Raw genomic sequence first — 72,089 nt, 5'->3', positions numbered from 1 at the left:
AGTTATAGATGCCTGCATCAGCCTTGTCAGCAGTAGACCCTATAGCTTCCTCAGTTCAGCTCAGTAGCAAGCTTTGAGCTGTGCACACCATTTCTTTCTGAAATTGTGGAAAGGTGTCCTGAATTGCTCCTTTTAGCTAGGAATAGTTAGGGGTATAATTGCAAGCAAATTCAATGAGGTGAACTCTGTGTTCCCTTCAAGCTAAAATATTCTAATCGTCCACTCTTCATAAAACCCACATGTGTGAAAGAATCCAAAAATATGGGAAGCAATGCATGCCACCTTCATTTTCCAGTGTGTTTCAGCCCAATCAAATAAGAATTCCTTAAATGGAACCTTACTGAAGTCCTTACACATTTGCTGCTGACTGTTCTGGAATATTAAACAAGCAGGACCAATGACCATCAGCTGCTCATTCATATGCCATTACTACATGAATCTCCTTCAATGGTCTATGTTGCTGGCTTAGAAGGAAAACATATCAGTGATTGCTCTTTCTGTGTTCCCAACAAATTGTATGCTATTGGGGTCAGGTGTAATTAAAGCTATGCTTTAAAAGTTCTTTCTTTTACAAACTCCTAAAAATAATCAATAATATTTGTTGGTGGGACTGATGAGACTACTTTAGCTCATTTCTGTAAAACTCTCCAAACTTCCCCCGTCCTATCACCCTCAATGCTTCTCCCACAGAGTAAGCATCAACTATTTCAAATTGTCTTCCTTGTGCTCAATCACTGAGCATTGCGTTGGTGCTAAAATGCAGATCTGCTGCCCCTCTAATAATTGTAGAATGAGATCCCAGAATGTCATTTCATGAACTGGCTCATATATTTCCTGTGGGTTATTGCTTTTTAACCAAGATCATCTTGGGAGAGAAACAGGTTTCATTTATATTCTATACTCATGCAAAGGGCCACAAAGCTTGCTAATATAGAAGCTTGATTTAGTTCACAAAAATTAACGTAACTACTAAAATCAAACCCAATTTTCCCCAATGTGACTACTAAAATGGACCAATTATGATGGGGAGAGTATGGGAGAATATCTCATTTTCCAGTTGCAGATCTTGTTTTGACACCTTTTATTATATTTATTAAGTAAAATTGCTTGTCAGTCCATCTTTTCATTCTTCATTGACTGTTTCTAGTTTACCATCAGCATCCAACTTTTATTTTATAAGATATCTCTCTCTGATTTTGATAGTGTTGTTCTTCCCCACCTCCCCGCCACTACTTCTTTCCGGGAACACCTTCCCAATTAGGTACCTGCACCCGAGTCCTTAGTTTGGGGTCTGCTTTTGGGAGAACTCAAGTCAAGGCAGTTTTATATTTTTTCTCTTTGAGGTGTTTAGACCATGCTTTATGCAGAAAATAATTTAAATACCTGCTGAAGCTGAAGACATTCTGCAGAAAGAGTAGAAACATGTACCAGTGATGTTTAGAGAAAACTCAGGGTAACAGAATTAATATAAAATTGTGCACTCTCAAGGTAAGTGCAAAGGTGTGGGGTAGACCTAGAAGCAAGACTCAGCCACAGGAAGCAGGTCTGGTGAAAGCCAGGCAAATGAGCCAGGCTGCCCAGCTGATGATTTCTTAGTGAGGGGACACAGGTCTAGGGCCCAAGGAACTGGACAATAACTTAGTACTTTAACCCAGACTGAGATCTGGGGCAAAGATAAAAATTTCCAATGCCTCAGACAGATGGGATAGGTGAGCTGCCTGACCAAATGAAGGGTGTGAGAAGAGAATTTCTGTCATTTGTGGCTGATTCTTTGGTGGATAATATCTTGGTTTTTGCTGGTGATTGCTGTGATTAGTTGAGGTAGGGCTAAGGAGGAAGATTTAGTCCAAATCTTCCTAAGTTTCCCCCCAATTTTATATTGTGTCAATGGATTCCATGTAAATTATAAAAACCAGCATCTTGGATGTGTGATATTGACTTGCTGGTCTGGGTTTCCTTTCTCTTCTCTGAAGCTCTCTGTGCAGTTGACCATCCTGCTTGATCTTTGAAAGAACAGCAGAGTTACATTCAGGGAGGAAGATCTTGTCTGGTAGTGCCACAATTCATCTTGACTTTGGCCTAAAATTCTTGAGGGTTTCCTTGGAGCACAGCTTATTCATTCTGGTTGGTCCCGTAATCAGGATATGGATCACCATATTTTCATGGGTCCTTCTAATAAGCCTGTTCTTTCCAAGATGGGAGGTTGGAAATGAAAGGATGAAGGGATCAGAAGACCCAGAGCCTCTCCCTGATGCCCTTTACAAGCTGAAAACAAGCATTTTCAATCAAGGTGAGGCCAACTGAAGCAGGGTGGGCCTTAATCTTATTACTGGAGGCTGTATAGAAAGAAAGCCATGGGGAAAACTGAAGCAGAAAGTCAACAGAACCTGGAAATAAAAGGAGAGGACACTGTCATAGGACAGGAAAGCCAAAGACTGCCAAAGATTGCCAGCCAGCCAGGAGATACTGACTCCAAGAGGAAGCAAGCCTTCTAGCCTCTGAAGCTATGAACCAAAAAATCCCTGTGGTTTAAGCTAACACATTGTGTGGTGTTTCTCATAGCAGCCTGGCAGACTAAGACATATGATAACACTGGAACCATCCCTCAGGAGTGCTTATTTGATATCTACTCCATATTCTGCTTCTTGCTGCTCCTCTACTTTGACACCAAATGGGAAATGATTAGTCAAAGAATAAATCTTGGTGGAAAATGCTCTCAAAGCCCTCACTGTTTCCTGAGGTTGCTCCTGAAGTCCTTCTGGTTATATCTGTGTCTTTCCACTAAGAACTTTCTCTCTCCACTCCCATGAACAGTCAGGAAGCACCAGGACTTGATGCACAAGGATGAGCCTTCAGCCAAGTTTCATGGTAGGCAGAGGATAAAACATGTCCTGCACTATCTCCCCAGATCCCTGCACTGACTGGACATAAACTATCCACAGCAGTTTCTGCTCATGTATCAGCTCCCTTCTTTACCTTTGCATATTCCCATTATGTCATTTGGGTCCCACAAATCAGATACTAAGAGGGAGTTAGGAGTTTGAGCAGTTTACTGGGGGTAATGTCTATGAAAGAAAAAAGAGGAAGAAGTGGAATTGGGCAGGAAAAGGGTTCAGGCCCCAGTGAAGACCTGGTACTATGAAAGAAAAGGAGGGGTTATATCAGGATTGGGCAATGAGAGCCTTGAACTGTGGGGTAAGTCTAGGAAAATCTTGGCCAGCCCAGTGAGGGATTCTGGAGCACAGGTTGCACATTAAAAATTCCTCTCTACCAGGCAGGTGTAGTTGGGTCCTAGCATGCAAGCTGTGCTGTCATTGGCTGATGACTGCCTGGGAGGAGTGAGACTGAGTTCAAAAGCAGAGGCAGGTCTTGCAGTGTTGCAACAGCAGGTGTCAGGAAACTTCCCTCTTTGCAGTTGAATGGCTTGAAGCATGAGCTCAGTGGACACACCCATGGCTGCCCACCAAGCCCTGAATCTGCTCCCTCTCCATCAATTTCTTGCTCTCAGATTCTTTCCTCAAGTTCTGCTTCTGAGGTATGAAACTCAGCAAAATCTATACTCAAGCTAATATTTATTTTGTTTTATGTGTCCTACTGTGCATACTGCGTGTCCCTAAAAGGCAGATACAGTAATATGCCCGTGTTATAGATTAGGAAATGAGTCTCATAGAGACTAAGCAACTTGCCCAAAGTTATGCATCTCCTAACTGATGTTCTGAGATTTCTATCCTGCTCTGTTGGGCTAGTTTTTTTTTCCTTCCTTTCTCCCTTTCTTTGTCTGAGCATCTCCAATGTATTTTTTTTCTTAATAAACACATTCTTATTTATTCCTATCTTCCAGGCCCAAACTATAAACATTCACCCTTTCTTTATCGTTTTTAAAAAAGTCTATTTTATTTCAATTTTTATTGGAATAGTTGTAGGCTTATAGAAAAATTATGCAGAGAGTACAGAGTTCACCCTCACACACAGTTTTCTGTACTGTTAATATGTTACATCAGTGTGGTACCTTTGTTACAATTAATGAGTCAATATTATTATAATTATATTATTAACTATCGCTCATAATACATTCAGATTCACACTTTGTGTTATACAGTTCTATAAATTGGCTTTTGAGATTTTTTATTCTGGTAACATGGTAACATGCAACATAAAATTTCCCCTTTTAACCACTTTCAGTGGTCAATTACATTCAGTATTTTGTACCCTCACCACTGTCTATCACCAAAACTTTTCCATTGCCCCAAAACAGAAACTCTGCACCCATTAAGCATCAACCGCTGCCCACTGGTCTCTTAAGGACAGTGTTCTTGCTGCCATTAATCGTTCTTTTTTCTAGCCCAGGTGAGATTCTTGGTAGATCTCTCCTGGCCTGAGTACTGGTCAAACAGCAAAGGAAACTTCACCAGAACCATTGCTCAATTATATTGTCAGGCCAGGGTGGCTCTCACATGGAACCCCAGAGCTTGTAGCTGAGGTTAGCAGCTGCCAGGTCAATTAGGAGCACATGGCATTTCAGGAAGCCTGTGGTTTCCAGGCCCTCTTATTAATATGCTACATGCCTGTAAAGAGAGCTTGTAGGATGCCCAAAAAGGAGCAGAGCCATTTGCACATTGCAAGACTATGATTAGCATGACAGGAACAACATCTTCCACCTGCCACCTGCACCAATATACAAGGTGCAAGGGAAAGCCCAAGAAACAGAGCATAGGGAACCAGTCTACTGAGACCAGGGTCAGTACATCCACAGTGCTAGGCAAGCTCTCTGCTTCCCTGTTATAGGGCTGTACTACGAACAGCCTATTTCTATTTTATCGTCTACCCCCCCTAATAAATGCCACAGTCAGATTCAGAGCAAACAAAAGGCATTTGAACATTTACTGGATTACAGAGAGACTTCCTCCCATCAGGAAGCAATTGTTTGGGAAGAAAACATCAGATGAGAATGAGGTTTCCAATTTATATGAACATTCATATTTGTCCCACAGGTTATTAAAGCTTAACAACAAGCCTCTGGTTCTGTTTGGAGCCCAAGCACCATGGAGCTATTAACTTGCATATATCTTGTGTGCTTCAAAATTGAAATTAGCTTCTTTAATTGCATCTGCATAAAGCAGATATCTGTTTCTCAGAGGACTTCATTTTAAAGGTAGCTTGAAATTCAATGACTCTGAGACACACACAGATGTCAGAGCAGCAGCTAGGAAATGGGGTGACACACTGTGCAATTGGGAGCAGTGCAGGTAAAATTGGAATAATGAGGAAAGTGCTTTTCCTTTTTCTTTCTTCCTTATTCTTTGGAGTTCACCACTAGCAATTAAACAGTGGTTAGTTCCCCTGCTACCGGCTGCTTGGAGACATGCATAGCACATGGCAACCCTGCAAATTGAGGAGAAACCTCTAATCACTCAGGTAATGGTCCCAACAGCAGTTTCCTCAGGAGAAGAGCCCATTCATGGTACAGGGATTCATGAGTGGGAGCTTGGGCAGTTTTTGGTCTTCAGCTGTCTCAGAAAAGGTGCCGAGCTCACTTCCTGCATCCTCTGGAAAAATACAGGGGCTGGGGGAAAGATAGTCATGAGAACTGATTCTTCAAGGAAAAAGAGTCCAAGACCAAGAGACAGAGAACCAAGAGATACAGGGATGGGAAGAGAAAGAAGGGAGGATGAAGGCTGAATGAGAAAACCCCTTATTCTTTGTCCACAGTGCCAATTCTAGGTATACTTTTTTCTCTTCCACCAGGCTTCTGGTGGAAAAATAGGCTTTTTTTTCCACTTGGGAATTGAACCCAGGTCTCCAGCATGGCAGGCAAGAAATCTGTCACTGAGTCACGGTCGCACAGCCCTAAATAGTCTTTGTTTTGACTTGCTAAAAGTGCCATAATGTAATATACCAGAAATGGGTTGGCTTTTACAATGCAGATTTATTTAATTGCAAGCTTAGTGTTCTGAAGCCTTGAAAATGTCCAAATCAAGGCATCAAAATATAATCCTTTCTCCCTAAAAACTAGCTAAAGGTGATCCTCAGTGCCTCTGCCACATGACTTCTGCTGGTCCTTCTCTCCTGAGTTTCAGTGCCTTCAGCTTCTGGCTTTTCTTCCTTAGCTTGTCTGGAGTTTTTATCTGTCTTCTCTCTGTCTTTTATTCTCTTCCAAAGGACTCCAGTAAAAGGATTAAGACCCACTGTTTTTAGCTTGTAAAAGCTGCTGGAATGCAATACACAAGAAATGAAATGGCTTTTAAAACAGAGAACGTATTAAGTTGCAAGTTTCCAATTCTAAGGCTGTGGAAATGTCCAAATTAAGGCAAGACTATAAAAATGTCCAAACTAAGGCATCCAGGGAAAGATACCTGGGTTCAAGAAGGCTGATGATGTTCCGAATTTCTCTCTCAGCTGGAAAGACATGACAACATCTACTAGTTTTTTCTCCAGACTTCTTCATTGGCTTTCCTGGGGGTGTTTTCCTTACCCATCTCCAAAGGTCTGTATGGGCTTTGCTGGTTCTGAAATTTTCAGAATGGTTCCTCTTAAAGAGCTCCAGTAAACAATCCCACCTTGAACGAGTGGAGACACATCTCCATGGAAACCATCCAATGAAAATTTACTACCCACAATTGCGTGGGTCACATCTCGATGGAAACAAACAAAAAAAGAGATCCTACCCAGCAATCCTGAATGAGGATTAAAGAACTTGGCTTTCCTTGGGTATACAACAGATTCAAACAAGCACACCCACCTTGAGTGAGGTGGGTCACATCTCAATTTAACATCCTACTCACCAAAATATCCTACCCACAAGGGGTTCATGCCCATAGTAGGGCTACAACCACAGGAATGGATTAGCTTTAAGAACATGATCTTTTCTTGGGTACATAATAGCTTCAAATCTTCACAGGTATGAAACCAAGAGTATTCTTAAGTTTTGCTGTTTGAAAAACTCAATAATTATGATAAAGATGATAGCCTGCATATTTGTAGTGTTCATTTTATCTGACATTATAATTGTGTCATGACATCTTGCAATGTTAATGTCCAAAGTTCTTTCATATAGGTACCCTCTTTGAGCCACACCATATATCCTTGAGGAAGTTAGGGCTGCTGTGAGAAATGAGGGATATAACCTTCCTAACACAAATGAGATCAGACCTGGTAAAACATTCGGGGTCCATGGGGTGTTCTGGTTACTTTTGCTGCATAATAAATTGCTCCCAAATAGTGTCTTTAACCACCATTAATTTTGCCCGTGATTTTGTAGGCCAGGTATTTGGAAAGGGCTAAGCCAAGCAATTCTAAGTTTGGTTTTTCATGAAACTGCAATCACCCCTCCACTGGAGCTGCCATCCTCTGAAGGTTCAAGTGGCTGGACACCTAAAGCAGCTCAATCAATGGCTGACACTGGCATGTGTGACTTTTTCAGCATGGTGGTCTCAGGATAGTTGGACTTCTTATGGGGCATCCGATTTCCCCCAGTGTGAACCTCCAAAGATTACCAGATGGAAGTTGCTTTCCTTTTTCCCACTTACTGCTGCAAGTCACATCATGCCCTTCCAGTGAATTTTGTTTATTCCTGGTGAGTTACTGTGGACAGCCCAGATTCAAGGAGAAGGTTCATAGACTCCACTTTTCCACAGGAAGAGCTATATTTCACAATTACCACAAGAGATTTTCCCAATGAAGTGATTGAAGAAGACCTAAGAGGATGGCCCTCAGGTGACCCCTGTAGCAGGGTCTAGATTCTTAATTGTCCAAACACTGGCCCAGAATCTCACTGCATTTCTGGCCTGCAAAAACTTCTGGACTGTCCAGGCATACAGCACAAAGAACTCCCCGACCTTGGACCTTAGTGCACTGATTGGTAATTAATGTATCTTTTGTTAAGTGGCAGGAAGAGGGACCCAGGAGTGGTGAGCAAGGAAGGTCAAAGGGTCTGTTCTAGTTTGTAAGCTGTCAGAATGTGGTATTACAGAAATGGAAGAGTTTTTCAAAAGGGGAATTTATTGAGTTGCAAATTTACAGTTCTAAGGCCAGGAAAATGTCCAAATTAAGACAAGCATATACAAATATCCAAATTAAGGCATCCACGGAAAAATACATTGGCTCAAGAAGGCCAATGATGTTCAGGGTTTCTCTCTCAAATGGAAAGGCACATGGCAATGCCTGCTAGCTTTCTCTCCAGGCTTCAACAGCTTCCTCAGTGGCATTTTCTTTCTTCATCTCCAATGGTCTCTGGCTGTGTGGGCTCTGTTGGCTCTGTAACTCTAAAGTTTTTTCCAAAATGGTTCCCTTTTAAAGGACTCCAGTAAGCAACCCTACCTTGAATGAATGGGTGGAGACACATCTCCATGGAGACCATCTAATCCAAAGTTACCATCCACAATTGAGTGGGTCATATTTCCATGGAAACAATCAGAAAGCTCCCACCAAGAAATATCAAATGAAAATTAAAGGACATGAATTTTCTAGAGTACTTAATGGCTTCAACCGGGCACAGTCTCCATCACACTCTTGAGGGTGCACAGAAATGAGCATTGAACACCAGGCAAGTCAATTTGGCCTCTTTCTTTGTTTTGTAATGAAACCTAGGAAGTAGACACTTGTCTCCAAACAAAAGTTTTGTAGCTGGTATCTGGTCCAAATACCAGCTGAGAACTTGCCACATACAGAGCAGATATAGATGCTATCATGGACAGTCTGCCTTAAGCCCATTTGATGAGTGTCAAGGATCCCCATATGACATGTGAATCTTCTGTAAAACAAGCTGAGTCTCCAGTGAAACTAACAATCCCTGTACACTCTGAGCTCCTCTTCCCAAGTCCTTTCAGATCTTTGTTAGGAGCGCTCATGGCCACCAAAACACTAATAAGCTTATTCTGCTGTTTATTCCATTTTAAAATGAAATCTTTGATTTGAAAATTTAAGATTCAGTTCAATTAAGTGATATCCTCCTTTCTCTTCTCCTTCCTACCAATTTTCAGTTGTTATATTAGGATTTTTAGTAATTCTTTTAGCATGTACATACAAATAATACAATTAAATATATATAATTTTTTTCTATCAAATTTACATAATATCTCCTGATTCATCTCTCTTTCTAACCTGCTTCCCAACAATGGTTAACTAGACCTTTTTAAGGAGAGATAACATTTATTTTATATTCTCTACCATAATTAAGTTTTGTGTGCTTTGACTGTAGGTTTATTTAAAAGTTCAAAACCAATAGATATCCTCAAGATTATGGCAAAGCAAGTATTTTTTTTTACCCAGAGCCAGTAATATGGTTGAGTTATATATTCTTTCTCCAAACCTACTATTATGACCTTAATGCACAGAGAGCAGACTATTTCCAAGGTAGAAGGCAACTTATATTCCTCTACTTTTCACCAGACCATTTTTTTTAACATGGGCAGACACAAGGAATCTAACCCAGGTCTCTGGCAGGGTAGGTGAGAACTCTGCCAATGAGCCATCATTGCCTGCCCCATACTTTAGTTTGATTCACACTTGGGCCCTGACTTTCTTGAAAGTCTGTTTGCTTTCCCTGGAGTTTCTAATTGCCTTTTGTTTCTTGAATTGTGAATATGTATTTTTCCAAATGTTTGAGTTCTTTTCCTAAGATAAGCCCAAAGTTTCTTTAATTACAAGGACATGATTTAGCGGTGTAGAAGGACATGGAGATGGCAGAGAATAAATTTGAAATACTCAGTTTTACACAGAAGAAAACACCTGAAATTGAATATATGCTGTATTGTGTCTTCCACATTACTTCCCACCTCCAGGGTATATTTGAGGGGAAAGAGGGCACTAATACTAAAGGGCCATATTGAAAACCAGGAAACTTGGGGCCTTACAAATATTTCTAATGGAAAGCTGAGGGGAGAAGAAAAGAGAAGATTTGAGTAAATTGTTGGAAATAAGGCTACTAAATCGCAAGGAGACATATTTGTATGTTTTTTGATACATGTCAAAAGACTGAGTAGAAGTGAATTCCCTGGCCCATTCCTTTCATCCTTTCCCCACAAACACCATGCTTTGTCTGTCCCTGTTCAATGGTGAAAATTAAGCAGAAATGATGTGTGCATAAATTTTGCAAAAAAAATAGCAAAAACAGTATAAATTAAAAAGCATATATCAAAAGAAAAATTAACCAAATTAGAATAAGCCTGAGCATATAGTCCTCCAGAGACTCAAATAAATTACAAACGGCATCATCATTCCACAAAATGATTTAAAAGAGAAACAAGAATTTAAGGTAGACTTTATAAGTTCCCCAAATCCCAAACTGAGTTACCTGAAGAAGAGAACAAAAAAATTGATCATAAATGAATTTTAAAATGTAATAAAACAAAAGTTTCCTGAAATAAAGAACTGGATTTGCAACTTAAAAACATACAACATGTTCTGAGATTATAAATGTTCTCTTCCAGGAGATAGATATGGTTGGGGATTGAATCATATTCCCCACAAAGGCTTGTTCCCAAACCCCTGGCCTGCGGACGCAAACCCATTTGTAAATAGGACCTTTGATGATGCTGTTAGTTAAGATGAGACCCACCTGAAAGAGGATGGAATTTAAGCAGTATGGCTGATATCCTCACAAGAAGAGGAGATTGAACATGGAAGCAGGACCCATAAGAGGAGACCGAAAGACAGAAAGAGAGAGCTTGCCATGTGAGGATTGTCAGAAACCTATCCTCAGAACTCTGTGGAAAGCTGACATTGCCGACACCTTGATTTTGAATTTCTAACCTTCAAAACCATGAAGTAATAAATTCCTGTTGTTTAAGCCAACCAGTGTGTGGTATTTGTTGTATCAGCCTTGGAAAAATATGTATATATATTATATATATGTGTGTGTGTGTGTGTGTGTGTGTGTGTGTGTGTGTATATCTTTATCTATCTATTGGTCAATTGATCTATCTCCTGAAAAATAGGATGAATGCTAATTTTTAACCCTAGGAAAATTTCTCTATTCTGTGCATCTGTACTTTGTTTTATATGTTTTTGAGCATTTTGAATTGCATTTCCCATTGGTCTTAATATTTATCATTTACATCACATATTTCATTGTCTTAACTTTCTGCTTTATGGTTCTGAAGCTTTTTCTTTTTCAGTCTTACTAATAATTTTATTTTAAATTCATATGTCATAATTTTAACTACCAAGAATATTTTCTTGTTCTTTACTCCTTTTCCAACAGAATTACTTGTTTTATGGATTCAGTAGTTTCCCAAACATACCTGAAGAAATTCTGAATTTGAATCTTCTGAATCATCTCAATCTCCTGTCGAATGAGTTGTTCTTGGTGACTTTGGTTGTTCTCTTTGGAATTGTCAATCTTCCTCTAAGCCCTGGTGATTGGTGGGCCAAGGCTTAGGAACAGAAACTGCTCCAATAGCTCATGCCAACATCTCTGCAGCATCCATTTCCTACTCCCATGCTCCATCCACAGATAGCTATTACTGTGAGGTTCGGGTCCACCCTTTTGTTTTTGTAGTATATAGTTTTACCCTTTATGAATGTGCTTAAAATTATTTATTTATCAATTATTTTTTAATTTTACAAAAATGCCATAAAAATGTATGTTCATTCAGGGACTTTTTTTTCTCTGTTACTAATATTTTGTTTCTATGTTTCTATGTTTAGTTCTTGTTGTATAAGCAGTAGCTTGTTTTCAGAGAGACAGAGCCTTGTAACTCACTCTGGAGAATGAAAAATGATGGAAGGAGACAGGTGCCTGTTCCAAGCAGAAGTATTTATGGTCAGTAAGTAACAACTTATGCTCACATCAGTTGCTGCTATAAATGGGAAAGCACAAAACAATGTGGAACTGTCACATATCAAAGCATGTCAGGGACAGACAGTGACCCAAGAAAGTTCTGGGAGCTACTGCAAACCTTACATGACCAAGAAATTAATGTTGCATTAAGTCGATGATATTTTGTACTTATTTCTTATCATAGCATAATCTACCCACTTTTTCCTTCCTTTTATAATTAGAACTTTTATCCTGTTTAAAAAATACCATGTCTGCTTCCATTTATTTGTGTTTTTATACATCTATAAATTATTATAATCTTTTTGAGCAGGAGGGGGGTTGTGTTACTTGACTGTAGGCCACCATCTTGAATTGGGAGCTTTTTACAGAGTTAGACTCAACACTCAGTCCCATAAAAACAAAGCCTAGTGGAGAAACTTGGACACTTATGCACTGTTGGTGGGAATGTATAATGGTGCAGCCACTATGGAAGACTGTTTGGCCATTCCTTAGGAAACTAGATATCGAGTTGCCCTATGACCCAGCAATAGCACTATTTGGTATATACCCAGAAGAGCTGAAAAGCAATGACACAAACAGACATTTGCACATTGATGTTCATAGCAGCATTATTCATAATTACCAAAAGATGGAAACAAACCAAATGCCCATCAACAGATGAGTGGATCAACAAAATGTGGCATATACATGTGATGGAATATTATACAGCAGTAAGACAAAATGACATCCTGAAGCTCATGATAGGATGGATGAGCCTTGAGGACATAATGCTAAGTGAAATTAGTAAGACACAAAAGGACAAATACTGTATGATTCCACTTTTATGACCAGCATAAAGGCATAATTAGAGGCTTATTATGCAGAATATTGGGAACTTAGAGATACATAGAAACTAGAGATGGGTGAACTGTTAGCTAATGAGATTGAACTCCAATGTAAGGGAATAGATAGGGCCAAAGGTGATTCTCTGGTAGGTCTAGAAGTAATATTACCATATTGAAGATGAACAACATTGAAAGGGGTTGTATAGACCTATGTGTCCCACTGACACCAGAAATATGAATGAGTTCTTGTAAGAATTACTTCAAAGATATGATTCTTGTACAAAGAGTGTTTAAGTCCAGGGTGTAGGGCAAAAACTACTATTGCATGCTATGAGCTATGGTTAAAAGGAAACCATAAGCACTACCACAGCAACAGAAGAGGTAAATAATGAGGTGAGGGACAAGATCTAAGAAGAGTCTTAGATTTTGTATTTGGTGAGGGTGTGTTTATTGGTTTTCTGTGTCTTGGGAACAATAAAATTATCTAAAATTGAGAATGTTGATGGAGTGTGGACTTGGACCTCTCTACATGATGCCTGATGAATGCAGGTGGCTGAAGGATGCACTGATGGAAAAGCATATTGGCAAGCAGTGGTGTATACTTATGAACAAAGGTTGTGCTGCTACAAAAGGAAGAATGGTGTGAGGCATGCAACAGTGTGGATGAACATGTGGGACATTTGGTGAGACAAAATAAACCAGAAACAAGAAAACAACAATGGTATGGTCAACTTTAGAAAATGCTTATAAGAAAACAGAGGCCTAGATTGTAAGCTTTTAGAGCAGACACATTAATCCAGAGTGGTGATTAATATTTCTGGATTTTGAGCGGCTGTTTTATACATATAACCTGATATTTAGAGACAAGAACAAAATCAAACAGGTTGGGGTTAAAGTAATTCAGAACATAGGGGCAAGGAAGACAGTATTTGTAGTTTAGAACCACACATACCCTTTGAGGCCAATGGAAGAAATGTTTACTTGATCTGGAACTGAAATTTTCTGTAGTGCATAATCTAATTCAACCTCTCTATATAGCTCATTTGGACAACTGAAACACAGGGAGTACAGAATAAGAAAGAGGTCATTTAATCCTGTGTAGATTATTGTAATGCCTAGAAACATCCTAGAATATATTAAGAAGATAATCAAAAAATATTGGCAAAGTCCCCTTAGGGAGAGGAGAAAGACAATGGAACTATTAAACATTACCATCAGGGAATCCCCTGATACTGTGTCCAACTTTAGGGACACCCAAATCAATAGGCCATGCCCTCGATCTTGAAGCTTACTCTTGTGTAGCTTATGTAGGTAGTGGAGAAGCTTAACCTACCTATAGGCATGCCTAAGAGTTATTTCTGGAGGACCTCTGTTGTTGCTCAGATGTGGCTGCAGTTTCTCTAAGCCCAACTCTGCAAGTGAAATCATTGCCTTTCCCCCATGACATCCAGGAGTGGAAGTCTCCCTGGTGACATGGGAGATAATTCACAGAGATGAATCCAGACTTGGCACTGTGGAATCAACAATTCCAACCTGACCAAATGGGAGAAAGGAAGTGTAATCAATAAAGTATCAGTGGCAGAGAGAGTTCAAATAGAGTTGAGAGGCTACTCTGGAGGTTGCTCTTACCAGACCTTGCTACCTATCATAACCTGCCAACCTCCAATTGGGACCATCCCAGCCAATCCTAAAGAATACCTAGGCAATTCATAAGATTCCACAAGGGTTCCAGGCACTGGACTAACTTGTCAAAATCCTACAACATCCAGATGGGTCCCTGGTCCAGATAAGTCCTGAAACCTATCCTAGCCTCTCCAGAACATCAGATAGTTCCATCTCCCTACCCCATATTAGTGACAGACCCTTCCAATATCAAAAATTTAGATTTGCCATAGCCCAAACAACCCTAATGAGAGGTATGGAAATATCAAAGGTAATGGTGGAATTATACATAGAAGATAGGACTTAACAAATGAATATGAATGCTGAATCATTAAATTGATATCTCTTTCAGACTCCAGTGTTTTAGAGCAGCTAGAAATAAAAACCTATTAGTTTTTATTAGTGTGAAATTATAACCCGTGTCAAAGTCTGAAATGTGTTCTACAACTAATTATGTTGCCGTGCTTTGAAATTTACAGCTTTTTTGTATATTGTTATTTTTCACAAAAAAAGAAGGAAAAAAAAAGTTGATTGTGATGATAAAAAGTATTTAAGCCCTCTAGCCTCCTATATTCTGGAGCAGCCAGAAGGAAAATATGAGCGGAGCATATGGTAGCCCATGACAAACTCTGGGATCTGTCCTGTAACCACTTGTTGAAGAGTGCTTCGAAAACTATTGTTTTTTTATATCTTGGCTTTGTATACATGTTATACTATACAATAATAATTTTAAAAGCCCAGGAAGTGAGTGTGTGGGGATGAGAACCATGCATCTGGTGCTTGCTTTGTGTCTGATGCTCACTGTGTGTTTGGTATGCAGTATCTCGATTTAATCATGCAAATTTCCTGTGAAGTATATACTAATTTCCTCATGAAATCATGGTGTTGGTATGTAAGGTAAATTCTTGAGTTCATACCAGTTAGACAGAGTTAAAACGGGCCACTTGAATTCAAGCTAGAACTTTCCCAATGTTGCCATAATGAGCATATTAAATACATTCAAAAGCTTTACTCTGACTTTCTTTAGGTTTTTTAACGCATTTATTGTTTCAGCCAATCTTTTTTTGTCAACTTTATGATTGTTAAAAACAAAATTTAATACTTCATGGGTACAAAGTTTCTATGTGGGATAATGAAAACATTTTGGTAATGGATGATAGTGATGGTATCTCAATACTGTAAATGCAATTAAACACCATTGAATTGCACACTTAAAGATAATGGTTAAAATGGTAAATTTCTCTTATATGTATAAGCACAATGAAATGTTTAAAAATAAGAGTAATCATAATTACAATAAGCATGTCATTTCTATAAAAACTTAGAATAAGATACTTCTTATGCTTATAAATCACAATATTTAATATATATATATATATATTTATTGACAGATTTTCACAAACATAAAGTCCAAACATGGTGTACAACCGATGGCTCACAATATCATCACATAGTTCTCAGCACTATCATTTTTAGGACATTTGCATCATTCCAGAAAAAGAAATGAAAAGAAAAACTCATATATCCCATACCACTTATCATCCCTCTCCTTGATCACTACTATTTCAATCTACCAAATTTATTTTACCCTTTATCTCCTTGTTACTTATTTTTTTATCCATGTTTTTTACTCATCTATTCATACCCTGGATAAAAGGAGCATCAGACAAAGATTTTCACAATCACACAGAAACATTGTAAAAGTTATATTGTTATACAATCATCTTTAAGAATCAAAGTTACTGGAACAAAGCTCAACATGTACAGCTGCCACCCTAATATACCATAAACTAAAAAGGGTTATCTATATAATGAACTCTCAACTCTGTTTTAAATCTCTCAGCCAGTGAAACTTTATTTTATCTCATTTCTCTCTTTCCCCTTTTGGTTAAGAAGGCTTTCTCAATCCCATGATACCAGGTCCCATTTCATCCCTGGGGAGTTCCGTCCCACATTGTCAGGGAGATTTACACTCCTGAGAATTACATCCCATGTAGGGTGGAGGGCAGTGAATTCACCTGCCCATTTGTCTTAGAGAGAGAGGCCACATCTGAACAACAAAAGAGGTTCTCTGGGAATAAGTCTTAGACATAATTTTAAATAAGCTTACCCTATCCTTTGCAGGAATAAGTTTCATAGGGGCAAACCCCAAGATTGAGGGCTCGGCCTACTTAGTTGGTTGTTCCCACTGTTTGTGAGAATATCAGAAATTCTCCAAACGGGAAAGGCAAGTATTTCCTCCTTTGTCCCCAGTCCTCCAAGGGGACTTTGCAAATGCTTCTTTATTCACTGCCCACATTATCCTGGAATATATTGGAGTATCATACTACCCTGAACAAACCAACAAGATTTCACACACTATTCAAGATTGCACATACTTAAGATGTTCAACTAAACTGCCCATACAATTTAAATTAGGTAATGCACTACCCAAAATACAAATTTTGCACCAACTAAATGTCTCTACCTTTGGTCTCACACAGAAGTTGAAATATGGACGATATGATCCTTTACCTGTATTTTGACCTACCCCAGTCCTATCCAGATCAGCTTCATTCACATCCCTAGTTGAAATCTGACCCCTTTTTCAACTTTTAAAACAGTTCCTGTAAGGGATACTGCTGACTTTCACAGCTTCAGAGCTCAAAGTCTGAGTCTCAGGTGTCACATAAATTCCCAAAGTTTCTGGGAATGACCAGGTTATATGCAAACAGCTTAGTATCTCAGAAATAACAGTTACAACTCCTGAATATATGCGACTGCTGTAAGAGTCTAGGACCCTTTACCACAGGCTACATCCTGATAATCCAAGTGCTTGACGGCAGTTCACTGAGTTTGTATATTATAGTTAGTCCATGTGCCGATTTGAATCTATTGTATATCCCAGAAAAGTCATATCCTTTAATCCTCATTCAATACTGCTGAGCGGTATCTTTTTTATTGTTTCCATGGAGATGTGACCCACCCAGTTGCTTGTGGTCACTTTTGATTAGATGGTTTCCCATGGAGATATGTCTCCACCCATTCAAGGTGAGGTTGCTAGTGGAGTCCTTTAAGAGAGAACCATTTTGGAAAAAGCTGAGAGCCATGAGAGCCACCAGAATCAACAGAGCCAACAGATGGATAGAGCCCTGGAGAAGCTGTTGAAGAGAAAGATGGGTGATCTTCCCTTATGCCTTTCCAGCTAAGACAAAAACCGTGAATGTTATCTGCCTTTTTGAACCAATGTTTAACCTGGTTGCCTTTGATTAGACATTTTTATAGCCTTGTTTAATTTGGGCTTTTTCATGGCCTTAAAATTGTAAACTAGCAACTTAATAAATTCCCCCTTTTAAAAGCTGTTTCATTTCTGATATATCACATTCTGGCTGCTTGCAAACAAAAACAGTCCATATGAGTGCAATATGGTAATATTTGTCTTTGTGTTTCTGAAATTTCATTCAACATACAGTTCTTCAGGTTCATTCACATAGTTGCATGTCGCACAACTTCATTCCTTCTTGTGGCTACTCAGTAGTCCATTGTACGTATACACAACAGTGCACCCTTCCATTCCAAAGTCATTGCACTCTTAAGCTACCTCCACCCATTGTGAATCATGAAGACTACCATCATAAACACCAGTGTGCAAATGTCTATTCCTGTCCCCATAGTTAGTTCCTCCAGGTATATATACTGAACACTGGGGTTCCAGGATCCTTGGGCAAACCCACCCCTAGCCTCCTGTAGAACCATCACACTGTCCGCCAAGGACCTGTACCTCTCAGTTTCCCTACCAACACTGAATAGGTACATCTTTTTCTCTGCATTTTCTCTAGCACTTATTACTCTCTGTTTATTTTTAAACAGTTTTATTCACACATCATACAATCCAATCTAAGTAAAGAGATATATCTGCCATAATCTATATTAAAGACATTTCTTTTTCTTCCACAAAGAATCCATACCCCTCCCACATGGTCCCCACATTGACCTTTAGTTTTGGCATAATTCCTTTTTTTACATTCAGGGGAAGCATATTACAATGTTACTGTTGACTATGGACCTTAGCTTACATTGATCATACTTTTCCCTGTGTACCAGCTATATTAGCTACTGTTGTCTAGAGAAACTGAATCAACAGGAGATATCTGTAAATATAAAATTTATAAAAGTGTCTCACATAACCATGGGGATGTAAAGTCCAAGGTCTGTAGGGCAGACCATGAGCTGGCAGCTCCAATGAAGGTTCTCAATGAACTCTCAGGAGTCTGGCTGACTGAAGCAGGAAGAGTGATTGTCTCTTCTGAGCTCTCCTTAAAAGCCTTCCAGTGAATAGATTAAGTAACACTCATTGCAGAAGATCCTCCCTTTAGCTGATTGCAAATGTAATCAGCTGTGGATGCCACCAACATGGTCATGATTTAAGTCCATGAAGTGTTCTCATGGCAACAGACAGGCCAGTGCTTGCCTGATCAGACATCTGGGCACCACCACCTGGCCAAGTTGACACATGAACCTGACCATGACATCATTCATTTTCAACACCTTGCAATGTTGAAATTCATTTGTTCTCCCTCACACAAAAAAAACTTTTTTATTTATACATTTAATCACCATCATTGTCCACTTTAGGCATTCCTAAATTTTACCATCTCAGTCTCTGTCCTCTATCTTTCCTTCTGGTTTTATAAGTACCACATCCCTTCTCTCTAGTCTCACATTCATCTTCATTCAGTGTATTTATATTATTGTGCTGCCATCAGGTAGTATTGCTCTATACATTTCTGAGTTTTTACAATCAGCCCTGTGGGACAATCTGTACTTCTTCAATACCAAATGCCCAATCTCTGCCTTATTTCTATCCCCTGCTAACTTGTGTTCCTAACTCAACTCTCAAATCTCACTGATTAATATTAGCTCATATTAGTGATACCATACAGTATTTGTCCTTTTGTTTCTGGCTGGTTTTACTTAGCATGGTGTCCTAAAGTTTAAACCACATTGTTACATGCTTCATGACTTTATTCTGTCCTACAGCTATGTAATATTCCACCATATGTATATACCACAACTTGTTTAGCTACTCATCTGTTGATGGACATTTGGGCTGTTACCATCTCTTGGTAGTCATAAATAATGCTGCTATAAACATCAGTGCACATGTCTGTGCCCTTGCCTTCTATTCCTCTGAATATACACCTAGTAATGGGATTGCTGGATCATATGGCAATTCCATACTTAGCTTCCAAAGGACCTGCCAAACTGTCTTCCAGAGCGGTTTACCATTTGACCTTTCCACCAACAGTGGATAAGTGTACCTCTTTCTCCACATCCTCTCCAACACTTGTTGCTTTCTTTTTTTTTTCTTTTTTGATAATTGCCATTCTAGTGGGTATGAGATGATATCTTATTGCGGTTTTGAGTTGCATTTCCTTAATGTCCAGTGAAGTTGAGCATCTTTTTATTTGCTTTTAGCCATTTGTGTTTCCTCTTCAGAGAAGTGTCTGTTCATGTCTTTTTCCCATTTTCGAATTGGGTTGTTTGCCTTTTTGTGGTTGAGTTGAAGAATCTATCTATCTGGATACTAAACCCTTATCTGATACATGGTTTCCAAATATTGTCATTAGGTAAGCTGGCTTTTCACATTCCTGACAAAGTTCTTTGATGCACAAAAGTGTTTAATTTTGAGGAGTTCCAATTTATCTATTTCTTTCTCAGGGCTGGTGCTTTGGGTGTAAGGTCTAGAAATCCGCTTCCTATTACAAGATTTATAAGATATTTCCCTACATTTTCTTATAAAATATTTATGGTCTTAAACCTAACATCTAGGTCTTTGGTGTGTTTTGAGTTAATTTTTGTATAGGGTGTGAGCTATGGATCCTCTTTCATTCTTTTGCATGTGGATATCCAGTTCTCCAACCACGATTTTTGAAGAGGCTGCTCTTTCTCAGGTGGGCTGACGTACTGCTTTATCAAAGATAAATTGTCCATAGATGAGAGAGTCTATTTCTGAATACTCAATTTGATTCCATTGGTCACTATATCTATCTTTATGCCTGTGCCATGCTGTTTTGACCACTGTAACTTAGTAATATGCTTTAAAGTCAGGTAGTGTGAGACTCCCACTTCATTTTTCTTTCTCATTATACTCTTAGCTATTCAGGGCACCCTGCACTTCTGAATAGATTTGGTTATTGGTTTTTTTTTATTTCTTCAAAGTTAGGTGTTAGGATTTTAATTGGTATTGTGTTGAATTTATAAATCAATTTGAGTAGAACTGACACCTTAACTATATTTAGTTTTTCAATCAATGAACACAGTATGCTTTTCCATTTGTTTAGATCATCCATAATTTATTTTAGCAATATCTTGCAGCTGTCTGTGTAGAGGTCTCTTTTATCCTTAGTTAAATTTATTCCTAAATATTTTATTCTTTTGGTTGCTATTATAAGTGAAATTTTTTTCTTGATCTCCTCCTCAGATTGCGCATCATTAGTGTGTAGAAAACTACTTATTTTGGAATGTTGATTTTGTACCCTGCCAGTTTGCTGTGCTCATTTATTAGCTCTAGTATCTTTGCTGTAGATTTTTCAGGATTTTTGACATGGTATCATGTCACCTGCAAACAGTGAGATTTTTACTTCCTTCTTTCCAATTTGGATGCCTTTTATTTCTTTTTCTTGTCTAATTGCTCTGGCTACAACTTCCAGCCCAATGTTGAATAACAATGGTGATAGTAGGCATCCTTATCTTTTTTCTTGATTTACAATGAAAGCTTTCAGTCTCTTCCCATTGAGGATGATGTTAACTGTGGCTTTTAAAAATATATTTCCTTTATCATGTTGAGGAAATTTCCTTCTATTCCTATCCTTTGAAGTGTTTTCATTAAGAAAGGATATTTAATGTTGTTAAATACCTTTTCTGTGTCAATCAAGGTGATCATGTGGTTTTTCCACTTTAATTAGTTGACATGGTGTATTATATTAATTGATTTTCTTATGTTGAATCAGGCTTGCATACCTGGAATAAATTCCATTTGGTTGTGGTGTATAATTCTATTAATGTGCTGTTAGGCTTGATCTGAAAGTATTTTGTTGAGGATTTTTACATCTATATTCATTAGATTGGTCTGTAATTTTCTTTTCTTGTAATATCTTTGTCTGGCTTTGCTTTAAGGTGATGTTGGCTTCATAGAATGATTAGGCAGCCTTCTCTCCTCTTCAATTATTTTTGAAGAGTTTGAACAGGATTGGTACTAATTCCTTCTTGAATGCTTGGTAGAATCCACATGTGAAGCCATCTGTTCCTGGACTTTTCTTTTTTGGAAAGATGGTGGAGTCAGTCTCTTTACTTGTGATTGGTTTGTTGAGGTTGCCTATTTCTTTTCAAGTCAATGGTGGTTGTTGATGACTTTCTAGTAAGTTGTCTATTTCATCTGTGTTGTCTAGTTTATTAGCATATAGTTGCTCATAGTATCATCTTATTAACTCTTTTATTTTGCAAAGTCATTGATATGTCTCCTTTTCAATATTTTTTTTATTTATTTACATCCTCTGTCTTTTGTGTGTATGTGTTAACCTAGCTAAGTGTCCACTGATTTTATTGATTTTCTCAAACCAACTTCTGGTTTTGTTGATTTTCTCAGTTGTTTTCATATCCTCAATTCCATTTATTCCTGCTCTAATCTTCATTATTTCTTTCCTTTTGTTTGCTTTGTGGTTAGTTTGCTATTCTTTTTCTAGCTCTTCCAAGTGAACAGCTAATTCTTCAATTTTGCTCTTTTTTCTTCTTTAAAATAGGCTATTAAGCTAATATAACTTTTGCTGAATCCCATAAATTTTGATATGCTGTGTTTTCATTTGCATTTCCCTCAAGATGCTTACTGATTTCTCTTGTAATTCCTTCCTTGACCCACTGGTTGTTCAAGAGTGTGTTGTTTAGCCTCCGTATATTCGTGGATTTTCTGGCCCTCTACCTGTTATTGATTTCCAAGTTCATTCCACTATGATCTGAGAAAGTGTTTTGTATGATTTCAACCTTTTTAAATTTTTGAGACTTGCTTTGTGTCCCAGCATATGGTCTGTCCTTGAGAATAATCCATGAACACATGAGAAAAATATGTATCATGCTATTGTGAGGTGTAATGTTATGTAAATGTCTATTAAGTCTAGCTTATTTATTGTATTACTCAAAATGTCTGTTTCCTATTGATCCTCTCTCTATATGTTCCGTCCATTGATGAGAGCAGGGAATTGAATTGTTGTCAGTGTTTGCCTCATGTATCTTGGGGTGCTCTGGCTTGGTGCATAAATATTTATGATTGTTATGTCTTCTGGTTGAATTGTTCCTTTTCTTAATACATAGTGTCCTTCTTTGTCTCTTTTAATTGTTTTACATTTGAAGTTGGATATTGGTATAACTACTCCTTTTCATTTCTGATGATTGTTTGCATGAAATGTCTTTTCCCAACCTTTCAATCTATTTTCGTCCTTGGGTCTAAAGTGAGTCTCCTGTAGATAGCATACGGATTGGTCTTGTTTTTAAATCCATTCTTCCAGTCAGTGTCTTTTGTTTGTGTAGTTTAATCCATTAGCATTTAATATTATTACTGTAAAGACAACACTTTCTTCTACCATTTTTCTCTTTTGGATTTTATATGTCATGTCTAATTTTTTCCTTCTTTTTACCTTTACTGATAGTCTTCATTTCTACACTCTTCTCCAGACTTCTCTCTCCTACCTTTTCCTATCTGCCTATAGTGCTCCCTTTAGTATTTCTTGCAGAGCTTGTCTTTTAGTCACAAATTCTCTCAGTGATTGTCTGAAAATACTTTAATCTCCCTTTCATTGAAGGGCAATTTTGCTGGGTATAGAATTCTTGGTTATCAGTTTTTCTCTTTTAGAATCTTAAATATATCATACTCCCTTCTCATTTTCATGGCTTCTGATAAGAAATCCACACATATTCTTATTGAACTTCCCTTGTATGTGATGGATTGCTTTCCTCTTGCTGCTTTCAAAATTTTATCCTTGTCTTTGACATCTGACAATCTGATTACTAAGTTTCTTGGGGTATGGCTACTTGGATCTATTCTGTTTGGGGTATCCTACACTTCTTGGATCTTTTATGTCTTTCATAAGAGATGGGGAATTTTCAGTGATTATTTCCTTCATTAGTTTTTCTCCTTCTTTTACTTTCTCTTCTTCTTCTGGGACACCCACAACACATATATTCATGTGCTTCATTTTGTCATTCAATTCCCTGAGACCCTGCTCCTATTTTTTTCATTCTTTTCCTTATATTCTCTTTTGTGTGTCAGATTTCAGATGTCCAGTCCTCTAGTTCACTAATCCTTTCTTCTGCTTCTTCACATCTATTGATGTAGGTTCCATTGTTTTTCCCATCTCTTCTATTGTGCCTTTATTTCCCATAAGTTCTGTGATTTGTTTTTATGAATTTATGGGTTCTTCTTTTTGTTCACTCAATGTCTTCTCTATATCCACCCTCAATTCACTGATTTGACTTTTGTGTCATATTTTTTATTTTCCTAATTTGACTTGTTACTTTTGCTGGTATCTACACCTTTGATTTCCTTAATTAGTTTATTCTAGAAGTTGTTTTCACTCTTTTACCTAAGATTTTCTTGCTGGATGGCTTTGTTCTCTATCTGTTCTTTGACATTCAGTTCAACTTATCCTAGACTACTAGAGCAGATTCTGTTTAACTAATTATAATTTTTCAGTTTTTGGTTTTCCTGCAACATGGAGTCTTCTTTTTTATTTTTTATTTTTTGAGGAGGGTCTCCTCAGATATTATAGACCCCATTCAGATTTTTCCAGACCAGTCAGGCCCATGTCTCAGGAGGAAAGGGTAGCCAGCATCAGTTTTCCCTGAGGGTGAGACTCAGCAGGTTGTCAAACTTTCCTATGAAACCTCTAGACTCTTTGCTTTTCCTATCCTGCCCAGCATGTGGCACTTGTCTGCCCATGGCTTCCCCCCAGCTTCACTGATGTAGTGTCTTTAATTTCAACAGACTTCCTGCCAGGGACATGGTTGATACAGAGGTGAGGTAGTAGGATGGCTTTAATTGCTTCACTTTTTCAGTCCTTGGGGCCTGAATTCCTTGAAGAAGGGATTCCACTTGAGCTGGGCCGCACCCTTATTTTCTTGGGGGTAGATATATCCTTTAGGGAATTAACTTCTTTCACCTAACTGGTTTGTCTCTCAGAAAAGTTTAATTCCATCCTTGCCTGGGGCAGTGCTGGAGCCTGAGAGAGCTTCCATTTTTATCTAATGTGCCATTTAAGAAATAAAAATAAAAACAAAAAATCCTTTTCAGAACTGAACTTGGCTCCTTGGGTTTGTCAATCAAGACCTTGAGTTGGTATGTGGCTTTATGTATCCCTAGGTGGTATGTGTCCCCTTTTCTTGGGGTCCAGCACTTTTTCAGTTTTTTGTGCTGTTCATTCACATCAGCCCCACCCCCTCTCTGCCAGGGCAAAATCTCCTAGTTCCTTCAGTGCTTATTCTGGGTTTTTCTGTGGTGGGGGCCTGTTTTCAGCAGTCAGAAATTTGTTAATTAATTCCACAGTTGGAGTTTTGTTGAGCTAAGCCCTTGTTGCCAGTAAAGTCTGTTTCCTTTACCTTCAGAGAGCCAGCCTGCTGTGCCCATGGGGAAGGGGTGCCAGACTCCCTGGCTTGAGGGACTTACAGTTCTGTGAGGGATCTCAGCCATTCCACCTGGTCCAGACTCGTGTATACTGTGTGACTGGTCACTATGTTTCCCCTGCAGTTGTTCTGTACCATTCCTAGGTATTCACTAAGTGCTCCAAATAACAATGTTTTAAAAGCATATTTCCATTGGCTGTTTGGCCAAAGGGTTTTGAGACTGACCGTCTCTCATCTTATGTCAGAAGAGGTTAGCGAATGTACACAGCAACTCTATTATCTTAATTTATTCCTAAAGAAATCCACAAGGATGGTAGAGCAGTTGTAATGTTTTGAGAAAGGACATTATTTCCCCTCAGCCTCTATAATAATATCTTTCTTCCATAACCTAGGGGACAATTTATTACTGGTAGAAATAAATTGCATTATATACCAGCTCTGTCCTTGCAGTTTTGTATTTTCTGTCTGTGTAAAAATATGTTATGATTATGCATGAACTTCTAAGTGGGAACAGAGGAGATTTAATTCCATTAAATTTCCCTGGAGGAGAGCAGCCTGATTCATTTCAAACACAAGTGTTCTTCTTGTTATACACTTTAGTGTTTGGAGCATTATTTTGTAGAGTTTGTGACTGTGCCTTGATGAGGTTTTTTATTTTATGCATCTGATCTAGGCTATCCATACTTGAATAACTTGAGAGGCAATAATACAAAGGAATTTATCGCTTTTGAACTTGAAAAAAAAACCCTTATTTTCCTGCCTTCAACTAGGGGAACATAATCTTAAACCTGATAAAATTTAACTTCTAACTTAATTTTGTTCCTGCCTTTCCACAGACCAGTTTTTTCTACTCAAGCAAAACATCCCCCAACCATACCCAGAGACTGCTTTCAGAAGGTCTTCAGTCACCTCATTTTATAAAGGATATAAAAACAGACAGATAATCATGCAGGAACTGATGGGGTAGGGCTGGAGTGAAAAGACAAGTGTTTAGTTTTAATAATCTAAACTCCTGGTGTTTTAGCTGGCATTAACTGCATAACTTGGGTGTGTAACAGAAACCCAAATAACATGCAGACTAGTTATATTAATATGGGATGCCATTGCAGAACTCAGCAGGGGAGAGGAATAGCTGGGCTTCTAGAAACAGGAAAAGTTGTAGTCATCTCTGCCCAATTCTATTTGGGCGACATCCTCTCATCTCTGTACTTCTGCTGCACGTGGTCTTCTCTGCCATGTCATCTCCTTTCCTCTGGCCCCAAGGTCCACATTCCTGATTGGTAGCCTCAATATCTGAGTCCCCCTGAGTATTCCACCCAGGTCCCCAAGATCAAATAACAGAATCTTGATCCCAATTCCATAACCTCAGAGAGGTTGTTGGACTGCCTGACATTGAACCACAGGCCACCTGTGATCTTGTCAACAGCAACTGAGGAAGGGTGTCACAGAAAGTCCCTTCCTAGATGCAGGCTTCAAAGGGAAAATAAGGGGGGTTGTGGATGGGTCTGAAGTTGGATGAGCCCCCCAAAAATCCATGTCTTATTTTCCACAATATGAGACTATATTTCCTTCCTTTGCACGTGTGATGAATTTAAGGTACCTGAGAAGGACAGACTGTCCTGAATTAACTATGGCTTAATAGAATCACAATTCTTGTAAAAGAAGACAGGAGGGCCAGAGTCAGAGAGAAAGATTGATGACAGAAACAGAAGTTGAAGTGATGGTTAGTACAAGCTGAGGAATACAGGTGCCTCTAGAAACTGGACAGGGCAAGCAAACAGGCTCTTTCTGGAGTGTCCAGAAGGAATGGAGCCCTGCCAACACCTTGATTTTAGTTTATTAAGAACTGTTTCCAACTTCCAGTCTCCAGAGCTATAAGATAATGAGTTTTGTTGCTTTAAACCACTAAGTTTGTGGTCATTTCTCATAGCAGCAATAAGGAACTTAGAATCTCTACTAGTTTACTAGTTGGGATAAATGACTTGTGTTCACTGATTTTTATGCTTCATTAAGATTTTTCTAGCCATTTATACAAAGTGTGTGTGTGTGTGTGTGTGTGTGTGTGTGTGTGTGTGTGTGTGTGTGGTGGGGGGGAGAAAGAGAGTGACAAAGGGAGAGAGAGAGAGAGAGAAGAGAATGAAACAGAGAGAAGATAAAGACACAAAGGTTCAAATAAGCTATATCAGAGTTCTTCTCACTTGGAAATAACTCTTGAGTGCGTGAGATCAGGTTTGTAACCTGATTTAAACAGTGTGTGAAAGAAATTCTATAGAAACTTAAACATCAATTGACCAGTAATATCCAGTTTGCACGATGCCATTGTTTGTATCATTCCTTTTGGGTCAGATGTGAGAGTTTGAGCATCCCAAATGGCTTAAAGATGAAAACTTTCTTTCCAGTTCATGTTTTCCTTTGTGAAGAAATTGGGCTCTCTTCTACTTAAAATCACATCTCTGGTACCATTTCCATCCCTGTCCTTCCAAAGTTTCCCAGGAAGTGCTCAGGGAGCATATATCCGAAACAGCAGAAAGAGGACGCTTGCTGTGTGGCTGAGTTGTACTTCAACAGCTGGAAAGGCATCTGATGCCTCAGTTATTTGAAGGAGAGATTACTCATCCCTGGAGAAGGCCAATCATGTTCAACTTGGGAACATGCTGCAGCCAACTGAACTGGTGTTTGAATGCTGTTTCTCAAAGTCACAGGATTCTGGGAGTGACACCTGTCGAGGAAGACCTGGCTCCTTCTAAACTGTGAACTCCTCTGCACCTGCAGGAACTGAGCAGTAACAAGATGAGATGGGCCTGGAGATAGTTCAGCTTTCAATGTCTATCTCTTAAGAACCAACAGGCTCATAAGGTAGATAGATTCAAGTTTAGGTAAGATTGTACCCAATCTTAGAGTAGAGAAATCTGACTAATTTGTGTAACTATTTAGGTTCAGGAAAAATCTAATGAAATTTTATATTGACCATGTATACTTGCTCTTCACTTTTATCTTAGAAAAGGTCAAATTTTAACAGGAAAGAAAAGTTAAAGTTTTTGTGATGTTTTCAGGCCTAGATGCCCTCTATTCAGGAAGGGGAGATGTGGATTCCAGGTGTTATTAGATATCTGATGACAGAAGTCCCTAAGAACAATATACTGACAAGCCCTTGGTGGTGTATGCCAGTTTCTAGCATGCGCTTGGTGATTTTGACTTCCTAAAAAACAAATGGTTTTTTTGGGTCCAGCTGCTGAGACACAGTGGTCTAATCTTTAAGTGGTGTCTGATCACTCTTGCCAAATGTGACCAAATGATGTGGGAGGTTCCATGGTGTCATGGTCAAGTTTATGTGTCAACTTGGCCAAGTGGTGGTACCTGTTTGTCTGGTTGGGCAAGTACTGGCCTGTCTGTTGCTATGAGGACATTTCATAGAATTAAATCACGATCACATTGGCTACATCCACAGCTGATTCCATTTCTAATCAGCCAAGGGGAGTGTCTTTTTTAATGAGTGATGCTTAATCTAATCACTGGAAGCTTTTGAAGGAGGATTCAGAAGAGACAGGCTCTCTACCTGCTTCGAACAGCGAGCTTCTCCTGTGGAGTTCGTCCAGACCCTCCATCAGAATCGTCAGTTTCACAGCCTGCCCTACGGATTTTGGACTCTTCATTCCCACTGTTATGTGAGACACTTTTATAAATTTTATATTCACGAATACTTCCTGTTGATTCTGTTTCTCTAGAGAATCCTAACTAATACACACAGTGTCCTAGTTTGCTAGCTGCCAGAATGCAATATACGAGAAACAGAATGGATCTTAAAGAGGGGGAATTTAATAAGTTACTAGTTTACAGTTCTAAGGCTGAGAAAATGTCCCAATCAAAGCAAATCTATGGAAATGTCTAATCAAAGGCATCCATCCAGGGAAAAGTACCTTGGTTCAAGAAGGCTGATGAAGTTCAAGGTTTCTCTCTCTAGTGAGAAGGCACATGGCAAATGCAGTCACAGTTTCTCTCTTGGCTGGAAGAGCACATGGTGAGCAAAGCGTCATCTGCTACCTTTCTCTCCTGGCTTTCTGTTTCATGAAGCTCCCTGGGAGGTGCTTTCCTTCTTCATCTCCAAATGTCGCTAGCTAGTGGGCTCTCTGCTTCTCGTGGCTACGTCATTCTTCTCTGGCTCTCTCTGAATATCTTTCATTCTCCAAAATGTTTCCTCTTTTATAGGACTCCAGAAACTTATCAAGACCCACCCAAATGGGTGGAGACATGTCATCACCTAATCTAGCTTAACAACCACTTTTGATTAAATCACATCTCCAGGGAGATGATCTGATTACAGTTTCAAACATACAGTATTGAATAGGGATTATTCTGCCTTTACAAAATGGGATTTTGATTAAAACACGGCTTTTCTAGGGTCCATACATACTTTCAATCTAGCACACATGGTTAGTGGAAGAGTAAGAACATACAACATGTACCATTTTTGGTGAAGCTGTTGTTCATGGAGGATTAGGCTCAAAATGGTAGATGAACTTTGTTTTGACAGGGATTGGAACATACTTAGGTTTAAAAGGGGTTTAGATGACTGTGGTAGTTAGAGTCAGTTGTCAACTTGGCCAGGTGAAGGCACCTAGTTCTGTTGCTGTGGACATGAACCAATGGTACGTGAGCCTCATCTGTTGCTGATTACATCTGCAGTCCGCTAGGTGGCGTGCCTGCTGCAATGAATGACATTTGACTTAATTGGCTGGTGCTTAAATGAGAGAGTGCAACGTAGCACAGCCCTAGCAGCTCAGCATACTTCATCTCAGCACTCGCTGCTCAGCCCAGGCCTTTGGAGATGCAGAAAGGAATCACCCCGGGGAAAGTTGTTGGAACCCAGAGGCCTGGAGAGAAGGCCAGCAGAGATTATCCTGAGCCTTCCCACATAAGAAAGAACCTCGGTGGAAAGTTAGCTGCCTTTCCTCTGAAGAACTAACAAAATAAAACCCTTTTATTAAAAGCCAATCCATCTCTGGTGTGTTGCATTCCAGAAGCTAGCAAACGAGAACCATTAGTGCCATTTACATTTACATTGCCATGTCAATGATTGCTTAATAATCATAACTGAATCTTCACTGTTCAGTTAAACATGCAGGTCTAAAATTCATACATTTCTATGAATTCAAATATTTGCTGCATTAATTTGAATGCTTGTTTCACCTCTCCATTTTTATAGTATTCTGCATGTGTAGATTTGGTCAGAGTACGTGTGGGATCTGGACACAGCTTATAATGGGCAAATGTCAGGTATGTGTCAGGCACTCCACCAGGCGCCTTTTACACTTTACCCTTAGTATTTACAGTAACCACATTGGGAGGCTATGATGTTTCTCTTACTATCCACGAAGAAACTATCTCAGTAGACTTGGGGTACACTTGCAGGGATAAACCACTGGCAAGTGGATATGGCAGGCTCCCCATGCCCAAGCTCACCCACTTGCTAGGGAGTGTCAGGGATATGATGGAAATGTTCTCTGTGTGAGATGATTGTGGGTTACAGAAATATAACCAGTTGTCAAAAAGTGCTTCTTTGGTTTGTGCATTTCTATCATGGGATGTGGTGGTAACCAATGTTGATTTTATCCTCACATGAAGACAGATTATTTATATTCAGCTTTATTCCAATGAACTGAAGCAGAGTTCTAAAACCCACTAAAATAAAATATTTTTAATTCATAGGTGATGGCATGAGATGAGGTGAGGTTACTTCACAGAGGACTTGAGGTACTGTTTATTTAACTAGAAATGGGCTAAATGTGATTTTAAGTTTTCCAGTAAGTAAGGCAATGGAAACACGGCATCATATTCATGAGTCTCAATGTCTATGAGAAACAAACCAAACAGTTTAGGGAAAGCCCAGTTATTTCTATAACTGAAAGCTTTCCTTTGAACCCTCATAAAGACGACACTCTGTAATGTAGAGAGCAGCATAAACTGTATTCTTATGCCAGTTTTATAAGGTCAAATATCATAAAATCCTTTAATATAGTCTCATGGCACGAAACCACAAAAATAGGAAATTGGGGTAAGGTGTGTATGTGTGTGTGTGTGTGTGTGTGTGTGTTCATGTATGTGTGTGTTCGTTTGCTGTGTTTGCAAAGTCATGTGACCACTGGCTTTCAGTTTTCTGACAGTCCAAGGTTTTAAGGAATCTGGAGGAATGTCAGAATTGATGTTTTCATCAGTTCCTTTTCTTACAAAGGAATCTTTTCAGTGCTTCAGGCATTACGGAGCATGGGGCTGTCCTCGGCTTGTGATGGCTGTGACTGTGGAGCATGTTTTATAGCTGGACTCCGGATCAGAGCACACAGCTAGGAAGAACCTTGGATGGTTGTGGAGGCAGGGACGCTTCTCATGACTGTTTTGTTTCATTCAAGACGTACAATCAGCACTTTCATATAACTTGAGGTAGTTGACCTCAAATAGATGTGAAGTGAAACTCTAGGGCATTAGCTGGGAGTGAAGCCTCTATGTCTCCATGTCTCCATTGACCAGATTTTACTGTCATTTAGCCAAACTTATGTCTCCCATCATGCACACATTTGCATGATTTTGTTAGGCAACAAGATGATAATAAGCATCTCAAATTTCCTCAAATTTGAGGATGACTCTTTCAATATTTTTCTTTCTTTTCATCTTTCCAGCCTGGTTAGAGCCGGTCTGATTTCCATCCCTTTGTCCTTTCTTCCTTGTTTACTTCCTAGTTATATATATTTTTCATTGTTGGGTAATTTAAATGAAATACAGTAGTTTTAATTGCACTTGATACTAGAAAATTAATCCCAGGATTTCTGGGTTATGAGTCATCTAATGATTGGAAGCAAGAGGAAAAACATCTCTTAATGGGACTTCCTAAAACACATTGTAAAGGGAATAACATGTCACCAATGGAAACAAAGTACTTCAGTTGACTTTATTCTTCTTAGATGAGGTAGATTGCCAAAACAGTCACAGGTCCATGGATCATCATTTAATAAAATGTGGAGTCTATTTCTCCATCCAGGAAAACCTGTGCTGACCTTGTGACCTGTGTAGTCCAAGAGAAGGGGCAGAAGTGATGAGGTGCCAATTAGATGACTGATTTCCAAGAGGCTTCACATGTTTCCATATTTCCTGTTGGAAACCTCCTGAGTTGTCTTGTGTACAACTAGCTTGATGGAGGAGACCAGTTGTCCCCATTGCCAGGCTGAGAATCATCCAATGAGCAGACATGTGACAGAGTCATCCTAAGTCAGCCAAGCTCCAGCCAACCTGTCAGTAGACCTCAACTGTGTGACTGAGCCTAGCAAAGATTGCCCAAGCCTGGACAAGACAGCAGAGTTGCCCAGGGACATGCAGACTCATGAGCAATGACACATTCTTATTGTCTTAAGTCAATACATTGAGGGGTGATTTGTTGTGCAGCAAAAGCTAATTTAAGTATCAACTCTAAAACCTCAGTGTAATCAGGGTGTGGGCAGTTCTGGGTAATTTTGCCCAGGGTGCAGGTGACAGAAATCTAAAAATCCTGGCTTACTCCCAAAGGGGATTTATTGGTTCACAGATCTAAACTGCAGCAAGTTCAAGGATGCAAGTGAAGTCAGGCATATGAGCTCCATCTGGATGTGCTCTTTCAGATTGAAAGGAAAGAAAGAAAGAAGAAACATCAGTTCATGCTAATTTTACTACATATTTTTGGGCAAAGGGAGTGGAGCTGATAATAAGATTTATTTTGTATTTTCCTGGCTCCCTGGTCTCTGTTCAGGTAATGCAGCTGCTCCTGGCCCTCCCCTTCCCTCATGATCTTTAGGGCCATGTTCTAGAGCAGAAATGGGCAGACTTCACTTGTTGGAGCTCATAGTGGTACTTGTCATTTCTGACTGGCCCTGAACGACTGTTCTATATTGCGAGAATCCCATGGTGTTAAGTGTACAGCATATGACCGGGCTCAGCTGGCAGCATTTCTCCTTGCCAAGTCTGACCTATATTCAATCCTGAAATTCCATTTTTCCAGCCAAGTCAAGCATGCCTGTCATTCTATGTGCCTTTCCCTGGAATCCCTCATCATTCACAGGACACCCTAGCAGCCTTGCTGGTGCAGTGTGACCCTTGTCCCTGTGATCATAGGCTGATTGTACGACCCAGGATTAGCCTATCATATCCTCTCTACAGAAATTTTCACAAGGAAAACTGAGATGCTGAAAAGGAGTGGTGGAGCTGAACTAAGCAAATGGGAACATTTCAGAGGGAAGGTATTTCTTTTCTCTCTGAGAGTTGCTTTCCGGCTCATTACTTGGGTGATCAATCCTTCCTCAGACTCCATGGAGTGCCCCAGCCACCTTCTGATAAATTCTGTTTTTTTATTAGGTTTTGCTTAAGTTGAGCAGTTGGTTTCTATTAGTTGCAGACAAAAGAACTTTAGTGATTACATTTACTCACATTTTACCCAGAACTCTGATGGCGTTTTCAGCCATGTACCTTAACCGCAAGAGGATGGGAATGGGGAGAGAGTGTTGGGTGAAGACATTTGAGGGCATATGAATCCTTGATTCAAATATCCAGAAGATTCCCAGTTTGCAGCAGCAAAACCCAACCCAACCTCTGTGAGCACTAAACAACTCTGAAAGATAAACTTTTGTTTCTAGTCCTGAAAAGCTTGTGGTTAGTAAAAGCTCAGTAGGATTTAAGGGTTTTAGCTGAACTAGGGTATCTCTAAGATTTTGAAATTTGGAAATCCCACTCACTTCTGACCTTCTGAAATAATATTAACAGGGACCATTTCATAAAGAAAATGAAATTCCAGGCTACAAATATTTCTTCTCTACGAGAAGCATTTCTCCTAACCCTTTAATACTCTCTGAATTGCTTCAGTCCCCCATGTTCCAGGACTGCATAACAAGACAGCAAATGAACCTGACTGGATACCCCTTACTCCACATGGGTCTTGGAGGTATGCTGCAGCACGAAGCTCATGAGGCTCCCACACAACATTCCGATGCTATGCTTGTCTTTATATCTCATCTGATCATCATATCCAGTGACACGGAGTCCCTGCTTTTCACTGGGACTAGGAGAAGCAGACACAAGGAACCTGTTTAACCAAAGCTTCTGTAGCTGCTTAACCTTTTTCTGCCAGGGAGCAGGCTGACTTCTAGTTCAAGATGACCATCATCATTAGAATCACCCAGATTGCCAAATTGAGATGAGGCTTCAGAGATTGTCTAGTGCCACCCCCTCATTCCGTACTAGTTAGAACAAGTGGTGTGAACTGCCTGGAGCTGCAGCTCTTCAGAGTACTTTGAGCCTGGAGTTGGGGTGTCCTTGTGGTGATCCCCTCTTCCTGTGTGTTGCCTTCTGCAGCACTTCTTGCAATATGGCCACTGAGCATGTGCTTTTGGCTGGGGGGGGGGGAGCAGGTAGGAGTTTCTTATTTCTTTCTACTCTCTGTGAATTCACTTCCAACCAAACTCCACATTTGAATTACTTGGTGGGTTGATGGAGACACTGGCCATTTTAAGCCATAATCTTCATTTATGTAACATTTGACTTTTTTGAATGGACTTTTCCATGTAATGTTTGGACTCAGGCAGCCTTTGCTCAGCTAGCAGGACCTGGTAACAGCCTCCTCCTCTTCCATGCCCACACTGTCAGCCATGAGATAAGCACCCCATACCCATTTGAGAGGTGAGGAAATGAATTCAGAGAGTTTAAGAGTTGCATGTGAGTTTAAGAGCTGCCTTCCATATGTATCCACCAGCATCCACTCAGGTGAAGTCAGATTTTGAAGCACAGACTCGGGTATGATGACTTCTGAGAGGATCCATGAGACAAGGGGGATTAATTGTCATAATCCATAGAAAAAACCCTGTAGAGGGAGCAGCATGCATTTGGCCTATGATGAAAAGGGGGTGCTTATCCCAGGCACTCAGGCAAAGCCTGTGATCTGAGCTCCATGGATCTGGAGTATGGGGTGGCTAAGTCTGCAGAAGTCACAAGAGTATAATCCAAGAAGAATCTGCAGATTAAGACTTTGCCTCTGGTGGTGAAACTACCCACCATCCCTGAGACTACTGCATACCTGCAGCTCACTGCCCTCCTACCACAAGACCTGAAAGTGGGTGTCAGGTGGTCCTTCTTGCTCAAAGTCTTATAAGGAGACATTTTTCCAGTTAATCTGGGGAGGCTTTTCAGAGAACCAGAGCAATCTAATAATGAGATGGGCTGCTCTGTGAGGCTGCAAGCCCCCCTTCTCAGGGTATGTGTCTGGCGTGGTAGGATCTCTACTCTAGGTGAGATAAGGATCATAGAATTTTCTACCATTGGGTCCCAGGCTCACTGACTAGGATTCTCAGCCTGGCAGGACAGTATCTAAGCAGCCTCCTGACCCAGCATGACAGCAGCAGCTCACTGCCCTTGGTTGAGTGTAGAGAAAACTGGGTTCTAACTACAGGGGTTGACCAGCATTTGAAATTGTTGCCTCTAAAGCAAAAGCCTTAATTAGATCAAGGCAATCATACATTAGTCCAATATACTACTAAATTTACCAGCCAGAGTGTGAATGAAATTCCCCTTTATTGAACCAGGTTTGTGGAAATCAGAAGCTGTGAGCCAACAACAGGAAATGGATTTTTTGTATTTAGTTTTTTAGGACTGATGACATTGACCCAAGGCAGAGAAACAATATAGGGTGAATCTTTAGGTGCAAGACAGCAGGAAAATCATCCCTGCTGTCTATTTCTTATGGGCTACTTTGGAGAAAAGTGTTTTGTTTGTCACATTAATTTTTTAGTGAACACAATTTTTGCCTTTGTTGATCTACTGTAATTAAATTTTCCATTCTATTTGTGGAATTCTACTTTTACCTTTATTGTTTCCTTTTTTATAATTTCATTGAGCTTAATCAATTACCCTCTCCCTAATGTAAGCTGGCCTCCTTCCACACCACGCACAAGCATCAATACCTACACATTTTCATTCCTTCTGTTACTGTAATGACTGCTCGTGACCCTCCCTAAAGCCAAATACTTCACATATGCATTAGATTCCTGTTCCTGACATCAGTTCTAAGAAATCATACCAACAATTCTTCTTTCTCTCTTTTGCATCAACTGCTCTTTCTCTGCTACCTTGCCCCATCAGCATACAATCATGCTATTATCCTCCTGTGTCAGAAATACTCTCTCTTAATTTCAACATCCAGTTCTGTGCCCCTTACTGCAAATGTTTTTTAGACATATCACCTCCAACTACCTTGTGCTGGTTTGAAATGATGTATGAACCCTAGAAAAGCCATGTTTTGATCCTAATCCCATTTTGTAAAGGCAGCCATTTCTTCTAATCCCTATTCAATACTGTATGTTTGAAACTGTAATCAGATCATCTACCTGGAGATGCGATTTAATCAAGAGTGGTTGTTAAACTGGATTAAGTGATGACATGTCTCCATCCATTTGGGTAGGTCTTGATTAGTTTCTGAAGTCCTGTAAAAGAGGAAACATGTTGAAGAATCAGAGAGATTCAGAGAGAGCAGAAAAGAACAACATAGCCACGAGAAGCAGAGAGTCCATCAGCCAGCACTTTAGAAATGAAGAAGGAAAATGCCTCCCAGGGAGCTTTGTGAAAGGAAGCCAGGAGAGAAAGTTAGCAGATGACACTATGTTCACCACATGCCTTTCCAGATGAGAGAGAAAAACTCTGACCCTGTTCACCATGTGCCTTCTCACTTGAGAGAGAGACCCCGAACTTCATTGACCTTCTTGAACAAAGTATCTTTTCATGGATACCTTAGATTGGACATTTCTACAGATTGCTTTAATTGGGATATTTTCCTGGCCTTAGGACTGTAAACTAGCAATGTATTAAATTTCCCTTTTTAAAAGCCATTCTGTTTCTGGTATATTGCATTCCAGCAGCTAACAATCTAGAACATACCCTCCTCTCATTTTCTCTTAAATCTTCTCAGTTTAGGTATTCATACTTTACCTTCACCTTCTCTCTTCAAGGTTACCAGTAACAGCTACGTAACAAAAAACCACATTGCCAAAAGTGGCAGTCTCATCTTCCCTTATTTGAATAGCATGCAATGTTTTTGTTGTATTTAAGCCAATTGCCAAGTATTATATCTCAAAAAGATGCCTGTTTGAACGGACAATGAAGAAAACTGTAAATCACTTATAGATTACTAAACATGCATTAGTTCCCATTTGACAAGTTAATTAAGCAATTAATTGATTAAGCAATTAGATTAATTAAGCAGCCAAGCAGCTATATGTGCTAACTAAGCAGGGAGAACAATAACCTCACCCCAGGGATTTGGTTGGTTGGGTTAAACCCTTGTCTGCCCCTATGTCTTTAAGGTGCTGGAGTCACCTCTCAGGGAGCATTGAGTGGTCTGACTCTAGGTATTCCAGAGGGATACAAGGAGATTAGTGCTTTCCTTAAATTTTTGGTGACGAGCTGTTATTTTTATTTATGCCAACTAAAGATCTGGATATGTTTGGCAAACCTGCCATTCTGTTGACTCAAAATTACAACATTCTAATCAGGTTCTTCACACTCTTAGTAAGCAAGGGTTGTTTAGCAGATGTTGCTCATTTACAAATAATATTTTCTAATAATACAATCATGCCTCCAGGTTGTTGACAACTTAAGCACATGGCAGGTGTTTATCCTTTATGGTGGGGGCGGTCCTAAGCTCATTAGTGCCAAGGCAAGTTAGATGAACATCATGTGCTTATCAGGGACTGGGTGGCATAAGCAACACATACTCATCAGCCATAAGGTTTGCAAACATGCTCATGAACGTAAAGACGTGCCACATGTGATTGGGATATGTGCACACTAAATAGGGAACAGTGTAGGAGACTCTGCAGCCCAGAAGACTCCGATAACCCATTAAGAGAACATGGCTAGAACTTATGGCAAGGGAGACACATGGTACTTGGTGATAGCTGCCTCACCTGATGGCTCACAAACGGGGTTATTCCACATCCCACACACATCAGTTGTACTGCTGGAGACCTTTGTGAGTGAAAAACCTTACAACTATCTGTAGGCTGAAACTTCATGACACGTTATATGTAAACACAAATTAATCTGTGCCCGGTTTTAGTACATGCTCAAACTGTCTCATTTCAAATATTCATTTCCCCAATGTTTTCTCCATTCTTTGAGCTTTTTCAAACCCAGGTTCTTCCTCACTTATCATCAAAACACTACGTTTGCCTTGAAGGGAAAGATTAAGCAGTTAAATCTCCCAAGAAGCAGAGAGCCTCTTGTCGGGCTAACTTGGAACTCTCATTTTTTTTTTTTAAGAAAAGGTATTTATTATTTACATAATAAGAACAATATATACTATAAGAACAATATACATCATGTTTATTTGAAAGGCTCAGCTTCCTTTCAAATACAAGAACTGTATAAAGCAATACTGTAAGTACAAACAGTGGTCACACACATATCTACAGTGCAGGCCTAAGAACTGCAAATATATTCTTTTAATCGTATGGCTAGATATTTCACTGAAACACAGTGTTTGCATGCAGACAAGGTGTAGCTGAAGCAGAAGAACTTTTGCTCAAGCTTTTTAGGAATGAAACAGTGATATGTTCCATTGAAATATTTAGTGCCTTTATTTGCTTTTATGACAATGGTTTTAAGTGGAAGTGCTTCTAAATAACCACCAAAAAGAGAAATACTCTTGTACCTTAGTTTTATTCTTCAGTCCTACGATTTCTATTTCCCGTACTATATCTGTATCACATTTTCCAGTTTTACTCGAAGAACTCTGACACACATACAGACCAACTTGGACAGCTCAGAATTCAGAGATCTAAATAGTTGAGTACAAAAGAGAAATTTTGAGTATGACAAAGGGATAAAAATTGGTAATTTTAAGCATACCAATCTAGTTTCCTCTCAAAAATTTACTTTTTTTTTCTTTTAAAGGGAAAAACACATTTCAAGATGGGTTTGGTCTTAGACTTAGCAAAACAAAAACACAATGAGGCAAAATACAAGCTAAAACTTGTTTCCAAAGTCACAAAATGCAGTAAGTATGCATTTTTTCCATTTTTTTTTCATGGAAAAAACTCAGTGATCAATACTGGAGAAAATATTTTTCAAGAGTAACTGTATATATGCAGAGGGAAAAATGGATTTTTTGGCATATTGCTATGATCTTCAAAAAATATAAAATTAAATTTTCAAAAAACTGGAAGACCAAGTATAAGCAGTGTGGCATTTTCTTTAGTGTCCAGCACTACCATAATGATTTCTAGCATAAAAGCAAGAAATTCCTGTATCTCAAGCATCTTCAATAACTAACAGTACAATTTACAACTACAGAAAGAACATTTTTTAAAAATATTCTTTCCCAATATTTGTGCTTTAGTTCCAAGAAATCATCTAATTTTGCTATCTCCTTTAGGTATTAAGTTTTTTTTGGGGGGGGCTGCATGGTCTGGGAATCAAACCTGGGTCTCTGGCATGGAAGGTGTATTGAGTTAATTTTTAAAGGTTTTTTGTCTTTATCTCATTTTGGGTGAGCTTTCATAGAAGGTTTTATCTTTAGTCCATTCTGTGGGTTCATTAGAACATTTCTTCATATGTAATCATGAATTTTATTTTATTTTGCTATAAAACTCCAAAAACTTTCCTCATAAACATCAAGAGGTTTTACATCTGTTAATCCTCTCTTTAGTGTGTGCTCTGTTACCATAGCAACACTGTCCAATATGAAGGTAATTTTATAGCTTGCATTTGTGCTCCCTTCCAGTTCTTTCGTTTAACCTCAGTTCACTTCATATGTGTTGCAGACCAAATAACAATGTCATAATCCTCATGTGCAGATCTTAGGAATTCATGAAAATATGGCTGCATTAATTTTACCCCAGTCTCTGCATAAGAAGTATGGTCAAATAATGTATAATCGACATCTAATACCAAAAGCTTTTCCCCTTCCCTGCGAGGAATCAAAATTTCCATTTTGTATTCTTTAACTCTGCAAGAAACTTTCAGGAGGTTTTCTTCCTTATTTCCTAGTTCAACTACTTCAGCTTCAGGATCAAAGTTGTCGACGATATCATCGTCAGGTTGTGGATCTAAGATATCTTCCAAATTCTGCCCACGAGTTTCCATTGTCGTGATTTTAGTATCTGGTTTCAGTTTGAGAGCTCCAAACTTCACATCATTTTCAGTAGGTTTGCCTTTAACTTTGAGACCAAGTAACCTTTGGGGTTCTCAAAGCACCCTATAAGGGTCTTAAGAAACTGTTTAAGACCTAGCACGGTTTAGTCTTCTGAAAGCCTAGTCACTGAATATTCCTGTCCATCACATTTTGTTGGATGATGTCTGGCGGGGTCACATTTCATTCTTGTTCTATGTGAGTATCCCATTATTGCGGCACCATTTGTTGAATTTTTGTTTGGTTGGTTATTTTGTTTCTTTGTTTGTTATGGGGGGAAATGCATGGGCTGGGAATCAAACCTCGGTCTCCTGCATGGCAGATGAGAATTCTACCACTGAACTACCCTCGTACCCACCTGTCCACCGCCTTTTATGATGAGAGGAAGAGCCACTCTTTAACATCTGATGAGAAAGCTTTCAATCAGAAAATGCTAGGGCATGGCAGATCAGGCCACAGGGGATGCAGGAATAGGGGATCTCTTATTTTTTATAATAAAAGCCCATCACTGCCTGAGTGCCTGCAAGAAGGGCAGGCCTCCACTTTCCTATTGGGTGTTTACTGAGTTGCAGAAACTTGTATTCCCATCCCCAGGTTCTGTGCAAGTGGACTCTTGAGTTCTCACTGGGTGTGATGTACACCACACCTCCCTGCTGCTGGCTGCTCCACTCTCTACCAGTCTCACACTGGGGAGAGGACAGCTTTGAATGGCATGAGAAAAGGCTGCTTTCAGTTAGATTGACTGGGTTTTTTTCCGTACCAATGCAATAGCTGAACGAACTAGGAAAATTATTGGACCTTCTCGTGTTTTTAGATAAGGAGTAGGAAAGGGGATCTGACAAAACATGTTTAAAGGCAGAAATTAGAGAAAACTGAAGCAATTCCCTATTGATGTCCCATGGTTTCCACCCTGTTAAATGTACCACTTATAACAATATGCTTTATTGTGTATATTTTTTAAATGAAGAGATTCAGTGTTTTATCTTCTCCCCAATTTTCCTTTATAAGACACCCTAGGTATTTAGACCCATATGATCTGATATTAAGCTCCAAGAAATGGAATCTTAGAAGTTCAGGACACCGAAAAGATCTCTGGAAGATTCCATCTGGGCCTCAGTAGAAGGTTGGTGTGCTGTAATTAACCCTTCATCCCTGGCCTCACTGAGATATGGCAAAATCACACTCTGCAGGTGCAGCATAGATTGTTTGAAGGTCTATAAATATTGAGGGGCCTTCTTTTCCATGACTTCATACTATACCCCAAATCCAGGCTCCAATATGCTCTTCCTTACCAGGAAAGATGATAGGGACAGGAGTGAAATGAGCATATGTCCAAGCACATGTCCATAGGCACCTAGAAGATAACCGGATAGCACCCTCAGACTGGCCCAGGGCCCACCTTTGCTCTTATACATGTGTGACACAGCACAACAGCACAACCATGGAATAAGATTTGCTCACAGTGCTATTACCAGTACTTGGTTTACCACTGAACTGGGCTTTTGACTGTTTAGTTGCCTTCTATTTCTAATATAGCCTAAGGATTCTAGATTTCGTTTTGAAACATATTCCAAAGTAGTTAAAATACTTACACATTGGGACCTCTCTCCTTGAAGCACTACAAATGCTGAGCATATTGAGAAATAAAATGACGCAATACCTCATGGGAGTGATTCCAATAAGGTGGAAAGAGCCATATGTGCACGTTATAGAGAGCCAGTTCTAGCCCAGCTTGGACAAGGGACTTGCCAGTGTTGTGCAGCACCCAAGACTCATTTTTCTAGGCCAGGGCTGCCTTCACTAATGTGCCTGATACCCTCATCTCAGGAGCCACTGGAGATGATTAATTTGTACATCACCACCAGGTCCTTCAATTTTCTTGCCTCCTCCTCTCAGCTCCCACATCTGACCACCTCCTTCTTTTACTGGTAAAGGCGATTTTAGAGTCACAGTTTGGAAAGGGAGAAGAATCTCCTCCCACCCCTAACCAGGTAGTAACTACATCATACATCTTCTCCAGGATCATTTATGTACATGCCTTCAATTGCACTCTTGTTTCCTGAGCTGTCATGGATGGGCACAAGTACAGCCATGCACACGCATTTTTATTTAGTCTAAGGTTTTGAGGTGAAAAGAGTAGTTAGCAAGGGACATTCCATTATCTTAATTCAAATTCCTCACTGCTTCTGTAAATCTTATTTGCAAAACCATGCTTGAATCCTATCCTCTCTACCTAGCATGGCTCTCAATGATGGCGTTCAATGTATCACTCTCCAAGTCTTGTTCAATACCAGGCAATAAAGTGGCTTCATTGGGATGGTTATCTTCCTACCTGTGCAACCCATCTCATCAGTTACACTGTAAGCTTCTTGAGGACGGAATCAGCATTTCTTGCCCTTTTACTCCTCTCTCTATCTGGGTTCTTTAGGTATTGAGTTTAACGATGTTTGCCAAGGAGTTATTTGGCTCTCCTTCTGAGAATGGGTTGATCATCACTTGTTGGTTATCATTTTTTCACACATTCAGGCCTCAGGCATCTTCTGCTTTGCTGTTTTCGTTGTTCCTGGAAGGAGCAGATGCCTGCATGAGGGAAGGCCCAGACCACCAACAAGACTTCACCTGCGCAAGGTCCTGTGCTGAGCAGTTACAGCTTGAACTTCCTTAATCTTCCCAAAACCCTCTGGTGTGCACTATTTTCAGTTGAGAATATGAAAGCTTAGACTTAGCCATGCAGCTAATAAGAAACAGTCTGGTCCCCAATCCAGAGCTGCTTGACTCCAATACAGAGCCACCACCCTGTGTTGGGAGAATTAAACTTTTCTGATGTCTTTTCTTTGTGTTTCCTTACCCTATACCTACTGAGTGGGAGGGTGGAGTTCTATTATGCAATCAATATGAACTGAATGAGAAAATGTATCCAACACAAAATCATTTTCATGAAGTCTTTTAATGCCAGGCTAATAGACGTCTTGAGGAATCAAGTTAGTTTCTTGATTACCCTGTGCATTAGGAACAATATTTATTGTAGCAATTAGTGGATGCTATTTGTCATTGCAAACACTCTTGTGTCCCAACCACAAGCCACAAGGCACTTGTTATTGTCACCCACACAGACCAGGTGGTTTTCAGCTGTCCTCACCGGTCTGCTTGGGCCTCGTTGGGGTGGGCCAAAGTGCCAAGGAACCCATGCCTCTGGGAACATCCTTTAGCCAGGGCCTGGGTCCCTCATCTTCTCTCATCTATGTCAGCAAGGTTTATACATTGCACAAGCAAGTGCTTTGGTGCTCCTTGTAAAACCCAGGGAATATAATCCCTAATTTGTTAAACACGATGCATCAATAATCATCATTTTAGTATAATTTGGAATTTGACAGGGTGAATTCATCTCCTCTGAACTGATTGTACTGTGAATTACGGTGCGATCATTCTTGCCTGAAGAGGATTTGTGCAGATACATGCAACCTGATCTTCCTGTGGATTCGTAGTGATTTTGCTTCACTGTTCATAAGTATTAGATTTGGATCAAATTCATTTTAAAGTTGAGATTTTTTTAATTTTTTAGAAAGTCAGTGTAATTCATGAGTTATCTAAGCAGTCCTTACTGGTGCATTTTACTCAAATAAGAACCCTTAAAGCCAGTTCTTCAAATGCTTTCAGTAAGGGGAGAAATTAACACCAGAGAAGACATCTAATAATAAAGCAGAACTGCTTGGTACAATGTCAAGAATTTGGAGACTGAATTGTCACCTCATCTCTTACAAAGTTATATGACCCTAAGCAAATCATACCATGTTTCCAGGTCTTGTTCTTTAATCTGTGGAAGAGGAGATTGGTTCCTCTTTAAGGCCTATAAATCTCTATAAATTCATGTTCCTCAAGTTCACACGCCTCTTTTTTTTTTGCATTTCTTTTATTTGTATACATATTATATTTCACATTTAAAAACATCAAAAAAAGAAATGAAATATTGATACATGTTAAACATTGATGAACCATGAAAACATAATGCTAAATGTAATAAGCAAGGCACAGGTCACATATTGTATGACTCCATTTATATGAAATATCTAGAATAAGCAAGTTTATAGAGACACAAAGTAGACTACAGATTGCCATGGCCTGGTGGTGGGAAATGGGGAGTAACTGCTTAAAAGAGATGGGGTTTCATTTTGGGGAAAGCAATGAAACTGTTGAGGAACTACATAGAGTTGGTGGCTGTACAACATTGTGAATATACTAAATGCCACTGAATTGTTCACTTTAAAATGATTAATTTTATATTATGTAAATTTCACCTCAATAAGAAAATTTATAATTTAAACAAAAAAAAATTAGTTTCTGCACATACACACAAATTGGTAGAATCTCAAGATCTTGTGGTACCTAGCTGGCCTCTCTCTCACCCCTTACTGGCTTGGAGCAAAGCTGACCTATGATCACAGTGTGGTCCCTGGTTCCAGCTCTGGAGGGAGCAGAGTTTCCCCTCATATGCATATAGAGAGCATGTATATCTGGTGCAGTATGTCTGGTGGTGGCGTGAGGGATGCATGATCCCAGTATGTGCCCTACATGTAGAAATCAGCTAATAAAACTCCTACAAAAAGCTGTGGCAGAGCAGTATGATGGTGCTGCCTGTGGTGAAGGATTGCTAGCTGTCGGACATATAGTGCAGTGCCTGAATCATAAGGAAAAGTTTGTAGGGAAGAGGGGGCATTTGGAACCATGTAAACAGGGAAATTGCTAGAATATGCCTAAAACAGGGCATATGCCCAGGAAGACCCATGGAAGTTCCTACGGTTTGGCCTGGCGCTCTTCTCCAAACTCATATTACAGATAAGTCCTGAAGGAGAGCACTCACATAGGTCAGTCTGCAAGGGCTGGGAAAGGTGTTTCCTTTTTTCCCTTCTTCAACCATGTCTCTTTTTGAAAAATGAAAAAAAATTTCCTTCCTTCTTAAATGGATTTAAAATTCTGGAATAAATAAAGCAATGCTCAGTATCAACACAGCTTCTCATAAAATACAGGTTTTGTGTATGTTCTTTGAAATGCCAGATTGGTTAATCCACCTCTCCCCTTATGCTCTCCCATGCAGTATGCTGAGGGATAGAACTCAGGGAGGGTGCTGCTCCCTCTCATTTTACACAATGTGGGGTGAGTGGTGGGACAAAATCAAGGCAACATGGCTGTTCAGTGACCCACTCTTATTTCTGCACACCTAGGGTCTCGTTGCTATGCCAACTCACGGGAGGTGTTTCGTGGATGTGGCTGAATCCCACCAAAGGCCATAGGGCAGGGCAAGTGGTGGGAGTATGGGAAGGGGGGGTTGGATCAAACATGTTTCTGCATCACTTTATCTTTTAATCTAGAGCCTCTTTAGGTGCGGTGGTTTGAAAGAGAATTAATGTTTTAGAATCTTTGCTTCTAACAAATGCCAAGAGTGGTAATTTCCACTCAGAACATATTTAGAGACTGGGGCACTGGAAACAAGTATATACTCCCAATGCCCCTGGAGGCCCATTGGTTCAGCCTGAGTCGCTGGAACCTCCATCGTTGCATGAATAAGTGTCTTTAGTTCAAGTAACTCCTGTGTCCTCCCTCCTTTGACAGAAGAGAGAAGGGTTCTCTGGGTACATTTGTCCTGGGACATGCAGATTATGAACCACTCAAAACAGGGAAACTAGGAATCAGGTGTGAAAATGACAACTGCTGCATACAGTAAGGAAAGGAGTTGAGTACACTTTGGGTTTCTTACTTCTCCCCAGCATATCCTAAGCATTTATAATAGGACTCAGTGTCTCTTTAACTTACAAAATACATAATTCTTTGATGAACATGGGGTCGAACCTAAGCAATAACCTAGAAACTTAGATGGTCTATATTATGATTCTAGATCTGTCATGGAATATGTATTTCAAAATAAAATGAATCAAAGCCAATTATCATTAGGACAACAAAATCTGAAGAAAGATTTCTCTCATGTTCAGAATGAGCCATTTATTAATCTTTGCACTTTAATGTTAGCATAAATAAGTTTGGAATCATGTCTCCCTCACCCTGCTTGTACATATGGGTATTGATGATTTATCCCCAAATTGTGGGAAAGACATAGACAGGTGAGAGCTAGTGAATGCACACCCATCAGCCAGCATGCTCTCCTCTGGCCAGCTGCATCACCAACATCCGACCTGCAGGCCACTCCTCAATGTTTTCTTAGAACGCTGTTGGCTGGAGCCACCCAGGTAACCAGAGGTTTTTGGATGCATATGGACAACTTTCTTAATGTCAGGTCAGTTAGATCTTTCCTCCAGAGATCTTCATCTCCATTCCATCTCATCAACATACTCTCACTTGCCATCAACACCTGCCTGGTTCTGACTTTTCAACTGACCAGGACAGAAAGAGCCTGCACTCTGTGCTGCAGTCAAATCAGCACAATTTTTAAGATAAACAAGTCACTGTTCAATCTGTCCTCATTTGGGGGAAAGTGGAGATTATGACTAAAACTCTGCTCAACAGATGGTCCCTCATCCCTACACAGAAGCAGACTCAGAGAGCATCTTTAACCAAGGTGAATTTCCTTTTTAAATCCTGCATCTTCTTCATCATATAAACAAATGAGCATTTAACTCATAGACACAATATGCAATGATTATGTGGACACAGACTGAAATGGTTATGATCTGGGAATATTTGGATGCTGGTAATTCCAGCCCCCTATAACATCCAACAAAAATTCCCAATATTTCAAAATACCCCAGGAGGTCTTAGTTTAAACAATATAGCTCTCTGGTGAAATGCTAGGATGAGTTACTTGTAAAATGTATTCAAAAATAACTAAATAAATTGCTTTTCTGTGGTATTACTGGATATAAAGTAAATTTTGAAGGTCATATTTCAAAAACTATCAATTTTAGTTTTAGTACAATTAATCTGATGTCATTCTCTCTGAGAACGTTACATAGAAGAATGAAGGCTGCTTCACAGCACTATATAATAATAATACAACTTTATACTTATTTATTTTACACAGAAGGAAAAATGCAGCCACATTTATTTAGTACAAGCATTAAATATTTAAGCTTCTTATATGTAAACATAGGAAGAGACAAAAAACCTGTTTTACATCACTTTAATTTTTTTTCTGATCATTTTGAAGACAATTTCCATTAAGAATATCTATAAAGACTGTGTTTAAACCATTTTCTAGAAGCATCATACCTGGGCATTTATACTAAGCAATTATAGCTTCATCTACACCTGGTAATTCTTCCATAATGGCCCAGGAAGGGGTAAAAATCTTTCATAATCATATATTATTCTTGGTAATTTTAACCATGAAATGAATAAAAGATGCAACAGTAGTCAATAGTTGGATTAAGTGTCTGAAAACACTTCTCCCTTGTGTAAAATATCTGCTTTAGAAACCCAGACCCTCATAATAAAGGGGAATTGGTGGAAGGCTTGAAAAGCATATCATAGGAAGTAATTGTGGGTATGTGTAATTGCAAACTGAGATCATCTAAGTAAAAGCATCCATGTGAAGTTAGTAAACGTAGACAGGATATTAAATATTAGAGCCACCAATCAGAGAATATTTAAAACTATTATGGAGCAGTAACACATGGTTGGCCGGTAATTTGTATAATTTAGTCTTCTCTTTTTAATAAACTGCAGTATAAGAGATGTGTTTGGATCTCAGTGAGTGGGTAGGGCGGACTCCATAAAGTCTTAGCCCGTCTTTCCAAGGATGGTAGAAATATGTAAAGGAAGCCTGTGGCTAGCAACTTGAATATGAACTTAGTCTTTCCTGGCCTTTCTCAGTAGAACCACACACAGCAAACAATGTCTCCAAATATACCCAAATTATGGTCTGGATTATAATGCTTTTCCCAACACCTAATTATAGTCCTTCACCCTCACCTGACAACATGCAGAATAAATCCCTGCTCCCTTGACCCTTCCTTAGAATCACCTAAAACAGTCCACATCCATAACAAACCCCTCCCCGCACATGCCAAGGTGCTCCATGGCGTGTGGTCTCCTGGGCTGCAGTTGGTACTAAGCCCAGGTACACCATTTGCCTCCAGGTGTGGTGACTCCAGGTGGTGGTTGACCGGTGGACATCAACAGCAGCAAGCCTGTGCTGACGGCTTCACCTGTTCTGCGGCAGAGAGATTGGCAACCTTGGGAGAGAGGGCCTAGGGGGTCGTGACGGGACCCAGTGGGAGTGGGCTTGGAAGACCGGGCAGAAGGATACTCAGGCTACCTAAGTTTTGTTTGGAGGTGTGCCATGTTTGATTGACAATATCTTCCATGAGGTATGACAGGGGCACTACCAGAATCCCTGCATCAGCCTAACCCTCAAGTTCACAGCTCCCACTGCACAAGCATCCAAAAATTATTTATGAATGAATAAGCCATTGCATTAATGAATCAGATGCTTAGAGATGATATTTGCTGAGGATAACAGGAGCTTTTAATTTTTACTGAGTGTTCTTAATGTTCTCTAATATCTTTCTCAGTGAGAGGTTTGAGTAATTCACCATTATCATCTGAGAGGACATGGATCAAATTTTTTATAATAAACACCCCAAAAACATCCAGTTAGAAGAAAAACCAAAAAACTGCCTTGTGTCCTCTTGTCAACCCTTCTGCCTCCAAGAAGGCTCCTTTGACTGGACTGCATTTGGGACCTTCCTGATATTTTTAAAATGTCCCATGACCTCTGTTTGGGGCCATCACTGTACCATGATAAGAAATTTCCCCCTGTATCTTACTGGACAATAAAACCAAGTCACGCATCTATGAAGCTTGTCCATTCTGTCCTGGCGATTACAGAGAAATATGTCATCTTCTGTAGGGCCTTATGAGCAAACCCAAGAACTTTTAAACTGTCACCCATGTCTGTTAGAACGGGGAAATCAAGATGGCACAAACATTCCAGGTCAGGATTTCTCATTACTTTTCAAGAATTTTATAACAAAATTTCTATTAATTTATTTACTCTTAAAGTTACTGATAAAGCCTACTGGTAGGAGGATTTTAGGGGAAGTTTACTCTCATCTGCTACTGGGGAGAAATATGATTGTCAAAGAATTTGGGGAGCTATTTTAACTTATTCCATGGCCCAGAAATCTCACTCCCGGAAATCTATACATAGAAATGGCCAAACCAGATGTGAGATATCTTAAATTTAATGATGAGTTATTGCTATAAGTTGCAAGTTTACAGCTTTAAGGTCAAGAAAATGTCCCTGTTAAAACAAGTCTATAGAAATGTCCAATCTAAGGCATCCAGGGAAAGATACAGTGGTTCAAGAAAGCCAATGAAGTTCAGGGTTTCTCTCTCAGGTTGAAAGGCACTCAGCGAACATGGTCAAGGTTTCTCTCTTGGCTAGAAGGGCACATGGCGAACATGACATCATCTGCTAGCTTCCTCTTCAGCTCCCTAGGAGGCATTTTCTTTCTTCATCTCCAAAAGTCATTGGCCAGTGGACTCTCTACTTCATGGTTCTGTAGCATTTTCTGTTGTCCTCTGTTGTCTCTGAATCTCCTTCCTTCTCCAAACTGTTGCCTCTTCTTTATAGGATTCTAGGAAAGTAATCAAGACCCACCTAGAATGGGTGGAGACACATCTCCACCTAATCCAGTTTAACAGCCACTTTTGATTGAGTCACATCTCCAGGGAGATGATCTAATTAAAGTTTCAAACATATAGTACTGAAAAGGGATTAGAGGAAATGGCTGCCTTTACAAATGGGATTAGGATTAAAACATAGCTTTTGTAGGGTGCATACATCCTTTCAAATAAGTGCAATATGTATATTTAAAAACCTAGCATCGGGAACAATATCAGGAAGATGATTGAGTAATAAGTCCCAAACTCATACCCCTCTACTGAAATATATGTATTTTATATACCTATACCTATACATATACTTATATCTATACCTACATATATACATAGAATACTATATACATATAGTGCCTGTATTAGTCAAGATTCTGTAGGGAAACAGAACTAACAAAAGATAGCTGTAAATAAAAGTATCTCAAGCAACTGTGGGGATGCATGACCCAGGAGAGGCTGACTGGCTGAAGTAGAGATGAAAGTTCTCTCTTCCGACTGCTGAAATTTTCATCTTTCCATTAAAGTCTTCAGGTGATTGGATTACACCCAACTGAGTGGATCAGAGCTGATTGATTGTATTAAATCCAACTGAATTGTATTAAATCAAACTGATTGGATTCCCTCATTGCAGAAGGCACTCCCATCAGTTAATCATAGATGTAGTCAGCCATAGATGCAATCAACTGACTGATGGTTTAAGTCCATGAAATTGTCCTCACAGTAATAGTTAGGCCAGTGTCTACCTGACCAGACAACTGGGCACCATCAACTGGCTAAGTTGACACCCAAACCTAACTACTGCACAGCTCTATCTAGCAAAGACTCATCAGAATACAGGGTTTCCACGTCCCCACTGCCATCGTTATCAACCCATATGTCCCCTTTATTCTGTAAAGGCGAGAATTTAGTATAAATTGTAACTCTGCTACTCACACAATGAGACTCTGGGTCTGGTTTTCAGAGATCTGAAGTCTATGACTACAGGAAATATGATTTTCCTTCAGGGCACACATGGAAACTTTTGCATCTTTCTTACCACATTTAAGTTACAAATCTGAAGTCTTCAGCTCATCCCTTTCCCTTATAATTGTATCTAGCATATATAAGAACAAAGAGCCAACATTGTAATACCTCATAATTCCATAAAATTCTCAATTCAACCAGAGCCTTAACTTGTACCAGACTATGATTAAGAGAATCAAATGCTGATATTTGGCATAACTGTATTGCCAACTTGCACCATAAACTGTTACAGCCAACTTGATCATTGGAAATAGTCATTAATGCCTTTGAATCTAATCAAGGAAGAAGACTAATTGTAAAAACCCATCTTTTGAGATTCTTTTTCTTAAGAATCACTCCAGATACCAAGCTGTATTAGGATTCTGTAGAGAAAGAGAACTAACAAGAGACATCTATAAATAAGAGATTTTATAAAAGTGTCTCATGCAACTGAGGATGCATGAATGCAAATTCCATCAGGCAGGTCACGAGTTGGCAATAATGATGAAGGTTTTTGATAAATTGCCCAGGAGAAGATGGCTGGCTAAAGTAGAGATGAACATTGTTTCTCATTGAAGTAGAGGTAAAAGTTTTCTTCTCTGAATGCTGAAATAATCACCTCTCCCTTAAAAGTCTTCAACTGTCTTACCTCCAACTGATTGGATTAAAGTTAACTGATTGTATTAGATCAAACTGATTGGATTCTCTCATTGCTGAAGACGCTTTGATCAGTTGATCATAGATGCAATCAGCCATATATGCAATCAACTGACTAATGGTTTAAGTCCACAGAATGCCCTTGCAGTAGCAATCAGGGTCATATTTGCTTGACCAAACAACTGGGCACCATCACTTGGCCTAGTTGACCCGTGAACCCAACCATCACAGTTTCAGAACAAACTTTCCAAGAATTCTCTACAACAATCAGGGGTAAACAGCCAAGAGAACAATGAATCAAGAAAAATACAACCTAAAAATGTAAGGAAATATGTTGAAGTTTTTTCTTGTCCTGGACCCAAAGCCACCTCTGGCTCAGATGTGTCTGTGGCCTAGAAAGACAATCTAAAAATGTAAAGAAAGGAGAGTTCTGGGAAGATGAAGTTTTCTAGTTTGCTAGCTGCTGGAATGCAATATACCAGAAACAGAATAGCTTTTGTATAAAAGGGGGATTTAATAAGTTGCTAGTTTACAGTTCTAAGGCTAGGAAAATGTCCCAATTAAAACAAGTCTATAGTAATGTCCAATCTAAGGCATCCAGGGAAAGATACCTTGGTTCAAGAAGGCCGATGAAGATCAGGGTTTCTCTCTCAAGTGAGAAGGCACATGGTGAACACAGTTCATGTGCACTGTTCCCACTCCCTATGAGCCACGACTTCCCCCAAACTCCATGCACCTGAACTCTGTTATCCCCTCATTGTGTTCCAAGTTGCCTCCATGCTGACCACCACAACTAACTCCCCTCATCCCCAATCTGTGCGTCTTGCCCCACACCCCCACCTCCCGCAGCTTGTACAGCTGCCCTAGCATGCTTCAGCCTGAACCACCTCTCCTGTGCAAACACACAGTCTCGCCCCACCCCTCCCAAGACCCACACACCCGCACCCAGCCCCTTGACCTCCACCTCCCCATCCCTGCTCCCTGCAGGCAGTCACCTGTGCATCAGGCTGTGGACACTCACCTTCCACCCTCATGCCTACAACCCACACAGTCACGCAACCCCGTTCCACTCCCACCCCTCACAACCTTGCACCCCATGCAAGCTCTGTGCATGCATACATCAGCCTCTGGCCCCCAAGATCCATACATGGGCATGTGCATGGATCTTGCCACGTCCTCCCCCAACCCCAGCTCTGGGCAAACGCTGGCCTGCACATCCTGGCCACATCCACTCCCAGCCCATGGAGGCACAACCTCAGCCCACTACTCCTGTGCTCTGCACACATGTACATCAGGACCCTGCTCCTCAGACCAGCTCAGACCAGGGCCCCACCTCCCAGACCCACACATGCACACAGCCAAATCCTCCATGTGGGGCACCCATGTATCCATGCATTGACCACTTGACCTTTGCACCCCACAACCCCTGCCCTGCACACATTCACATCTTTGTCCCACAGCCCCACACAAGTGCCCTGCTCCCACACCTGCCAGGTGCTCATGTGTGCATTTGTGCTACATAGCCCCTGCCTTGCACATAGCTGCCTCCCTACCCCACCTCACCCCGCACCTGCACACCCATGCCAGGGCTCTTTCCACCCAACATCACCTACCCTTGACCCACATCCTTCAACCCATGAGACCTCTGCCCCATTCCTACAAACTTGCACATCTACATCCTGGACCCCCTGGACCACTCCCCTCCTGTGCAAGGACACACCTGCTCTCTGCCCTCTGTGCCCCAACCTCTGTGCCCCATACTCCACACCCTCAAAGCCATGACCCCCATGTTCCATGAGTACACCCACATCCTGCCTGTGCACCAGACCTCCTGCATCCATACAGCCTCCCCCATCTGCCTCCCATTGCTCCCTACCTCTGTGTCCCCCATGCCACACTCTGCACCTGTGCTTCAAGGTCTGCCTGAGCTGCACCCCATCCCCATGGCCCCTTCACTGCACCTTCACAACCCCACAATCCGCACCCCATGCTCAAGGCACCAGCATAGCATCCCTGTCCTGTGCTTATACCTACGCCACAACCCCTCACCATACCCTTGTGCCTTATACTATGCTCTACATCCTGCTCCACATTCATCCCCAAAACACAAAGATTTAGATACTGAAAGGAATCCACTTCCAAAGTAACCCTATCAAGACACTCATGTGCTGTGAACACCACAGAAGATCACTGAGCATATGAAGATGTGCACAGATATAGATCAACCTAATGAACAAATTAAATGGATGGAAGGGACACAGACTTTGGAACAACTAACCAAAGATGTTCATATAACTCTACTAAATAAAATCAGTGGAATGGCTAATGACATAAAGCAGATCAAGAAGACAGTAGTAGAGCAGAAAGAGGAATTTGAAAGAACAAATAGAAAAATAGCAGATATTACAGAGATTAAAGATGCTTTAGATCAAATAAAAATGCTAGAGACAAAACAGCAGAAGAAAGAATAAGTGAACTAGAGGACAGGACAATTGATTTTGAACACACAAAGAGCAAATGACAAAAAAGATGGAAAATTTTGAATTGGATGTCACGGAAATGATGGACAAAACAAAGAGCAGAAAATATAAAGAACCATTGGTGTCTCAGAAGGAGAAAAGGAGAGGAAAGTGCTAAGAAGATTAGTTGAGGATATAATGGGGAAAAACTTACTGATCCTTATAAAAGACATAATATGCATCAAAGAAGCCCAATAAATCTCTAACAGAATAAATCCAAATAGGCCTAAGACACATGCTAATCAGTCTGACAAATGTTGAAGAGAAGAAAATTTTGAAAGTGGCAAGAGAAAATAATCTACTACATACAAGGGAAACCAAATATGGCTGAGTTGGGACTACTAGCAACTGTAGTAGCTAGTAGCATTGGTATGATATGGAGGCGAGAAAGCAGTGGTATGATATATTTAAGATCCTGAAAGAGGAAGTCTTCCAGCCAAGAATTCTATATCCAGATAAACTGTCCTTCAAAACTGAAGGAGAGATTAAATTTTCACAAACAAAAACTGAGAAACTTTGTCAACAAGAGACCAGTCCTACACAAAATAGTAAAGGGAGTTCTGCTGGTTGAAAAAAAAAAAACAGGAAAGAGAGGTGTGGAGGAGGGCACAGAATTGAAGAGTACCACTAAGGGGTAACTTAGAGGATAAAAAGAGAAAGAAGGAAAAGAATATAGAACTGACAAAATGCAAAGAATAAGATGGTAGGTTCAAGAAATCCCTTTACAGTAATAACTTTGAATGTTAACAGACTAAACATACTAATTAAAATGTACAAATTGGCAGAATGGATTAATAAATACAATCCAGCTATATGCTACTTACAAGAGATTCACTTTAGACACAAGGACACAAATAGATTGAAAGTGAAAGAATGGAAAAAGTTGTTCTACCCAAGCTGTAACCAAAAGAAAGGATGAGTACCTTAAGTAATATCAGACAAAACAGACTTTAAATGTAAAGACATCATAAGAAACAAAGAAGGACACTATATATTAACAAAAAGGACAATTCTCCAAGGAGAATAACCATCATAAGTGTTTGTGCTCCCAAACAAGGAGCTCCAAAGTGCATGAGACAAACATCAGCAAAACTGAAGGGAGTGATAGATGCTTCAACAATAGTAGGAGACTTCAACATACCACTGGTCTAGTTTGCTAGCTGCCAGAATGCAACACACCAGAGATGGATTGGCTTTCAATAAAAGGGGATTTATTTAGTTAACCTATAGTCCTTCAGAGGAAAGGCAGCTAACTTTCAACTGAGGTTCTTTCTTATGTGGGAAGGCACAGGGTGATCTCTGCTGGCCTCCTCTCCAGGCCTCTGGGTTCCAACAACTTTCCCCTGGGTGATTCCGTTCTGCATCTCCAAAGGCCTGGGCTGAGCAGCGGGTGCTGAGATGAGGTATGCTGAGCTGCCTGGGCTGTGCTACATTGAGCTCTCTCATTTAAGCACCAACCCGTTAAATCAAACACCCGTCATTGCAGCAGGCATGCCTCCTAGCCGACTACAGATGTAATCTGCAACAAAAGAGGCTCATATGCCATTGGCTCATGTCCACAGCAATAGAACTAGGCACCTTCACCTGACCAAGTGGACACGTGAATCTAACTACTACAACCACATTCCTCTATTGATTGAACAACCAGACAGGGGATCAACAAGGAAATAGAAAACTTAATTTGATAAATGAATTAGACCTAACAGACATATATAGGTTGTCATACCCCAAAACATCAGTATATACATTCTTCTCTAGTGCTCATGGAACATTTTCCAGGATAGAACATATGTGGGGGTGCAAAATAGGTCTTTATAAACTTTAAAAACTTGAAATTATTCCAAGCACTTTCTCTGATCACAGTGGAATGAAACTGGAAATCAATAACCAACAAAGAATGAGAACTTTCACAAATATATGGAGATTAAGGAACACACTCTTAAGCAACCAGTGGGTCAAAGAAGAAATTGCTAGAGAAATCGGTACCTATCTGAAGATGAATGAAAATGAGAACATGACATACTAGAACTTATGGGATGTGGCAAAGGCTGTGCCTACAGGGAAACTTATTGCCATAAATGTCTATATTAACAAAGAAGAAAGAGCAAAAATCAAGGACTTCACTGCTCACTTGGAAGAACTTGAGAAAGAATAGCAAACTAACCCCAAAGTAATTAGAAGAAGAGAAATAACAAAGATTAAAGCAAAAGAGTTAAATGAATGGGAGAACAAAAGAACAATAGAAAGAATCATCGCAACCAAATGTTGGTTCTTTGAAAAAAATCAATAATATTGCTGGACCACTAGCAAGGCTGACAAGGAAAAAAAAAGAGAGAGGATGTAAATAAAGTCAGAAATGAGAGGGAGATAGTTACCATAGACCCTGAAGAAATTTGGATACAATGAATAACTATACACATACAAATTAGACAACTGGTGACCCCTGGCACCATGGGATCAACAATGCCATCCTGACCAAAAGGGGGAAAAGAAACATAACCAATAAGGTGTCAGTGGCTGAAAGAGTTCAAATAGAGTTGAGAGGCTGCTCTGGAGGTTGCTCTTATGCAAGATTCAGTTAGACATTGCTACCAATTATAGCTTGCCAAACCCCAATCAAAACCATTCCTGCCAATCCTAAAGAACACCTAGAGCATTATATAAGATTCTACAAAGGTTCCCTGCACCAAGGTAACTTTCAAAAAGCCAACAACCTCCAGATGGGTCCCTGGACCAGATAAGTTCTGAAATGCAGAGGGGCCAGCCTTTCCAGAACCTGAGCTATTCTATCCCCCTTCCCATATTATCAATAGCCCCTTCCAACATCAAAATGTTAGAATGGACATAGCCCAAATACCCCTAAAGAGTGGGAGAAAGATCAAAGTTGATGGTGAAATTATACAGAGAAGGTAGGTTTAACAAATGAGTATGATTGTTGAGTCATTATATTGATATTTCTTTTAGTCTCCAGTATCTTACAGCAGCTAGAAGTAAAAACCTAAAATTGTGGAACTGTAACCTACACCAAACTCTGAAATCTGTTCTACAAATAATTGTTGTGATGTGTTTCGGAAAATATTGCTTTTTTGTATATATGTTATTTTTCACAAAAAATTTTTTTAAAAATAAGTAAAGCTGTTGAAGTTTTTACTTGCCCTGGTACCAAAGCCACTCCTGGCTCAGATGCGTCTGTGGCCTGGTGGAAGCCCACACTCCTGGTCCAGCAGTCCATAATGCTGAAACCATATGCCTGTCCCTGGTATCTGGTTCTGAAGGGAGAAGAAGATACCTAACGTGCAAATGTAGTGTGCTTATATGTCTGTTCAGAGCTGTTGCATGAGTGAGAAGAGAAAAGTAGATCAAAATGACTTCACCAAAATTAAAACCTTATGTGCATCAAAAGACATTATCAAGAAAGTGACAAGACAGTTTAGGAATGGGAGAAAACGGTTTCAAGTCATATATCTGAAGAGGGTGTAATACTCAGAATATATAAAAATCTGCTACAATTCAACCACAAAAAGATTAAGAATGCAATTTAAAAATTGGCAAAGGCCTTGAGTAGACATTTCTGTAAAAATATGCAAATGGCCAATAAATACATAAAAAGTTCTCAACATCAGTAGTTCTCAGAGAAATGAAAATTAAAACCACAATGAGAAGTCACTTCAAACCCACTAGGAGGGCTACTTATTAAAAACGGAACATAACAGGAATTGGAGAGGATGCAGAAATATTGAAACCTTTGTAGGTTAGTAGTAGGAATGTAAAATTCCTGCTGCTGGGGAAAACAGTTTGGTGGGTTCATCAAAAAGTTAAATATAGCATTGCCAAATGACCCAGCAATTAACTTCTAGGTAAATAAACAAAATAATTTAAAGCGGTGACTCCAACATATAATTGTACAACCATATTCGTAGCAGTATTATTCAAAATTACCAAAAGTTGGAAGAGACCCAAGTGTCCATCAACACATGAATGGATAAACCAAATTTGGTATATGCATAAAATGGAATATTATTCAGCCATAAAAGGGAGTGACATTCTGGTTCATGAAACAACATAGATGAACCCTGAAAACATCATGTTCAATGAAATAAACCACAAAACAAAGAACAAATATTGTATGATTCAACTAATGTGAAACATCTAGAATCTGCAAACCCATAGAGATGGAAAGTACATGAGGTTATCAGGGGCAGAGGGTGGTGGGGTGGTGGGTGGTTGAGAATTGAGCGTTACTTATAAATGAGTGCAACATTTCTGATCGGAGTTATGAAAAGCTAGTAATCTATCACAGTAATGGTAGCACAATGTTGTAAATGTAATTAATATTACTGAATTGTATGCTTAAAAGTGACTAAAATAGATAATTTTGAGTTTTATATATGCTACTACAATAAAATTTAAAGAATACCAAGCTAAAAACAAATTACAGAAGATTCCACATAAAATTAATATTGCTTGTACAAAACCATAAATCATGGTGACCTTTTACCATTTCCTTAGAAATTTGATTGCAAAATGTGACATTAACAGCCACTGTAGAAGAATGAAACATGCATTACATTTGCTGATAAGAGTAGATTAAGTATCATTTTGGCTTGAAAGGGCATCCAAGTGAATTATGTTTAATTTTTACAATAATGAAAGAAGTGCTATTCTGTGGAATGGTATCTATAATTTTCAAGACCTGGTGCAAAATACTGTATTTTTTTACATTACGTGTCAAGTACCAAAGCAGAGGCAGCCTGTTTTAGTTTCTAGGCTGCCCAAAGCACATACCATGAAATGGTTTTGCTTAAAAAAAAATGGGAATTTATTTACAAGCTTAGAGTTTTGAGACCATGAAAATGTCCAAATCAAAGCATCATCAAGGCCAAGCTTTCTTCCTGAATTTGTTGCCAAAAATCCTTAGATCCTCTGTCATAGAGTATTTCGTTTGTTGCTCTCAGCTTCTTGTCCCTGGCTTTTTCTTCTCTATGTTTTCAGTCCCTTTAAAAAGGATTCCAGGAGCGGTGCAACTGTGGCTCAGTGGCAAGAATTCTCGCCTGCCGAGTTGGAGACCCGGTTCGATTCCCGTAGCCTGCCCATGCAAAAAAAAAAAAAAAAAAGACAGACCCCAGTTCAAAGAATTAAGACCCACACTGGGCCACACCTTAACTGAAGTAACCTTACCGAAAGGACATAATTATAACAATAGCATGGGTTCACACCCACAGGGATGGAATGACCAGTTTCAAACCATTACCCAGTCCCGAGGATCCTCACCCCAGAACCAAACACCTTGGACAGAAGGCGCAAGAGCAAAAGCTTCAGTTTGCTAATTCCTCTTCTGATACCAGCGGCAATCCCTGAGTTGCCGCTGCACCCCGAGATGCCCGGGTGTCCGCCGCGCGCTGGCCCGGCGCGTGAACCTGACAGCCTGAGGATCCTGAACACCGCCACGCCCCGCGCGCTGTCCGTGGACCCTGAGGCCAACGGTCACTGGAGCCCTGCTCGCTTGGCCTCCGGCTGTGTCCCCAGACTCCAAACTTGTGAAGCGGAATCCCTGCTCAAGGAACCGCCCCGCCTCGCTGCTGTCATGGGCAGCTACCTGAGCAGCTACCTGGGCGCGCCCCAGCCCGCGCCGCCGCCCCCGGCCCCGAAGCGCCGGTCCCCGCCGCCCAGGCCCGCCCGCAGCCAACCCGGCCCGGCTCAGCGCCAGGTTCTGCGCGTCCCCAGTGAGCGCTGTGTGGACACCCGACCCCTGCTCCAGATCCCGCCTGAATGGGAGCCCATCAGTCTCCTCAGGGTGCTGGTGACCGAGGCCTGTAGGCGCTTTCCTAACAAGCTGCCCCTGCAGACCATTTCTGGGACAGATCCATCCTGCGCATGGGACACTTACTGGAAGAGGTGGCTGTGGGATGCCCGGAACCGCAGGCGGTTCAGGAGCCCCGTCACGGTCAAAATCGCCCCTCCTGGGAGCAGAGGGAGCGGCTTTACCATTTGCTCAACCCCCGAGGAGCCCCCAGACCCCTGTGCCAGGGAGACTGTGCTGAAGGCCCTCAGCCGGTGCAACAAGGGGAAGAAGAAGTTTGACGAGCCGCTCTGGATTGAGATTCCCGAAGACAAGAGCAGGAAGCCCAGCCCCGAGGCCAGGCGGTCTGCCTTCAAGCCTGTGGTGAGAAACGGAGTGAGCCCTCCCTTTGTGAAAGGCACATGGAGAACATGGGAATGTTGGCGAGTTTCCTCTCCAGGCTTCTGGTTTCATGAAGCTCCCCTGAGGGCATCCTTCTTCTTCATCTCCGAAGGTCTCTGGCTACATGGGCTCTCCTGGCTCTCTCATCATTCTGAAGCTTTCTCCAAAATGCTTCCTCTATTAAAGGATCCCAGTAAACTAATCAAGACCCACCTCAAGTGGGTGGAGTCACATCTCCCACTAATTAAACCCACAGTTGGGTGAGTCACATCTCCATGGAGGTAATTTAATCAAGTCTGCAGCCTAAAGTGTTGAATGGGAATTAAAAGAAAAGATGCTTCCACATGATTACATCAGGATTAAAACATGGCTTTTCCAGGGTACATATTCCTTTCAAACCAACACAGCCTGTGAATGTACCTGTTGGTCTTCTAGTCTTATCAGCTGTTGCTTTATATGATTTAACTATTATAAGAGGTGGCACCACAAATAGAATCACTGCCACTGCTATAACCAAGGCAGAATTTCACCTCAAGTTTTACCAAAGGCCACAGTTCTGGTCCTATATTGTCTGAGTCCTAAGACCAGTGGAATAGAAGCAGAATGGGGCAATTTCCATCTACATACTAGTGCTCAAATTGGAAGGCTGTTGGAATCATTTATGGAGGCTTTAAAATGTCCCACTGTCAGGCCCTATGCTGGAGGACACCGGACACAGGTAGTTGCATCTGAGCTTTACCTTAGAACTTCAGGTAGAAAAGGTGTAGCACACTGGGCTTGCCTGGCATGAAATGGGAGCTGAGGATGAAAGTATTTTCACTCACAGGTAATGATGACTAAAGTTCAGGGAATATCCATGTGTCTTTTTCCAGTCTGACTCATCCCTCTGAGTCTCCTACACAATGGGAATTGTTGACCAGCTTTGCTGACATCACAGACCTACCTTTGTACATTTATGTATGCCCCCATCCAATTGTGGGGCTTTCAGGAACTGAAAAACAGGTTGATTCAAAGGAGCAGAGCTGGCACAGACAATGGTCTTTCTGATGTGAAACAAAGGAGAAACCTCTTGCCAAAGGAGACTCAACTTGGAGCTCTGGTTCTAGGAGCATGCCACAAAGAAGCACCCAGTTTCTCCATCCAGAAGCTCTTCTACAGCAGTGACTGAGGACCCCACAGGAGATGAACTATCCCTCCAGGAGCCTGGATCCCAAAGATGGAGCAAGGGGGGCAGGGGCACCTGCTTCATCACAGCATTTACTTTGCTTTCTTGTTGTTTAAAGAATGAGCGTATGGAGAGAATGGACAATGAATGAATGAGTGAATGAATGAACTTAGAAACAAACCTGAGAAGGCCGCTCATGAGCCAGCAAGGACTTCCTGGTCTAAAGTGAGGGATTTAACACAGTCAGGACTGTGCACCTGCAGCCCAAATAACCACAATAATGGTGGGAAACACGTCATTGATTCTCCCCATGTAGGGACATCCGTGACAGCCGAATGAGAAGTCAGAGTGCAGCACCACGGGGCCCGGAATGTATTCTGAGATGCCTTTACTTCTTGAGGCACCCACACACTAAATAGGTCTACTGTTCTTCCTGCCATGAAGAGCTATGCCCCACCCCCCTAATATTTCACAAGTGCTATTCAGGAGGGTGAATGTGGTGAACCATGGCTGGGCATCCACCAGAAAAGAGAAGCACAACTAAAAAGAAAAAATGATGAAAGAGAAAAAAGAAGTGCAACGTGTCGAGAGAAGTACATGTAGGACATGCTCAAGATGCCCCTAAAAATCACAAACTGGTGAAAGCAAACTAGCTTTCTCCTGGGGCAGAACGTGGACAGTTTAAGGCAGCAGCAGGAGGGACGAGCAGAGGCTGCTGACCCCGTGTTTGCCCTTATGATCCCAGGCCCCCTGAGAATGGTGTCCCAGCCCCTGAGGGATTCCTGTCCACCCACAGCCTCCCCAGGACAGAGGACTCCAGAACATCCCCACCCCATTGGTGCTGGGGAGCTGACTGCCAAAGGAATGCTCCAGCTGGGCACCTGCCAACTGCCCAGCCCTAGCACAGGCAGGTGAGGGGGATTCCAGCTCTGCTGAGGGGTCTGTCCTCACTGAGTCCCAGCCCCACCTTCGAGGATCCCTTCTTCACATTCAGTTTCCAGATGTAGGGATATCAGAACTCTGTAAGAGGAGCATCTTTGCCTCAAGGAAACATCAGAGACGGTGGATGATCTGATAAATCAAGGACAGCCCCATGCAAAGGACATGTGCCCAAGGAGGACCCCAGGAAGAAATTTGTGTGCCTAAACACCACATGGAACAGAGAGGGTTGAGGCAGGAATCGGGAGTTAGGGCTCTTCCCAAAGAGAATGGCAGGTGGATGCCTGCAGGTCAGCTCTGTTCTACCAGCTGGGCTGCAGCAAAGGGCTTGCTGCACCCACAGGTAATCAGGCTGCGTCTCCTTAAAGCAACCACATTTGTCCCACCCAGGGGGGAGCTCTGAGATAAAGGTTCAAGAAACCCTCAATCTACAAGGAACATTTCCTAGTGACTCCCCTAAGCCTTCCTCCAAGTTTCTTCCTAGATTCTACTTTTCATTCCCAGCATATCCGTGCGGCTTTGGAGGTGGTTTTCTTCTCTGACCTTTTTCTTTCCTTGGCTTTCCTGCAAAGGGCAGCGGTCAAGGTCTTCTTCCTGCTTTCTGCAAATCGTGCGGCCCAAGTCCAAGTCCATTAAAAATATCATTGTCCAAGTCTGTCAAGTAGAAATTATACAAATGGCTGCTAAATATTTGGTCTCCTGATGAAAGTAAAAGACAGAGAAAGAAGTAGGCCAATGATTAGAATAAGTTTATGCATGTAATAAAGTGAGAACTTATCACGTGCGATTTCTCTATAGGTACACAGTGAACTAAAAGGTGTTCATAAGTACAACTTACACACACTCTAGATGTTCCCTGCGGCACTCTTCCCAACGACTAACACCTGGTAATGACATCTACAATGTACTGAATATATAAGGTGTGACACATTCACATAATTTGATTGCTCCACAACAGTAAGCCTGCACATGGCACTGCAAAACCTAAGACTATAAGGAATCCCTCAAATGCACCATTGAGCAGCACAAGCTATGCACAAAGAACATGCACTGATCAATTCCATTTATAGAAGGGTGGGAAACATGTATGTCTAATAGATGTGCTTAGAAACCAGGACTGTGGAGTGATAGCGAGATGAAACAAGACAGTAGGAAAAGGCATACTCAGCTAATGCACCCCACATACCCACACACACATACACACAAAAACCTTGAAAAAGCATGCACGGTCTGTCAGAACCAACTCAGTCAGAATTCTGGAAAACAGTCACGTTAGAAAACAGCCACACTGGCATTGATTGAGGAAAAAGAAACCTAGTAATGTAAGGAAATCTGAGGGATGCTTTAATTTGCCCAAGTCCTCCTTAGAATTGAAGGGAGAAATGCATGGCTCTAGGATGGTTGGAGACCTCAATGTATCTCTTTCAATAAGGATCAGAACATCTAACAGAATATCAATAACAGAAAAATAAGTTTAAAGCATTGAATAATATTGTACCCAACAGACCAAACCAGACATATATATATATAAAAAACTCCACCCAACAAAAGCAAAATACTCATTCTTCTCACATGCACATGAAACATTCTCCAGTTAGACTGTATATTAGGTGGAAATGAGTTATTGCTCAATGGGTGCACAGTTTCCATTTTTCATGATAAAAATATTAGTAATAAATGGAGGTGCTGGTATTACCACACTGTGAATATAATTCATACTACAGAATTGCACACTTGAAAGTGATTAAAATATGAAATATTGAGTTGTATAATATACCACCAGAATAAAAAGTTAAAGTAAAAACCCTAAAAAATAATAACTGGAGAGTCCACATAAAATCAACTATTGCTTGTTGATCACAGATACCTTTCACCATTCCCTTAAGAGCTAAATTGGAAAAAGTAATATTAAAAATCATTACAGAGAAATGAAATATATATTACTTACAGTAATCAAAAGTAAACTAGCTATTTGCATTTCCTTAAAATGCATTCAGTGTTGTGTTTTAATGTGCTGAAAAATATTTCGGTATTTCTCAAAATTATTTGTGGCTCACTTTCTAAGGGAATTAATCCAGTGAAACCATCAGGTGTTGTTTGTTTGCTTGCTTGGTATTTTAAATGGTGTTTTCTCGGATAAACTCCAGGGATAAATATTCACATAGCCACAGATACACAGATCTGTAACTGTGGAATCCTCTTTCCGCTTTCACACATTTTCTACAGACACGACCTTGAAGAACACAGCCAGCCCCATCTGTGAATATTTTTCACGTTGAAATGAGAAGAAATGTGGGGAAAATGCACCCAAGCATATTGTACACATTTTTACAATAATGAGAGAGAACCGTTCCCCAAATACTTCTACAACTGTCATGACCTGGTAGGGACAATTCTATCTTCCACACTGAATGTCAAGTACCAAAACAAAAACCCTCCCTGGGCCCGTCTCTCCTGAACCAAACACCTTGGACAGCAGTGGCAAGAGCAGAGGCTTGAGCTTCCCTTGTCCCACTGGTTCCGGGGTCGTCCCATGAGCTGTCGCTGCGCCCTGAGATGTCCGGGTGTCCGCGAGGCGCTGGCCTGGCGCGTGGACCTAACCGCCTGACAGTCGCGGGCGCCCGCACGCCCCGTGCGCTGTCCGTGGGCCCTGAGGCCAACGGTCACTGGAGCCCTGCTTGCTTCGCCTCCGGCTGTGTCCGCAGACTCCAGACCTCTGGAAGCGGAATCCCTGCTTGGGGACCCGCCCCGTCACGCCGCTGTCATGGGCAGCTACCTGAGCAGCTACCTGGGCGCACCCCAGCCCTCGCTCCCGCCCCCGGCGCCGAAGAGCCTGTCCCCGCCGCCCAGGCCCGCCCGCAGCCGACCCGGCCCGGCTCAGCGCCCGGTTCTGCGCGCCCCCCGTGAGCGCTGTGTGGACACCCGACCCCTGCCCCAGATCCCGCCTGAATGGGAGCCCGCCAATCTCCGCAGAGTGCTGGTCACCGAGGCTTGGAGGCGCTTTCCTAACAAGCTGCCCCCGCAGACTGTCTCGTGGCTGGATCCGTCCTGCGCAAAGGACATTTACTGGAAGAGGTGGCTGTGGGATGCCCGGAACCGCAGACGGTTCAAGAGCCCCATCACCGTCAAAATCGCCCCTCCTGGGAGCAAAGGGAGCGGCTTTAACGTTTGCCCACCCCCCGACAAGTCCCCAGAGTCCTGTGCCAGGGAGACTGTGCTGAAGGCCCTCAGTCAGTGCAACAAGGGAAAGAAGAAATTCGACGGGCCGCTCTGGTTTGAGATTCCTGAAGACAATAAAAGGAAGCCCAGCCCCGAGGCCAGGCGGTCTGCCTTCAAGCCTGTGGTGAGAAATGGAGTGATACCTACCTTTCTGCCCAGACCCGGGCTTCTGAAGAGGAGAATGCGCTTCGGGAGAGAGACTGTCTGGTGGGAGAAGGCTGTCCCCAGGCCCAACGTTCAGCCTTTCCTGCCTGCTGCCCAGCCCGCTGCAGGTACAGCTCCAGTCAGCAACACAGGTCCACCTCTGGAGAGGTGGGTGAAGATGCAGCACTCCTGGGACCTCCGGCCTTCCTATAAGGCCTGGGAGCAGCATCAGCGGGGCCACTTTGCCACTGGACTCACCCAGCCTGCTGGCTTCCTTCGCTGTTGAGAGCCAGGGCTGCGCTCCCACCCACAGAGACTCCAGACCACAGCAACTTTCATCCTTCAAACCCATTTTCTTTTCCTGATAGGACACCAGGTCGCCTCCTTCCTCTCCAGCCCACAGGCCTGCCCATCCGTCAGATCCCTGTCCATACCCTGTCCTTCCCACCAAGCAATGCATTTTGTTAGGAATGATGGTCCCCCAAATCCCCACCCTCATGCTCCTGCACTTTCTGCCACCATTTCTGTACCCCATGGTTGAACCCACACTGAAGCCCCCAAAACAGGAGGTTATAGCCCCTGTGTGCCTGTCCGCACCACAGCTGCAGCGCCTCCCAGGGCTGCCCTCCCCACAGCTCTCAGTTCACAAACCCCACCTTCTAGCACATCTCTGCTAGTCCCAAAATTATTGCCTCCCTAAGGAATCAACCATGCTCCCCATCACACCTCAGTGCTGCTTGCAGAACCTCTGTCCTCCCTACTTCTGTCCATCAGACATCCCCACCCCGGATTTCTGGCTGAGCCATCTAGGAGCTGCTGGTCACCTAAGGGCTCCTTGCCTCTGTTTTGGAAGAAACTGGAAGTTCAAGGCCTCTGTGACAGATGAAGGATGAGGCAAGGTGGAATCCTAGGACATGGACTCTGCCACTCCCACACTGAAGAGATGTTGTATATACCAGAGACCTTGCCTTTCCCTGCCCATTCCTCCTCCCAGATTTTACCCTGGAAGCAGAACTTGACAGAAAGTCTCAGTGCCTTCCTACTGCCCCAGATTGACCAGTTGTTATAAATAAAGATTAATTTGCAGTTTTCAAAATATATCTCCTGTCTTCTCCTTGATCTTTTTGCTGGAGAAATCACTTTAGGGACATAAATGTTACAGGCATAACTCTTGTTATATCCTTCCCAATATACAGTAAAACCAGGTGCAAAAAAAATGTGTCCCTAAGGTCTTCACCTTTTAAACATTGTGTCAGTGGCTTTGAAGAGGTTTGGCGCTCCCTGTAGAGTGCAGTGAAGAGAGAGCTTGAGCACACGCATACACACATGCACACGCACACGCACACGCACATGCACCACAGGCTCAGCTAAAGAGTGGAAAGTGTATTGCGAGGCTACAGAGAGAGAAAAATGATGATGAGTCAAGAAGAGAATCATGGAAAAGTCAGACGCCAAGAACCGTAAGGGAAACATTCCACATGAGAGGGAGTTCAGAAGCTCTTTCTCGTTGCTCTGGAAGTGGGCAAGTTCCTTCAGAGTGGAAACTTTAGAGAGAATAAAATAATTACAAATCACATATCTGATATAAAAAGAAGTGCTCAACTCAACAAGCATAAGGCAAGCCAATTTATAAACGGCAAATGACTTAATAGACCTTTCTCTAAAGAATATATGCAAGTGGCCAATAAGCCTGTGATAAGATGCTCAACATCATTAAGCATCACAGAATTACAAATAAAAACCTCAATGAGATGCTACTTCACATCCACTAGGATAGTTATTATTTTTAAAAATGGAAAATAGCAAATGTTGGTGAAGATGGAAAGAAATTGGAATGCTTACATATCAGTGGTGGGAATGTAAAACATTGTAGCCATTGTGGAAAACATTTTGGCAATTCCTTGAGTTAAACATAGAATTACCACACAACTTTTGCAACCCACTCCTAGCTACATACCCAGACGAATTGAGAATAGGGACTCAAACCTGTTTGTACACCAGTATTCATAGTAGGCTTATTCACAATAGCCAAAAGGTAGCAATCACCCAGTGTCCACTGACAGATGAGGGATGAACAAAATGTGATATATAGCATCCAATGGAATAGTATTTAGACATTAAAAATAGTATTTAGACATTAAAAAGAAGTACTGATGCATGCCATAACATGGACAAACCTTGAAAACTTTATGTTGAGTGAAATAAACTGGACACAAAAGGACCAATATTGTATATGTCTACTTATATGAAATATAAACAAAGTTATATAGTAAGAAAATAATTATAGTTTAGCAAGGGCTGGAAGGAAGGGGATGGAGAATTATTACTTAATTGATACACAGTTTCTGTTAGAGGTCAGGAAATTTTTAGGTAATGGATGGTCGTCCTGGTGGTACCACATTGTGAATGCAATTAATGCCACCAAAGTATACATTTAAAATGGTTAAAATGGAAAATTATATACATATATAATATATATATGTAATAAATGTATATACTATTTTATTCTCTCTAAACTCTCCACTCTGAAGGAATTTGCCCACTTCTAGAGCAACTAGAAAGAACTTCCTAACTCCCTCTCTTGTAGAATGTTTCCCTTATGGTTCTTGGCATATGTATATAATATATATATTACCACAATAAATCATAAAAATAAAACTAAGCATGTATGCTATAAGAATATTTCAATCAAATCATGAGTGTGTAGAAGTACTGACCTGTGCTCACTAGTGGGAGTGCCCATGATATACGACCAAATGAGGGAAAGCACCCATGTGATGATGATGTGTAAACTATGACTCTACCTGGTCAAATGCAAATAAGCACACAGGCAGATGGACCCTGCCTCTGTTATGAGTGCTCGGTTGTATGTGTTGTTTGAAGTGTAAAGAGTCTGAGACTTGAAATTGGTCTGAAGGAGGATGAGCTGCTGAGGGGAGACATTTATTTTTTTATACAATATTGACTTAGTTTCATTTGCTATAACAAATATAAGTTAATTTGTAATTATAAAATCAAATAAATAGCCTTTTTCTTTTAGTGGCAGGGTCAAGAATGGGTTTCCTCCCTCCTCTGGGAATGCCCAGTGTTGTCTGCACTTTGCGTTTACTCATCCTAATCCCTTAACTTGTGAGGAGCACTCGTTGCCAAATGGACTTGCCCAGCAAACTCATTCCAGTCTGGGCTTGTGGAGAATAACAGAGCAGAAGTCAATTCTCAGTGACTGTGGATAGAGACTTGGTTTGTGGGGCCAGAGATGCCTATCCAGTTCAACTCCACATGACAGAAGTGTTCCCTGTGTTTACCTAGTGTCCCTGCACTCACCTGGTGTCCCTGTGCTTACCTGGTGTGCCTGTGCTTAACTGGTGTTCCCTGTGCTTACCTGGTGTTCCCTGCACTTACCTGGTGTTCCCTGTGCTTACCTGGTGTTCCCTGTACTTACCTGGTGTTCCCTGTACTTACCTGGTGTTCCCTGTGCTTACCTGGTATTCCCTGCACTTACCTGGTGTTCCCTGTGCTTACCTGGTGTTCCCTGTGCTTACCTGGTGTTCCCTGTGCTTACCCGGTGTTCCCTGTGCTTAACTGGTGTACCCTGTGCTTACTTGGTGTCCTTGTGCTTACCTGGTGTTCCCTGGGCTTACCTGGTGTCCCTGTGCTTACCTGGTGTTCCCTGTGCTTACCTGGTGACCCTGGACTTACCTGGTGTCCCTGTGTTTACCTGGTGTTCCCTGGGCTTACCTGGTGTTCCCTGTGCATACCTGGTGTTCCCTGGGCTTACCTGATATACAAGTAAAGGGAAGTCAGACGTGCATTACCCAATTCCTCTCCACCCAAGACCAAATCCTCTGGTAAGACAAAATGGCCATAACTAATTGTCAAATATGATGAGAGGAGAGTTCAAGGCTGACGAATACTTGGAGCAGAATGCAAGGCAATATATATGCAAGGTCTGCAGTTTGGAGAAGTCACCAAAAAGCAGAAGAAGCCCAGCCACTCCTGCCCAAGGTTCAGGGAGCCTGCGAGAGGGAATGGGTTGGAATTGAAAGATCGGATTGATCCTTTTTAGATTGAAATGAGGAGCAATATCTTTTAAATATTAGCAGTACAATTCAAAGCCAGAATCTAGGAAGTGCGTTTCTGGTTGGGATGCTATGCTAAGAGAGAATGCACCTGGGAAAGAGGCTTGAATCAGCCTTTTTCACATAAGGAACCCCTAACTTCAGAGAAACCAAGGTTCAAGGTGCATCCCTTTGAAATCAGCATGCCAATCTCCTCTGCGTTTCAAGAGTGGAAAATTTGTGACTATGCTTAGAGACCTAGAATGAAAGGCTGAGGACGGACAAATGCAACAAAAGATCTTTATAGCTTGGAAACTAACCCTTTTCTGTTTTTGCACCTGGGTCTCCAGCATGGCAAGGTGAGAACTCTGCCACTGCGCCATCATTGCCTGCCCCTTATATTTTATATTTACTTAATTCCTCACAAGATTTTACTTCCTTCTGCTGCAGTTTTATCCTCACTATGGGTATCAACCATTTAAAATAATTGTCCATAATTATGAAACATATTATTCAGTAATGAGGCAGGAACAAAGCTATGGGGATATGGAAAAACGTAATATATAAGAAAAAGGCTAAGATTTGAAAATGGAAATTTCAAAGAAAGGTATAGATTATGTCTGGAAGCTAAGATAATGTTTCTTAACTTGATCAGAATTCATAAATTCCAAAATTAAAAATAAAAATTGTATCCAGGAAAAAATTTGCATTTATGACAAAGTTCTCCAAGGCAAGTTTTGTTTTCTTGTTATTTCAAATACTAAATAAGATTCATCATGTTAAGTGCCCATGGTGCAATACTAAGTATTGTTTTCTTTATATGGAATTTAAGGAACATGCATTCTTTATGCATCATAATTTCTCAGGTTTATAATTTCTTGCACAAATTCTTACCAATATGTTAAGTCATTTAAAGTGCTACGTGATGTACAAAGAAAGCACAAGATAGAGCCTTTTTCTTCAGATGTTCAAGATTAGAGGGATGTCTTCATTTGCCAAAGCTGCTATGAAAACTACCATGCAATGGGCTAGCTTAGCAATGAATTACTTGGCTCACAGCTTTGGAGGCTAGAAGTAGTCCAGCATCTACTTCAGTAATGCCATGATTTCTACCCAAATTCTGGTGCTGGCTGGCCTCCCACTTTGGCGTGTCTTGGCTTGCATTTCTGCCACATGGTGATCTGTCTCTTCTCATGTCTGTTCTCCTGGAGCCAACTGACTTCAGCCTTCTGGCTCCACATTTAATGAGGCCTCCATCATACAGAGTAAAGCCTGCCTGCATTCAATTGAGTCACACCTAAATAGATTTTAGAAGCTCTTATGCACAATTGAGTCCACACCTTAACTGCGAATGCATTTCAAAGGGTCCTATTATGAATAATTTTACACCCGATGTGCAGTTTTGAAACTATTATGTATTCCAGAAAAGCCACGTTTTAATCCTGATCCAATCTTGTGGAGCCAGATCTATTGTTTAGGATGGGAGACTTTGATTGGATTGTTTACAGAGATATGACACACCCAATTCTGGGTGTGGCCCTTTGATTAGATGGGCATGTGTCTCCACCTATTCTAGGTGGGTCTTGATTAGTTTAGCAGAGTCCTTTAAAAAGAGAAACATTTTGGGACACCTCAGATGAAGACCCTTAGAGAAGTTGCTTCAGAGCTGACAGAGACACAGATGCTTGAAGATTCTTGATGTGCCAACAGAGGGAGCAGATGCCTAGACACGGGCAGAGCCCAGCAGCTATCACCATTTGCCTTCCTGTGAGATACTAAGCAAGCTAGAATCCAGAGTTGTGTCCCAGAAGAGCTAAGTGAAGGCCCACAGATGCTTAGAGAGGAAATCACTGGCATCAGAAACTGGAAGCAATGGAATCAGGAAAAAGGACCAGCAGATGCCAGCCACAGGCCTTTCTATACAATAGATAGCAGCCTTCTTGAGTTAAGGTATCTTCCTGGATGCCTTAGTTTGGACATTTTTCTGGCCTTAGAATTGTAAACTTGTAGCATAATAAATTTCCCTCATAAAAGTCATTCCTTTTCTGGGATGTTGCGTTCTAGCAGCTCTAGCAAACCAAACGGCAAGTTCCTCCCCCTCAGTTTCCACAATTTTTGTTATAGACATAATAGTAATAATACCTACTTTATAGAGTTGTTCCAGTTTCCAACAGTTTAAGGCTTAATATTTATAAAGCATGTAGAATAGTGCTGGGTACATAATAAATGCAATGATGCTTGTTAATATAATCTAAAATCCTGATGTTGGGATGCATTTATCCATGACAAGACAGCCTTCCTGTTTCAGGTCTTTAACTTTTATTTTGGTCTGACAGATTGCTCTCATGGTGTCACAGAGGACCTCTGTGCTCTGCTGGAGGTAAGTGTGTCAGTCATTAGACTGACTCATCTCCTACAGGGCATGTAGAAAGATCTACCTGGCCACCCCTGAGCAGCTGCAGGTGCAGGG

The 72,089-nt window shown here is 40.9% G+C and overlaps 1 long non-coding RNA gene and 1 pseudogene across 1 annotated transcript; both read right to left on the bottom strand.

Annotated features, from left to right (window-relative positions):
- Positions 1-36,306: 36,306 nt before the first annotated feature.
- LOC143644831 (uncharacterized) lies at positions 36,307-64,750 on the bottom strand. The gene is made up of 3 exons (XR_013156897.1): positions 64,666-64,750; positions 62,742-62,897; positions 36,307-36,401 (listed from the first exon to the last, which is right to left on the bottom strand). It is a non-coding gene; the product is annotated as an uncharacterized LOC143644831 (long non-coding RNA).
- LOC143678260 (ubiquitin-like domain-containing CTD phosphatase 1 pseudogene) lies at positions 39,236-42,198 on the bottom strand (annotated as a pseudogene).
- Positions 64,751-72,089: the final 7,339 nt, after the last annotated feature.

Source organism: Tamandua tetradactyla, chromosome 1 (assembly GCF_023851605.1).
Source record: "Tamandua tetradactyla isolate mTamTet1 chromosome 1, mTamTet1.pri, whole genome shotgun sequence".
Taxonomy (NCBI): Eukaryota; Metazoa; Chordata; class Mammalia; order Pilosa; family Myrmecophagidae; genus Tamandua; species Tamandua tetradactyla.
This window is presented reverse-complemented; position numbering and strand designations above follow the sequence as displayed.